Raw genomic sequence first — 72,089 nt, 5'->3', positions numbered from 1 at the left:
AAACAATGATCCAAAATTGACGACACAAAGCAGGTTAAATTCCAAAACAAACAAAAAAAAAACAATCCTGAGAAAAAACACACTGGAGGTATCATACATCCTGATTTCAAACTATATTTACAAAGCTATAGTAACCATAACAATATGGTGCTGGCATAAAAATAGACACATAGACCTATGAAGAGCCCAGAAGTAAACTCCCACATACATGGTCAAGTAATAGCCAAGAACATCCAATTTGGAAAGTATAGTCTCTTCAATAGTTAATACTGGGAAAACTGGATAACCATATGCAGAAAAATGAAACTGGACCTCTCTCTTATTCTGCTCACAAAAATTAACTCTAAATGGGTTAAAACTTAATGTAAGAGCTAAAACAATAAAACTCCTGGAATGAAATATAGGGGAAAATCTTGATATTGACAATGATTTTTTGCATGTGACCCCAAAAGTACAAGAAACAAAGGCAAAAATTAACAAGTGAGATTACATCAAACTAAATAGCTTCTGCACAGCAAAAGAAAACAATTAACAAAACTAAAAAGCAACCTTTGGAATGGAAGAAAATATTTGAAAAAATCTATCTGATAAGGGAGTAACAACCAAAATATATAGGGAATTCATATAACTTAGCAACAACAACAACAAAACCCTCCAAAATCTAATTAAAAATGGACAGAGAACCTGAATACACATTTTTTTAAAGAAGATGTACAACGATAGGAAAAGATGCTCAACATCACTAATCATCGGGGAAATGCAAATCAAAACTACAATGAGATATCATCTCACACCTGTTAGAATGGCCATGATCAAAAAGAAAAGAGATAACAAGTGTTGGCAAGGATGTAGAGAAAAGGGAACCCTCGTGCACTGTTGGTGGGAATTTAAATAGCTACTATGAAGAAAAAAAAAAGATGGAGTTTCTTAAAAAAAATTAAAAATAGAACTAACATATGATCTAGCAATCCCACTTCTGGGTATATGTCAAAAGGAAATAAAATCACTGTCTCAATGAAATACTTGTGTTTCCATGTTCATGGCAGCATTATTTACAGTAACCAAAATATAGAAACAACCGAAGTGTTCACTGAGGGATGAATGAATAAGGAAAATGTGATATATATATATATATTTTATATGTTATACATAGGGTGCATGTGTGTATGTGCATGTAATGTATATGCATGTGAATGTGTGGGTGTGCATATATACAAAATGTGCTATATATATATATATATATAGCACATTTTATATATATAGTAGACTATTCAATGAACTACTATTCAGCCATTAGCAGGAAGGAAATACTGCCGTTGTGATGTTTGTGACAATCTTGAATACATTATGTTAAAAAAGTCAGACAGAAAAAGACAAATACTACATAATACCACTTATATGTGGAATCTAAAATGAAAGTTGAACTAATAGAAATAGAGTAGAATGACAGTTGGCAGGGGCTGGTAGGAGGGGGAAATGTAAAGATGTCAGTCAAAGGTTACAAACTTCCCATTATGAAATCAACACATTCTGAGGATCTAACGTACAGTATGGTGATTATAGTTAACAATACTATGTTACTATATGTTTGAAAGTTTGAAACTGTGGGTCATAAATGTTTTCACCACAAACACCCACAAAGGTAATTGTGTGTGGTGATGGAGGCGTTAACTAATTCTATTGTGTGAATCATTTCACAATATATACACATATGAAATCATCATATTGTATACTCTGAACTTACACAATGTTATATGTCAAGTATATCTCAATAGAGCTGAGTGGGGGAAATGTTTATACTTTTCTTTCAAATTTCCTCCATTGAATATATACATTTCTTTTAAATAAACCACATTCTAGGCATAATTATAACAGTTTAAACTTGTTATCTAATTCTCATTTACCAAGGAAAAAGAAAAATGAGATTTAATTTTCAAGGAAATATTGTATTAAATGAAAATAAATCCTCAGGCACCATATGTTGTCATTTATCTCTATCATTGTGAAAAGTTATATTTTTCAACCCCTTATCAAAAATTATGAAAAAATTAAAAATTACAAAGAAAATAAATTGCAGAAGAAATGGAAAGTTGCAGTATTTTCCTGTGACTAAAAAAAAAAAAATCCCATTTTTGTTGCATTTTCTTCTGTTTTTCTAAGAAATTGAGTTAAATTAATTAGGAAAAATATCTAATTAAATACTCATCTTCTTTCATAAACATTACTTGAGAGAGTTATTTTCCCAGCAGCAAGAACATGACAACATTAATACAATTTAATAGTTGATGATTGAGATCTCCACTTTCATTCTAATGGTATAAATCTTTGCTTTAAATTTAATTTGTATCAATTTTTCCAGTTTTAATTGTTGTAAGGCTGTTTGTGCTCTTGAATTCCCTTTCTCTAAATTTGCTTTTTTAAATTTCATTATGTTATGTTAATCACCATACATCATTAGTTTTTGATGTAGTGTTCTATGAGTCATTGTTGGCGTATAACACCCAGTGCTCCACGCAGAGCGTGCCCTCTTTAATACCCATCACCAGGCTAACCCATCCCCCCCCGCCCTCCCCTCTAGAACCCTCAGTTGGCTTTTCAGAGTCCATAGACTCCCATGGTTAGTCTCCCCCTCCGATTTCCCCTCCCTTCATTCTTCCCCTCCTGCTATCTTCTTCTTCTTCTTTTTTTTTTTTTAACATATAATGTATTATTTGTTTCAGAGGTACAGGTCTGTGATTCATCAGTCTTGCACAATTCACAGCGCTCACCATAGCACATACCCTCCCCAATGTCTATCACCCAGCCACCCCATCCCTCCCACCCTCACCACTCTAGCAACCCTCAGTTTGTTTCCTGAGATTAAGAATTCTTCAAAGTAGCCAATATCATAAACACAATGAATTTATGAAATCATTGAACATAGCAAAAATGAACATAAAATACCAAAACGGTTTGCCAAAAAGATTTTGTTAAGTTTAGAAACAATATTATCATGCTGTGGATAAAATATTTCTTTGGAATAACTATGCTATTATTATAATGTCTTTGCTTTGTAATATTTTGCTTGTATATCTAGGTATTAAATAGTCCACCAATGCCTGTGTTGTGTGAATATGTAAAAGCAGCATGAGCACCTCCAAAAAATATATGGTTATATCTTTATGCTTAGTGACTTTCTATCTTGAAATCATTTTGTTCATAGGTTGACATTTTAACTTGGAGAAGATTCTTTCCAGTACTCTCGAGTTGCTCAGTACAAATTAATCAACTGTGATTACCTAAATGGTAATGACAGTCTAGCAGACATCCTGCTTTGTGGCTGCAAGAGAAATCTGTAATTAATGAGGACAAACTTTTAACAATCATTACAAAGACTAGCAGTATATGCTGAAGTGCAGACAGAGAGAGACAAATTTTCGATTTCTCTCTGCCTCAATCCTGACACTCGGATTCTCCACCCTGATCTCAGTACTTCTCTCCCTTGACGCTCCCAATCAAGCTTTTTGTCCAACAACTTTTTATAATTTTCTAAAAGTCTATTTAAGCTCTCTATTATTTGTATTGACAAACAGATTTCTTCTAGACCTGATTTGTGTCCCTATTAATCCCCATTTGTCTTCATTTGCAATGGACAGAGACATTTTGAGTCTAAATAAGTAAACTACTGAGAGATGTTTGCTTGGATATATGATATTTGCAATATATTTGCTTGTGAATTTATAGAGAACAACAGTTTGATTTAAAAATAAGGGTAAGGATAATGTATCCAATTTAAAGATGATATTGATAAATCAACTTTATTTAACATGTGTTATTTTGCTTGTAACTATAAGTGATTCAAAATATAACACTCAATCCTTCCTTGAAGTGCTCACTTTCTAGAGAGAAAGACAACGCATGTCTTTACAGAGGCAACAAATAGAATGTTACTGGTTTGTATATATAAGTATCAAATTAGCATGTGACTTTAAGTGTTACAGAGTTCTAAATAAGGAAGAAGCTACTATACCTTTTTTTCCTTGTAAGTCATTATTTTTTTAAGATTATTTATTTATTTATTTATTTGAGAGAGAGAGCAGAGCGAGCGAGAGAGAACAAGAGTGGGGAGGAGCAGAGGGAAAGAGAGGAACAGACTCCCCGCTGAGTAGGGAGCCCGATGCCACACCAGAACCCCCGGATCATGACCCGAGCTGAAGGCAGATGCTTAACCTACTGAGCCACCCAGATGCCCCTCTTTTAATTCATTATTAAATTAAGTCATACTTTTGGATTATCAAAACCATTTACAGAGGAATCGAAAGCAATTCCAAATTTTATGCTTTTAAAATTGGTTTTGTATTTTATTTTTTTTACATCATCTTTAAAAACCCTGTTAAATCGTGTGTAAAATTTCTAGAAATTTAAGTAATGATTAACCAAAACAGAGCTTTTAAAACAAGAATAAAAAGAGACAACATCAGAATTGTGATTTCTAATAGCTCTTCCACTCTTAAGTTGGTGCTTGCAAAAATGCTTCCAGGGACTATTATTAGTGTCAATAATCTTAAAGATTTATTTATTTATTTGGTGGGGTGGGGCAGAGGGAGAAAGAGTCTTAAGCAGATTCAGGGCTGAGTGCAGAGCTGGACACCGGGACTCAATCTCACGACCCTGAGATCACAACCCAAGAGTGGGATGGTTAACCAACTGCTCCACCCAGGCGCCCCAATCTTATTTAAATAATATTGGGAATAATAAGAAATAAATTTATTGTCTTTTTTTCCATATTAAAATAACTTTATACTAATGTAGTGATTTATAGCACAAGACTGCTGAGTTCAAAACTAAGCTTTACTATGTACTGCCTGTGTGACTTTGGGTGAATCACCTAAACTCTCTGTATCACGGTTTTCTCATCTTCATTTTTAAATTTTTTTTAAGATTTATTTATTTATTTTAGAGAGAGAGAGAACAGTGAGGGGGTGCAGAGGGAGAGGGAGAGAGAATCTCAGGCAGACTCCAAGCTCAGCGTGGATCCTGTCGCAGGGCTCGATCTCATGACCCTGAGATCAGGGCCCTGAGATCCTGACCTGAGCCAAAACCAGGAGTCTGATACTTAACCCACTGTTTTACCCAGGTGCCCCACAGTTTACTCATCTTTAAATGGGGTTAATAATAATGATGGTCTCATAGGGTTCTTGTGATGTGTAGTGAGTTAATATATGGAAAGGGCTTAGAAGATTGTGTGGCTGATCATGAATGTTCTGGTAGTTATAATAGTTGCAGTAATAATAATATAACTTTCATAATCTGTGACACTGACAAACACTTGAGAGTGTTTATTTTGGTTTGGGTTTTAAAAGTTAAACTGACTGATTTTTCTATTAATATTGTTGAAACTTTTCTAGTGTTACATACAAAGCGAATAATATGGAAAATATATTTATTTAGCAAAATGCCATATTAATTCACATATTTATTTGGTATTCACTTTTCTCACTAGAAATTATATCATGAAGTTATTTCAATTTCAATGAAGTATGTAGTGAGCATACTATATTCGGTATTAATTCCTAGTATTGGTCATTTTAAGGTGTTTCCAATTTTACAATATTATGAATAGTGTTTCAATAAACAACCACTTATATTTTGACATGCGTAAACATTCCCTATTATTTCCTTTTAAAAACTCATAGAGAATTGCTAGAGCACTATTTTATATTCATATAATTTGTCAAATCGTCTTCCAGAGACCGTATATCATCTTTTGTTTCTTTCTTTCCTCCCTTCTCCTCCTTCTTCTTCTCTGTCAATTTCTCTTTCTTTCTCTTTATCTCTCAAGAAAATGAGAGACTGAAAGTCACTGTATAAAAATTGAATGTTTGCCAGATTCTTACTAATTGGAATATACTTAATCTAACTAGAATTCAGCATTGCTCTTATGGTCAGTTTTTCTAGAGAGTAACATGTATCTGGAAACTACAATCGTTACAAACTAAAATAGATTGGGCAGCTATTTTAAGATGAATTGTCTGGGAAGTGAAAGTACTAGAATAGAAATGATTGAATTATTTGGGGTAAAGGAAAAAATGTTCCTCACAAGAATCTTCCAGAAGCAATGAAAAGTAAACCGAGAACTCTTCCATACTAAAGAGGTGCCAAAAAAAAAAAAAAAATTTTTTTTCCTCTGGGCAACATATCACACATAGTAGATTGTGACACAAAAATCAATAAGAGAAAAATGACTATAAATTCCTTATGAGATTTGGAATACTATGTCAAAATTTATATATAATCACACACAAATTAAAGAATCACCAGCTCCCCCTACATCCTTCAAAATTATGATTCAACTTGCATTATAGTTCAGATGCTTAAAATATTTTAAAATGACACAGTTTACCTTTAATATGTATAAGAAAAGTATAATTTTTGACAAAATGAACAGTGATGAGGTCATATATCAAACTGAATATAATGGATAGCCCATTTTATGAACAGTGGAGTACTCAAATGTATAGAAAGTGATTCTCCAATTGACCATTTGAGTTGATAAAATGACACTAGCATATATAACTTTCCAGGAATTAAGTAGAAAGTGAAGTGAAGTATTGTCTATAAAACCACGCAGATCGTGACAGGCAGTGTAACAATTTAAGAATTGAGATCTTTTCTGTTAAAATACACTGGAGAACTTGAAGGGGGAAAATTCAAGAGGTAATATCCATAACTCTAATGTGTCCATTGTCTTCACCTGGAAATTGAACACAATGCCTAAAATGACATATGATCACAATTTCAATTTTATTTATTTTGAGTAACATATAGGTTTAACATTAGATATCTTAAGTATACTATGGTTTCCAGAATATAACAAAAGTGATAAAAGTCTAGTGAGTAAAAAATTAGAGATGAAAAGGTAATGATTAAATAGGGGAACTTGCCAGGATCATAAGTATAAGTGAGAAAGCATATAGCAATAAGATCTATCAATAAATTTCTCCCCCCCCAGGAAAACAAAGCTTTAATTACTGACTGGGAGAGAGTATCTTCATTTATATTCATTTCCAACATCACAATGTTTTGGGACAATGTTTTTGCAAGGAATTTGCAGCTTCGTTATATCTGAACTAGAGAGTAATAGTGTGTATGTGTGTGTGTGTGTGTGTGTGTGTGTGTATTTTAATCTAAATTCCTCCAGGAAAAGAGTGCTACTAAGTCTGAAGAGAAAGTTCTGTCAAGGAGAGAAAAATTGTTAACAAAAAGTAGGACAAAGGAGAAAAAAAGAAAGCCATATGTAAATATTTCAAAGAGCTTTATTAGGAAATATAAAGAACCTCAGAGGTGTAAGAATTAGGGAATAATTTTCAAAGTCCCATTAAAGACATAAGAACATGAACTTACTACATTAAGAGTCAGCTTAATCTTTTAATGAAACTAATATATAATAGTGCTAACTGAAGGCAGGCCATAGGGACTGAAAGAAATTATATGGTCTATAGTAAATAATGAATTAGATACATTTGATTTTTTTAAAAGCCCTGAGATTATTATAGATTATATGAAACATAGCTAGTTATATCAAATTGACAGAAGAATCAATTCATGTAAAAATACCTCAATGAGTTTAGCTTTCAGTGTTACATAATTTTTTACTTGAAAAATTCTACATTAGAATTTTGGGGAGGCTTTGAATTAAATAACCATTGGCAATTGAGGTTTTTTTTTTCTAAGATGTTCTAAAATACTCTGGGGGGAAAATAACATAAAATATATATGGGTGTGAGATAAATATTTTGTAGTAGTTACCAATCTAAGAAGCATCACCTCATGTTAGCAAAGTTTTCACTTTAAAGCCCACAAATACGGGGGCACCTGGGTGGCTCAGTAGCTTGAGCATCTGACCCTTGATTTTGGCTCAGATCATGATCTCAGGGTTGTGAGACTGAGCCCCACATGGGAATCCGTGTTGGGCATGGAGACTGCTTAAGATTCTGTCTCTGCCTCTGCCCTCCCCCCTACCTCTCTAAAAAAATTAAAAATTAAAAAAAATTTTAAAACCCCACAAATATAGAATCTGGATAATGAGCCTAAATATCTGGTGGCTGCATTGAGGAGCCTCTCATTGGCCCAATAAAGGAAAATGAAAATACCATAGGGTACAGATGAAACGAGTTTGCTTCTGTAATGTTGGAGCATTCCCAACATGTAGTAAACACATAAGAAGTGTTTGTTTTTATAATTAATATGTTGTTATTATAATACTGATATTTTAGAAAAAATTTGTTTATAGCATGGATTCCCTGAGTTGTCTATAGTGTTCTCTAACTTAATAATTCTGGTAGTTTGGTGAGTGAATCAAATTCAACTGATCTCTTTACTACAAGCTTCCTTAGAATATACACAATGTTTATTTCAATCCAGGTGTATGCTATTTATTTTTACATCTGAAAATCTGTTGATATATAACACAACCTACACTCCACATTGTACAGTTAGAGTGTATTCTTAACTATCGAAGGGCTGGTTATTAATCTCTGTAATGTTTGTCAAAATATTAGAAACAAATGTTTAGCTAAGGACTCTGTATTCCTTAATATTGCAAAGGTAAAGAATTTAAGTTATAACCCTGATGTGATCACTTTAATTCTCAACCATTGTAAACTAGTGGCTATATATGCTTTGTTTTTTTTTAACTTAAAATGAAATGATTTATAATAGCTCTTTCAGTTTGTGGAAACTCAGTTTACTTAAAGCCTAAACCAAACTTGAATTAAATAGCAATTCATTTTCAAGAATAATGAGAGTTTTCCAAGGAATAAACAAGCTATGGGGAAGAAAAATTCTTTAAATAAACCAGTGGATGGGGCGCCTGGGTGGCTCAGATGGTTAAGCATCTGCCTTCGGCTCAGGTCATGATCCCAGGGTCCTTGGATCGAGTCCCGCATCGGGGTCCCTGCTCCTTGGGAACCTGCTTCTCTCTCTGCTTCTCTCTCTCTCTCTCCCTCTGTCTCCCATGAATAAATAAATAAAATCTTTAAAAAAAGAAAACAAAAAAACCAGTGGTTGATCTAGATCTAGTTCCTGTCCTCAAGCAAGTGCATGGTAAGAGATTCTGGGTAGATATCTCATTATTACGGTTCACATTAGAGTAAGTCACTGAGAAGGGTGTATTTGGGCCATCAAAAATTATGTGATCGATTCAGGAATCTACTTTAATTTTCTGACTTGATTTCTTTGTCTATAAGCCCTTTAATTAGAACAGATTTTTAAAATCAATTTCCATAGAGTATTAAGGAAACCATTGTCTCATTATAAAACATTAATTACTTCTATAAAAATATACTGTATCACATAATGTGAATATTGAATTGAATGTGCATATAACAGGGGTATACACAGTTCATTTGTTGTATCTTTAGTTTTTAGCCAGCCTATTATCTTTATAATACAATATCATGCGAAAAACACTTGGGCATCTTTCAAAGCAAGGAATAAGCAAATTAATTGATATTTTGAAAAAGATAAATTCACACTCTGGCTCATTCTCATCAATACCTGTCTGCAATTGAAAATTATTTTAAAAAACAGTATACTATGTTGTTGTCTGAATCAATAATTCAGCATTCCACTGAGTTGCTGCTTAATCTTTCTTTGTAAATTGCCAAAATTGAATTAGGAAAACACAAATGATTTTGCTTTGTGTTGTGCTTGCCAATGTTTGTGATAGTGCAGATATTAAATAGAACATGGGGAAGCTCTTACAATACTTGCTCTGTTTTTCATTTTCTAATCATTTCTTGTGATTCTATTTTGAGTAGTCTTGCAAACACATGTGAGTCCATAATATCAAGGCTTGTAAGAAGAAATAAAGTGACTGTATTACACTATATAAGGAAAATTTGTATTCTTTTCATTCTTCATGAAGAACATCTAGTGCCCGGAACATGATAGGTATTAAGTTGTGTGATGAGTTTAGAATTAAAAGAATGAATCAAAGAAATAGAGGAATTTTCCTATTTATTTGAACCAACTAATGCTACATCCTTATTCACTTACATTTCTGATTATATCCAGTTTATGTGTACATCTTTAATATATGCTAAACACCACGGGTCCTTTTTAAAACATTAAGTGGTCAGCACGTAGGTTGTGCTGGGCTTAAAAACTATGAGATCCCTTAAAAATGAAATCACATTGTATCCTGATTTTCCCCACCAGGAATAGGGTCACATCACACAACTATACATCAAGCCACGATACTGTGCCACCAATCAACCCCACTTATTTTTTGAAAAGACATTCGATGTCTTCACAAAAACTGAAGGCTTTCAAAGGCAATGGAAAATACAGACTTTTAACATTTTGTTTTGTTTTGTTTTAAGGAACAGAAGTGTGAGAAGACTGTTATATTTTTTTTCTTTTGATCAATCTTTTGGATTAGCAGATAAGGTAATTACATTTCTTCAAGCACCTCTGTATTTTCATCTTATAGCTACTTTCTGAGGTTAAAAAATATCAACTTCAGTATATTTTTCATGGCTCAAGGAGTATTTTACGTTCCTTAACTAGACACTGTAGATCCCATGAGGTGCCGTTACAAGTAATGGCTCAATCATGCATTATAGACTTTCAGCTTATTGGCCTTATTCAACACTGGTCCGAGGAAATATCAACTCTGGTTTGATACACTTGTGTTGGCCTTTTCCATGTCTGAGAATTGCTCTCAGTCTGATAGATTCATGGCCATGGACCAGAGTGGGAAATTGCACACTGCCAAACGGTCTTGCTATTTCTCCTCTGACAGCCACCCCAAATTTTCACTTTAAAAACTTCACTAACTTTTCTCCAACCTCACAGCACATTTTCATTTGACAGATGGCTCTGCCACTCAGATCACAAAAAAAGAAGAAAAGTATGCAAATGCCATGGGTTAATATTTAGTCTCCACTGAGATATCGGATGGGTTTACATGGTGGCCATTAAACACTATGCGGCCAGAGGAATTCTAAGGCTAAGTTTGGACGTGAGGGCACAGGGAAGTGCTGTCCTCTGAACCCATAGCTTTTGCATCCAATCCATCTGTGTTCTCCAGGCTGACGTGACAACTGAGATGTGTAGTTGTGAGGTGTACATTTTCTCCTAATGGCACTTAATCCTTGACTTCCATCACATCTGCCACTTACTTCATTTATGGTTGGACCTTGCCTGAAAGGAGAGGGGGATGTACCAAAGTTACCAAAATAATAATTACCAAATAGTTGTCAAATTCCTTTAAAAATGCTGCAAAGGCCAAAAGCTAAGGGTTTCTGGTTAAATAAGAATACACATTTCAAACAGCAAAATCTTAAATTCTCTTGATGATCTTCACATACATATATTATTACATGGAATGGAATAAATCAACCCTAGAAATGGACCACAGCACAGAGGTGCTTCCTTTGTTGTTGTTGTTGTTGTTCATTTGTTTTTACTTTTTCTGTATTGCTTTCTTGTTCATAGTTGGAAATAGGAAACGTTTTACATGTGAGACTGCTTTTTAGTAGCCTGACAGGCTCTTGATAAGGCATTAGGTGGCCATTGTGTGGCCAAGTCTTAGAGAACTCTCTTATGATTGAGTGTATATGAGAATGGGGCAAAAAATCCTAAAGATTTCAAGTTGAAAAAAATATATAAAGAGTGTAAAGAAAGTTTTTTAAAACAGACTCTGGTGGACCTGAAAAATCTGGGTCTGTTCTCTACCTTTGCACATCTCTCAGAAAACAGATAATTCATCAAGAATTGTTTATTTTTAATTTAAAAAGAACAAAAGCAAGGCCATTTTAATTCCCCCTTTTAAGGGCTCATTAGTGTCTTACTTGGAAAACCCATTCCACATCATGTCAAATAAAAAGGAGCCTCATCCCTCATTTGCTTTTAGTGCCAGTATCATTTTCTTTCAAGTACCAAACAATGGTATTGGATTTTGAAACGTTCTTGCTCCCTAGGGAAGCATGGTGAGCGTGCTTAAGGGGTGAAATGGCTGGGATCACACCATGGAGTCCTCAGCAGAGTGGGGACCTTGTGGGGAGGTGTTCTTTAATCATCTTAGAGATTCTGTTTGAGGTCCAAAATGGCATTTGAATATCTAAGTGGAGCAAGCGATTGTGAAGTTCTGGGCATGAGAAAAGTCTTTAGAACAACTACTGTTTCTACATCAGTGTATCACTGGCCGTAATAAGGACAGGGTTCCAAATGCAGCATATGACGTAGACCTGTGCTTTCAATGTCAGGAAATCAGAAGTTTGTGTGTGAGCACTGATGGTTGTATATTTTTATCTTGAGTCTATCCATAATGCACCTGACACACGTTCTCCCATAACATTTTATCTATTTTCATGTTATGTGATTTTAGGTCTGTGTCTTTCCCACTTTAGAATTTGCACTTTTGAAATAACATCTGGTTGTAAGTATTATGGCATATGTGAATTTATCCATACCAACTCTAAAATTAGATTTAAAATATTTACACATTGACTCTATTTTATGATTTGTTGGTAATTTTATATAACACCAATACATATAAATACCAATAAACTGCTAAGGATATTTTGCCTCTATCTATCTACCCATTTCGCTATTATTTCCACAAACTGGGTTTATTAGATGGTAATAATATAACACAAAGTTTCAAGTATTCATTTCAATACATATGCATAATAATAGAGTTAATTCTTCTATTGAAAGTTTCAATGATCACTTCTTCAACTACTACTATTTCTTGCTTTTTGTGATTCTATACTCTCTTAGTTCTCATTGTTTCTTTTTTTCTTACCATTCTTTTCTATTCCAATTTTCTCTTCCTGACCCAAAATATATTATAGAAAAAGTTTAGTTCTGAACCCAGGTCCTACTCTTTGTTCCCTGTAATTCAAAAATCTCATTCACTCTGATGGCTTTGTCTTACTGCTTCAGATTTGTATGTCTACATCTGGCCTCTCTCCTGAGTTCCGTTAGCTCAGCCTGCATGTGGGATGTCTTCATTTGGATGCCCTTCTGTCAATTTGAATCTACCTTTGTCCCCAGAGCTGCTATTCCTCTGGACTTTTCAATTTTCAGTTTTGAAGTGATTATTTTCCCATCTCTCCAGTTTTAGTTTTTGTGGCCATTCTTGACTCCTTCCACTTATTTTTACTTTCACATTTCTGCTTACGGAGTCCTTTCATCCTCTCTGAAGCTAGTCCAATGTAGGGCGCTCATCACCTTGTACCTGCATCTTCCATTATCCTTCTAAAGGCTCCTTGCCCTTCTTTAGCCTTGCAAAGAAACTTCACGAAACATATTATTGGCAGATGCTTTTGTGCATTTAGATTTCTAAGCCCCGGCTACCAAAGCCTTCAGGATGGTTTAGTCAATGCCTGATATCTTCTGTGCTTGGTGTCAGTTGAGAACTTATATTCTTAGACCTCTGCCAATTTTCCAGTTCCTCAGGAATCTTGGGACTCCTTCGTTCATCTGAAATTGATAACAATCCTCTGTAAGAGGTTAACTAAGCGCCCATTTTTACATTTTTTTCTTTCTGTGTGGTCATGTGAAATTTCAAAATTTGCCAGTCTTTAAGCAAATATATATATATACATATATATGTATATATAGCAATATTTATTGCATTTTGGCATGTCATTAGACGTGCCAACATTTTATTATGATTTTCCTGACACCTAACACGTGTTTCCACAAGAAACTTTCCTCATACTTTCTCCTTCAAACTAGCAATTTAACCCTGATCTGTGCTCTCTGAAGGGATCAGTGCGATAGATGTATTCTTTGCAATTCATGATTAAGCTATTTTCTTCTTTAAACAAATATTCATGCATAGTACAATGATATGCATGGAGAATAAAAAAATTACTAAACATAGATCCGGTCCTTTTTCTATGTTCTTCAAACTCTCTTTGCTTGGCATTGTATATTTTTATCCTACCATAAGACCTTTCTTATTCTCTTCACAATAAAATTTCTTTCATTCCACCTATTCCTTAACTCATGAAAGTCTGAAATTGATCCCTTCCAGTTTACTGAATTTATTTACTCATATATCAGCAACCTTTAAATCTGATGTCATGTTCTAACATTAATGTTGATTAATATTCATGCTCAAATTATTTTCACGTATATTATTTTATCATTTTCCTCTGAATATAATACTGAATATAAATGATAAAATACATATGGAGAAAGTAAATAATTAGGTTTTTCTTTTCTTGGTGTTCTTAACATTTTTATCCTTGTTTTTCTATGTGTGTATATTTGTGTATGTATGTAATCTACTAATTGCTATGAAAATTTGACTCTTACAATGATGATTATTTTCCAGCAGCTTGAAAAAATAAGCTTTATTCCTTTTACTCAGAAAAAAAAGCACAATAACTACAAAAAGATTTTCATTCTCAAGACAGGCTGTTTTTTTGTTGTTTTTTTCTCTGTGATTCGGAAAATGTTTAATCTCAGCATCTTGAACATGAGATATGTGAATTCAATTTACTCATATTGTTTTTAAAGGATACATTTAAAATTCATGCTGAGCTAAGAGATAAAATTAAATATACTGTGGATTAGCTAACAATAATAACCGTAGTTAAAGACACAACGTGTGACTTTCTGTCCAATTGAAATTAAACAACTCAAAACTCACTTCATAATTAAATGCTGATTCTGCATTGTTAAAGAAAGATCCTAATTTGGTGAGAGCTTGATATCACAAATATTTGAAAACTCTAAAAGCAGTTTATAAGATCTGTGACAAATTTATAAAAAATATTTTTTTGAAAACTTCAATGGACATAAACACATTTCTTTTGTGATAATCTCTGTCACTTTGGACTGACTGACTTAAAAACAACAGAAATTTATTTCTCACAGATATGGAAAATAGAAGTCCAAGATTGGAACTGCCAGCTTGATTGCATGCGCATGAGGGCTGTCTTCTGCATTTTAGACAGCCGACTTCTCATTGTATCCTCACCTAGCAGAGAGCAGAGAGGGGAAGCAAGCTCTTTCATGACTAATAAAGGCACTAAAATTGCATTCATGAGGGCTCCATCTTCATGACTTTACCTAATCCTAATTCCTACCACTATCACATCGGGGAATAAGGTTTCAACATTTGAGTTTGGGGAGTACACAAACATCTAGTCTAAAACAGTTACTAAGGAGATAGTCTTCCTACTTTGTTTAGCTGATGTTTAGGGATGAAAAAAGTTTAGTAAACATTGGCTGTAATTGTTAAATGGACAAAATGTGTGTATTTTTTCTGCCCACTCTACTTGGGAAATGCCCTTCAATCCCCTACATATACCCTGTGTTTTAGCTCCTTCTTGTTTTTAGAAATTAATAAAGTTAGTGGTCTATTTCAGTAATTGAGAATCAAAACATTCATTGTTTAGTTGAGCCATATTTGGGTAATGTTCAAGCTTTGAGAGAAATTTAAAAAGTAACAAAACCATTCAAGTAATTATAAAGCTATTGAATAGAATGGCAGGCATGTGATTGATGACTTTACCTGGAGCCTGGAACCACACACATATTTTCTCAGGTGATAGCTACAAACCACTACCTATTTGGGTGGTAGTTTTTCCTTGGCATATTTTGTCATAAGTATGAATACAACTATATCTTGTCAGTCATTTGAGTCAGGAATTGTGCATTCCTTTTCATTTGGGTATCTTTCAAAACACTCTACTCACTGAATTTTATTTATACTCTAAATGGGAAAATAAAATTGATACTGTCTGTATAGAGAGACATTATAGATACCCGTTGCTGAAGTTGATGTACAAAATGGACATTGACATTCCCAGTCTCCTTTCTACCTCTGGGTGGTCGCTTAATGCAGTTCTAGACAATAAGACATACGAGAAGTCTGGTCAGCTCCTTTTCTATTTTCCATTTGTTTCTGATCTTGTTTGTTCTTGTGAGTTCCTGTGTGTATGTGGAGTGGTACCCTTACATACAACAAGCAATTCTCAGACACCAACTGGCTGTCCAAGAATTCAACTCAATTCTGGCATTATCAGATGTCACAGGGAGAGGACTCAGTCCTACAAGACTGCCCACCATACCTCTACCCCTCAGATGCCAGTTGCTAGTCTAGATTGTTACCTGTTTCTGACCACTTGGCTATATAAATCAAAGATTCCTAAGACCCTGTCCTTAGGTTTGATCAATTTGTTAGAGGGGCTCACAGAATTCCGAGAAATATTTTGCTTACTAGATCACTTTTTTTTTATATAAAAGGATATTACTCAGGAACAGCCAGAAGGAAGAGATGCATGGAGCAAGGTATGGGGAAAGGGCTTGGTGATTTCATGTTCTCTCTGAGTGTACCACTCTCGGGGAATTTCTACGTGTGTTCACCAAAATGGAAGTTCTCTGAACCCCAACATTTTGGGTTTTTATGGAGGCTTCATTACATAGGCATAATTAATTAAATCATTGGCCATTGGCAACTGATTCAACCTCCAGTTTCTCACCTCTCCCAGGATGTCAAGTGTCTGACTGAAACTTCTAACCCTCTAATCACATGGTTATGGTTGGGTCACCTGACATCCAGGCCCCATCCTTAGACAGAGTCCAAAAGTTACCTCATTAACATAACAAAAGACAGTTTTATTGCTCTCATCACTTAGGAAATTCCAAGGGTTTTAGGAGCTCTGTGCCAGAAAGGGGAGGAATACCAATCTTACTATAAATACCAATATCACACATGTGGACTCGTTTAAAGCTGTTGGTTCTGTCTTTTAACAAGTATGAGGGAAAGACCAATTAATAGCTCTACATGGAACATTGTTAAACTGGTGAGCCAACAGCTTCTACTACCTATCTTTATATATTTACATAAGATAAGTTATCACTTATTCAAGTTGCTATTAATTGCTTTGTAAAAATATTTGCAGCAATAAACATTCATAGCAGATACTGAGGTGTACTGCTGTATAAAATTTTGTTTTCCATCAAAAATAAGGTATGGGTTCAATTAAAAATATTATAAGGGATAATATAGAAATAACAGATGTTAATTTTATTTCTAAAAGAGTCACATATTTTATGACGTGTATTCCTTATAAATAAAACATAAAGTTAATTCTACATATTTTTATGTATCAGTAAAATTAACTGTAAAGTAAGATGATATTAGCAGTGGTGAGCTTGGAGTTACTATTTTTGTTTAACATTTGGATTTTTTTCCTTTTCTTTTTTAAAGATTTTAGTTCTTTATTTGGAAAGAGGGAGACAGCATGAAGGGAGTGTTGCAGAGGGAGAGGAAGAAACAGATGCCCCACTGAGCAGGGAGCCTGACATGACATGGGGCTCTGCTGGATCCCAGGACCCTGAGATCATGACCTGAGCCTGAGGCAGACACTTAACTGACTGAGCCACACAGGAGCCTCTGGATTTTTTTCCTTTAAAAACTCAGAAAATAAGAATTCAACCTTTGTGTATATTCTCACTCAAAGTATCATATAAGTGGGACCCAATTCTGGTAAACTATCTCTAAGTAAGATAGTGACACATAGCTAGCTACTTCATAGTCTAAACTTCATACAAAGTTATAGTCACTGTAGAGAATTTAGGCACATATTAGATAAAGGCTTCACCTCTCATTTGCTGTAATTGGTTTTATTTGATATCATGACAGCAAAGAGAAATCATTCATGATTGACAGAAATTGGGAAATACAGCATTTACTTGCAACATCAGAAAGAAGGAATATAATAGATGTGGCATAGGAGAAATTGAAAGAGAGGAAAGTTCTCTGTGATTTTATCTACAAGATACAAAAAATAATAAAACATGCTGAACTCCAATAAATAACAATAATGTAGTATAGCAATATAAAGAAAATGTCAATATAAACTTCTGGTGAAAAAAGTTGTAAGACTTGGAAGTTTTTTTTCAAATCATTGAAAAAATTTCTAGCTAGAGATTTCTTTGTTGCCAGTAAATGAATAAAGATATATTTATAGTTTATGAATACATCTTCACATGAATCAAGTTTAACAAAAGAAAATGGGTACATATACACACATCAAGAAAATATTTATTAGGACTTAAGTGAATATATAGGCTAACTAATTTCACTGTTAAACACTAATTTAGAAAATACACAAAGTATGTGAATAATTTAGAAATTATGGAAAATCTGTGAATGTTATTGGTATTGTGTGATTTTAATGAAGAGCTATGGAATGTCTGCTTCTCTCTCCCAAATACATTTTAAAGGCTTGATAAAACAGAAAAAAATAATTTGAAGGCATTGGAAAGCAAAGATCAATAAATGTCAAAATTTCAGAAAGAAGAAAAGCAAACAGTGGTTGTACCTACATCAACCTGATGTTTTTCCCCTTGAGGCATTTGCCAATTCATTGTTGGCAATTGTATGGGTCTGAGGAAACAAAGGTTAAGAGTTTGAAGCTGCCAAGTAGCTGGGAAGGGCTGAGACATCTAGGGAAAGAATCTCAGCAATGTTGCCCACTACATTTTGGGATGATTTATTGGCAATTTATGGAAGATCTGTGCATATAATATGAAAATGTTCCTGTCAAGTTCCCTCTACTCCCCAGCCTTTTAAAAGGATACTTACAGGGGCTCACGGGTGGCTCAGTTGGTTAAGCATCTGCCTTCGACTCGGGTCATGATCCTGGGGTCCTGGGATGGAGCCCCGCATCGGGCTCCCTGCTCCGCGGGGAGTCTGCTTCTCTACCTGCTTCTCCCACTGCTTGTGCTCTCTCTCTCTCTCTGTCAAATAAATTAAAAAAAAAATCTTAAAAATAAATTAAAAAAAATAAAAAATAAAAGGATCCTTACGTTGCAACATCTATGCCTTCCAGATGTAAAAGTGCTACTGACATATGATAGAGTTATAAAATCACAGGTCTTATAAATGCCCTTAACAACAAAACAGCATGGAAAAGAAATGTTTCTGAGGATAAGTTTTGGAAATGGAACTGTAGGACCACCTCTAGAAGTGAACCGGAAGCTACACATCCAATATGTCCATTGGTTGAAGAGATGGAGAGAAAGCATGAGGAGAAAGAGAAGATGCTAGGCCAGACAGGTAATATTTAGAAGATATTTCATATTACAGCCATTGTTTTGTGTGTATATCTTCTTTCATGCTTCTGTGTATATTGACAATGTTGTGTCAAAAATGCCTCAAATATTTTAAAGTAGCAGTAATAAAATGACCTCTTTATAAATCTTTCTTTTTATAGTTTAGTTTATTAGGAAGGATTGCTTTCAGGGAGTACTTTTGTTAATCCTCCTCTTGGAGCTGGACTCATTTCTGTACTGAGTCATCGGGATGGTGAAGGAGGAAAAGGAGAAGTATAACGCAAGGTTTCCTATGTGCATCTTAAAAATAAAGTCCTTATATTTATTATGGACAAAGTTCATTCTTCATTTTGCAACATCTAAGTTTTCTAAATATCTTTAGTTAACAGTGCGTGATAAATGTAGAGCTAGTAAATAAACCAACTTGTAAATATCTTTTTTTGTTATAAGTAATAGACAAAAGCTATCTTGGACATGGCATTTTTTTAAAGATTTTATTTATTTATTTGTCAGAGAGAGAGAGAGAACAAGCAGGGGGGATTGGGAGAGGGAGAGGGAGAAGTAGGCTCCCCGCTGAGCAAGGAACCCAATGTGGGGCTCAATCCCAGGACCCTGGGATCATGACCTGAGCCAAAGGCAGACACTTAACCGACTGAGCCACCCGGGCATCCCTGGACATGGCATTTTTCAACTACTTCTGAGTAATATATATCAAGACTTGTTCATTGGGTGGGGAAGTGGGACAGAAAGAAGTGCAAGAAGTGCATGCAGGTGTGTTCATACTTATTTTTTTATTTTAATCATCATTGTATGTGGCTTTACTATATGAATACATTGTTCAATAATTCAATTAAAACATATTTTTGCTAATATTTTCATTATATATATTTGATGGTGAATTCTCTTGGAAGCATTATGCTTATTGTATTCTAGTTCTTTATGTGTCATTTTAAACTGAGCATTATTATATACAGCATTTTATTATAACTCTACCAATATTTTTGTCCAGAGACCTGTTGCCATTTTATGTATTTTTTCCCATGGGAGGCAGAATTACAATTTTTCCTGATTGTATTGATGAAATATAATCTTAGTTATCAAAATACTCATGACTTTCAGAGTTTAAATAAGTAAATATTTTTATGTGTGGAAAAGGAATGATATACTGTACCATTTCAACCACATAAAAATGAATGCTCAGTTATGTGTCAATACACAGAAGGACTTAGCCAAATACTGCAACACTCAAACTATAAACTGCTTATGATAACAGATTTTTTCTTATTTTTCCCTGAAATGCACATATTTTTTTTAAAGATTTTTATTTATTTATTCATGAGAGACAGAGGGAGAGAGAGAGAGAGAGAAGCAGAGGGAGAAGCAGGCTCCCAAGGGGCAGGGAGCCCGATGCGGGACTCGATCCCAGGACCCTGGGATCAGGACCTGAGCCGAAGGCAGACGCTTAACCATCTGAGCCACCCAGGCACCCTGAAATGCACATATTAACTTTTAAAAAAAATTTAAAGATTTTATTCATTTATTTGACAGACAGAGAGAGAGAGATAGAGAAAGAGCACAGGCAGGGGGAGCAGCAGAAGGAGAGGGAGAAGCAGGCTCCCTGCTGAGCAGGAACCCGAAGTGGGGCCTGATCCCAGCACTCTGGGATCGTGACCTGAGCTGCAGGCAGATACTCAACTGACTGAGCCACCCAGATTCCCTGTCACATATTAACTTTTTAAAGTTTGAAATAATGTTATAAAAAAATTAAAAGTTTACCAAGATTCTTTAACATTCCTTAATTTATATGCACCCAATAATGTAACCTTGAAATATACAAAGAAATCTGAAAAATAAAAGGAGAAATAGACAAATACCTAAATGTTACTGGAAAGTTCAGGACACCTTTCTGAGCAAATGAGAGACAGTAGACAAAAATAGCCAATAGCAATTGAATCGGTAGGCTGTGTAAAGCTCATCCTTACCAATGTGGGTGGACATCATTCAATCTGTTGAGGGCCCAAATAGAACAAAACGACAGAGAAAGGGCAAATTTTCTCTCTCTACTTGAGCTGAGACATCCACCTTCTGCCCTCAAACATTAGCACTCCTGGTTCTTGGGTCTTCTGGTTTGGACTGGAACTATACCTTTATCTTTCCTGGTTCTTCAACTGCAGGCAGTCAATTGTGAGACTTCTCAGCCTCCATAATCACACGAGCCAATCCCTGATAATAAATCTCTCTTATATCGGTTTTTCTGGAGAACCCTAATATACAGCCCATTATCAGATGCATTTTGCTTTCACATTCAACTACACTCTCCCCATTCATAAAAGTTATTATTATTTGGCTTGCATCTATTTCCTCTATGTCTTCCTTCTTTTTTTTTTTTTTTTGGTTTTACTTATTTATTTGACAGAGAGAGAGACAGCAAGGGCAGGAACACAAGCAGGGAGAGTGGGAGAGGGAGAAGCAGGCTTCCTGCTGAGCAGGGAGCCCGATGTGGGGCCCTATCCCAGGACCCTGGGATCATGACCCGAGCCGAAGTCAGACGCCCAACGACTGGGCCACCCAGGTGCCCCTCTATGTCTTATTTCTTAATTTGTTCAGAGTATAGCTATGGTCACACTGAGCCATAACATAGGAAGTAGAATTTGCAGACTACATGACCATATAGAGAATCTTTTCACAGGGCCAGCATGTATATGTCTTGGTCTTTGATGTGTAGTCAAGGGTTTAGACTTTGGTGGTTTGTAAAGAATTATGCTAAGTCAGGTAGGTCCTTACCTTGGTGAAGTTGCCCTTGAGGTTTTTTTGTTTTGTTTTGTTTTTTAAGTTGCCCTGTTACTATTCAAGCCTTATAAAAGTTCTTCAGCCTTATAAGGGTACACAATATTTAGACTTTGGCCAGAGGACAGAGCTTGTGGCAGTTTGATCATTACAAGAGGCTTTCCATAAAGGCAGTGCTACTGGCCTTAATCATCAGGACTAGTATGCATCCATATAATCCCTTCCCTTATATCTGGAACACGGGCCCCCTACACTCATAGGTAATAGAGGAAAGAAATGAGAGAGCAGATAACTAGACATCAGAGAAGTCAAGGTAATACAAAAATAATGGGTTTGGGGTTGAAGGTCAAGAAGGAGAGAATGATGCATCTACTTGAATGATGTGTATCATACTGTTTTGATTACTGCAGCTTTGTAGTATGGCTTGAAATCTGGATTTGTGATACTTCCAGCTCTGATCTTCCTCAGGACTCCTTTGGATATTTGGAGTCTTCTGTGGTTCCACATAAATTTTAGTATTCTTTGTTCTAGTCTTGTGAAAAATGCTATTGGTATTTTGATAGGCATTGCATTGACTTTGCGGATTACCTTGGGTAGTATGGACATTTTGACAATATTAATTCTTCCAATCCATGAGCCTGGAATATCTCTCCACTTGTTCATATCATCTTCAATTTCTTTCATCAGTATTTTATAGTTTTCAGAGTGCAAGGTCTTTCACTTCTTTGGTTAAGTTTACTCCTACGTAGTGTATCCTTTTTGGTGCAATTATAAATGGTGTTTTTTTTTTTTCTAATTTAATTTCTCTTTCTGTGATTTCATTGTTAGTATACAGATATGCTACCAATTTCTGGGTATTTTATATCATTCTACTTTACTGAATTTATTACTTCTAGTTTGTTTTTTTTTTTTTTTTGGTGGAATCTTCAGGATTTTCTATGTATAGTTTCATGCTATCTGTGAATAGTGACAATTTAACTTCTCTACCAGTATGAATGGCTCTTCTTTCTTTTTCTTGTCTGCAACATGGGTGAAGGGTAGAGGGAGAAATAGGCCTCCAGTTATGGAATGAATAAGTCATGGGAATAAAAAGCAGAGCATAAGGAATAGTCACTGATACTGTAACAACTATGTAATGGGACAGATGGTGGCTATACTGGTGAACATAGCAAAATGTATAAATTTTTCAAATCACAAAGTTGTAAACCTGAAACTAATGTATGAAACATTGTGTGTCAACTATACCCACAGGAAAAAATTGAAAAAAGAAGACTATGAATAGAAAGAGAAGCAGAAAAATAAAGGATGAAAAAAGAAGACTATGAATAGAAAGAGAAGCAGAAAAATAAAGGATGAAAAAAGAAGACTATGAATAGAAAGAGAAGCAGAAAAATAAAGGATGAAAAAAAAAATACCTGATAGTAAATATCTTATGAATATCAGCTCATATCCTTGATCTCAGGCTGCCATGCTAACCTTCAAATGGCTTCAGAGGAAAACGTGAACCAAATAATTTCTTTGCAAATGTAGCAGTATGAAATAGGGACATAAGCAGAATTATGACACATTTACCTGTTCAGTAACCATGGGGTTTATATTTTTCAAATGTGCTTTTCTTGGAAACAAGCTGGAATCAAGGTTCTATATTGCTTGTGATGTAGACTTTTCATCTTCTGCAAACCTATCATGATCATTATGAAAATAGATTTTTGCTGTAATATACTGTGCCATTCTTAACATGTTACTCTTGATGATTCCCTTTTCAATCCTTTTTTCCTCCCCTCAATAATAGTTGGACTTAAAATTAGAAATAGTGAGAAAGCAGTAACTTCTGCAAAATACTATTTTACTTTTGTAGTAATGAATGTGAGTTAGTTTGACCCGATGGGGAAACTTTGAGGCAGGTGTAGTCTGAAGTTAAATATCTTACCAATGTTTTAAATTCGAACTTTTATTTTATTCCTTGGGTGTTTGTGGAAATAAGAAACTGAATATTTGGATGGTAACTTTGAAACCTTAAATTATATTTTTAAATATATAATTCAATCAGAATCTTGAGTATCATTTTTCTACCCTTTAATTTTTTTTAAATTATTTATTTATTTGAGAGAGAGAGAATGAGAGACAGAGAGCATGAGAAGGAGGAGGGTCAGAGGGAGAAGCAGACTCCCTGCTGAGCAAGGATCCCGATGCGGGATTCAGTCCCAGGACTGTAGGATCATGACCTGAGCCAAAGGCAGTCACTTAACCAACTGAGCCACCCAGGCACCCTCTTTCTACCCTTTATAAGGATTACTGTTTGATTGAATTTGCACTAAGTATTGAAGTATACATTGTGACGAAATTAAACCAATAGACACAAAAAAGTGCAGGTGGAGGTTTTTCAATTTGACTTTGATTTCATGATTATCTCCTTGTATTTTATGACAATGCACTGTAAGTTTTCCAGTGGAGAACTGATATGAAAGATCAAATTGGAAATTGGGCTGATGGTATTGCTTCTGTGAGAGTGAAATATATATTACAGTCCTTGCATTCACAACCCATCCTAGGAAAATGTTTGAGAAGAGTATTTTAGGGGGAAAAGAAGCACCAAGTACCATCTTTATCAGAAGCCTGAGAACCTCTAATATGAGATTAAATCACAGCACTGAGAAGCCTTGAACAAATCAATGAAGCTTATCAAATATATGTATGTGACGGCTACTTGTAATTGTTTTGATAAGAGCACATGTCTTAAATCTCTGAGGTGATCACACTGATGATAATGACAATTACTATATAACATTTAATATGTTCCAGACACTGTTATAATCAGTTAACAGATTTAATCTTTAAAAATCTCCATCTTTTAGACAAAAAGAATGAGATGCAGAGAAGCTCAGAAATTTGTCCAGAGTTACATGCCTAGGGCATTTTGTGTCCGGTTTTGAGTCCAGCTACTATTGGTCCAACTTCCCATTTACCTCTCATGTTCTGATAAATGAGGGTCCATAGTAAGAGTGGACTGTAACTTTTTTCTACGTAAAATTTATCTGTTTTAGTTCAGTGGGTTACTCATATTTTTTTCATAGTTTTAACTTTTTCTGGTCCACATATTTTAAGCCATTTATTGAGAAATCATGAGCCAATATATTTTTTTTTAAAGATTTTATTTATTTATTTGAGAGAGAGAGAATGAGAGATAGAGAGCACGAGAGGGAAGAGGGTCAGAGGGAGAAGCAGACTCCCTGCCGATCCCGGGACTCCAGGACCATGACCTGAGCTGAAGGCAGTCGCTTAACCAACTGAGCCACCCAGGCGCCCCATGAGCCAATATATTTAACAGTAAATCTGTGACTATGTGAATATTTCACCATGAAATTATGCAAGGAAAAACTTAATGGAATTTAGTAGATATCACATGTGGGTTTAACAGAAACTCAGAAAAGTGTAGAGGAAATTTGGATATATGGTAACTATTTACAATAAACCCCACATATTATACTGTGACATTGGCAGAGAATTGAAACCATTAAGTTTGCTCCACACAGAAGGTACCGAAGGATAGTAGATACCACCATTAAGGAAGAGTTGAAGCATAAATAAAAATTGATATTAAAGATCAGCCTTTACATGTATTATAAATTCTTCAGGAATATCAAAATCTGATCTTCACAAATTGAGCAAAACTTGTAGCACCAAACAAATACCAAATGTCTTCTTTCAAAAAGTATAATTTGGGCTGTATGTTCTGCTCTGCTCACTAAGATATGTATCACATGAGTTACATTATCTGGGCCAAGTAGATCTCTCAGGTTCTAGCTGTTTGAATCAGTCACCACTGGGTTTGGAGCAAGTTAAATATTTTTCTGGAATGTGAATCTCTTCCACCTGGTCTTTTTTCAACTGTTTATGATTAATAAGGTTCAGGAGCCAATGATCATGGCCTGAATATGACAGTGGGTGTAACATAAACAGGTCTAGATAGGAGGCTATGACCCAAATAACATCAACATGCTGACATTGCATGCTAGTTTATTGCTAAAAAAATTCTTTTTCTGACACATCCAGGATATTACAAGGTATCACCTGTACTATACAGATGTCCTCCAGGTGCACTGAGAAAAAATTGTGTGACTATATACAGGAGATTTTTTTACTTCTTGTTAACCGTCTAGGAATTTTGTGAAAATTTTAAGAGCAGCAATATGGTAAATGGAGTGATTTAATTTTTAGTTAAAATAATAATGGTAGCATATTTTAAAAAACAGAAAAGGGCAGAGAATAAAATTTTAAAAAACACCTCTATGACCACAGACTAAATATTACATGTTTGTGTTTGAATGAGTGTTTTTAATGAAAAGTGTATATATTAAATGGAGCATTATTTTCTTCCATTTTCTCTTTCCCTCCAAAGAGGTAATCATAACCTATAAATGTATACATATCCTCATATATGTATGTTTGTTCTATAATTTTCTTTTGCTCCATTACAAGTGACACTGAGCATCTTTTCTTATATTTACTGCAAATTTAGGTTTCCTTGTCTTTGAATTAACCATCCATTTCTCTTTTATTTTGTTGCCTAAATTTTCTTATGGGCTCAGAGTGTTTTTTCTATAACCTGGATACCAATCTTGGTCATTAACTGCTTGCAAATATAGTTTCCCTAACTTATTTTTTAACCTTGTACAATATTGTTTTGTAACACACAGTTTTAGAAAGCACGTTTTATTCAAATCTGTTGTGATTTTCCATTTTTGTGGTTTGAGTTGTTTTTAACTTGTGTTATTATTCGACTGCAACACAATAACTAGATTATTCATCCTAAAAATTATGTTCTTTGTGTTTAGGTCTTTCTTTCCACCTGAAATACATTTTTGTGAATGATGTGTACGGAAATATAACTATAACTCTTATAACTATATGACCACACACACACACACACACACATACACACACACACTTTTCCTCAATGGAGAGAACTTGTTCTAGAACCACACGTTGACTAGCCCATTTCTTCTCTACTGATTTTCAGTGCCATTGCTGTTGCAAAGAAATATTCTTACAATCATATGTCGATACTATAGACTGCTAGTTAATTCCAATTTTCATCATAAGATACAATTTTATATGTGAATCCCAAAGAATATATTTTCAAATAGATACAACAAAGGATCAGTTATCAAAGCACATGAAGAGTCCCTTCTAACTGCAACCGATTTTAAGATATTGAAATTATATTAACATGAAACTGACAATGAGTGAATATTTGGAAAACTGTTCTCACTCACTAATCGGAGAATTGCAGATGTATCCAAACAAAGTACCATTTGTGTGGACGAATTAGGAAAACTCATGCATGTGCATGATGTGTATGGACTAGAGTGCCACTTTGTATAGCCATGTTGAAGAGAAATGGAGTGTTTGTAGTAAAATAGAAATCTGCATGATTTATATCCTTGCACTTCCACTTCTTGATAAGTACCAAAGAGAAAGATGTGCACATAAACACAAGTGGCTTGCACAAGGATGAATGCCCAACACTGTTTCCCTAATGGAAAAATGAAAACCCCTTAATTGTTCATCTATACCATAAAATAGTTTGCAAGAATGTTATATAGAGCGGCTTCCTTGCTGTTTTTCTGCTGTTTTGCAGAAAACTCCCAGCCTTGTTTCCTACTTCTACCTCCCTCCACCGGTGCCCACTACTTCATTACCTGCTCCTCTTTCTGGGAAATGATCTCAAAGGCCATCACTCCACATTTATCAGAGATGACTTTCCTTCCTTCCTTCATCTTCTGTGCTTCCCCTTCTTAACAACACCTGCGTCAGTGAGGCTGGCTGCATTCCCACGTGCGGTATACAGAAAACATTTCTCAGACTCTGCTTTGAAAATATGAATCTCTACAAGAGAGAGCCAAGGTGTGTATTTTATCAGAGATCCAATGCATGTCCTCCTGTTTTGCCAGAGAATTGTTTACTGACATCTTTATTTTTCGGGCATGTGAGTCTGAAAATACATTAATGTCTTATTTGCCCTTTACCAGTTTTTTGTCTTTATATACAGTTAGTAACAGGGGAATATGTTCCAAATGTACATCTCCAAATTCAGCTTGATTTATCCGTTCATTTTGCAAGGAAATATTTGAAAGTGGTATCATTGAGGTGTCACCTATAGATAACAATCCTCCATGGTTTTTCCTGGCCAGAGACAGTCTCTCTCCTCAATATGCCTTTATGTATTCTGTTTAGGAATATTCTTGTGTTTCTACTTTTCTAGCATCATCATCATCCCATGAGATATTTTCTTCACTGTGAGTGTGGGGAGGGATGGCACAGAAGGCAAAACACAGTGAAGGATTTTGCCCATATTCTGGTATTCCCATCCCTTCCCAGTTAAATGATGTGACTGTCCTTTCTGGCTGTCTCTGTGGTTGGGTTAGGGTGTGTATTCAGTTCTGCCTGATGAGCTGAGTGAAAGTGAAATGTGTCACTTCTGGGCTGGTGTATTTTGTGCTGATGCAAGACCTTCTAGAGGTCTCTTTACCTCTTCCCCATTTTATAATGTTCCAGATCATTGTCCAGTCCATCAACTGGGGTCTTAGAGTGAGGTCAACAACAACATGGGGGACAAACCCTCAAACTTTCTTTGAAGGATATGGTATCAATGAGAAATATCCTTTAGTTGTTTCAAGGTATTTTATTGTTGGTTTAGCGTATTACTGTAATATAACCTAGCCTATATATTCTGACTGACACACAATGACTATGCTTTGAGTTCACTATCTCTTGCTTTTAAGTTATAATATACCTCAAAAAAGTCACCCTCCCCTTAGATGTCTTATGAGAAACAAGACCCCAAATTTCTAGATGTTGAGGTAATTTGTGATCAGGTTTTCTCTGATATTCTTTTGAGTCTTGGACTTTAAATTCATATCACTTTGGGACACAATGGGGTCCAAATGACCTACTAAGTCCTCTCTGCAACTGAAACAAGTGAAAAAAAATGACAATCCTGTTACTCCAAGTACCAGGCCAGCCTTGGAAATAAATACAGGGAAGGGAATAGGCAGAAGGGGCATCTTAGTGTAGCTTTCTATCTGCCAAGTATCCATCTTTAAGTCACACATTGTTCCTTGTTTTCAATCTTCAAACCTATCTGCTTGAAACATTTTTATCAATTATATTAAATTACAATTAGCATTCACTCACAACCTCTATAAATGATAGTTATGAATAGGAGAGCATTAATTCTTCAAAGAACTAAGGATAAAAGATCCATAGGAAATGCCCATAATTAAGAAAAACTATCATCAGTACAGTACATTTAGAAGACCAAGCTGTTATGTTTCTAAATTTTAAAAATTTGTAATATAAAAATTATAGATTCATTAAATTTCTCCTTTTCTCTGCATGTGTGCGTGCGTGCGTGCGTGCGTGTGTGTGTGTGTGTGTGTGTGTATCTCCCTTTCCCCCTCTCCTTCTTCGTGCCCTTCTCCCTCTCCTTTTTCTCTCTCTGGCCAGTGCATTAATTGCCTTGTTAGATCCTCAGATTAGATGCATTGATCCATTGCTATCTAACCAGACCCCGAGGCAACACAACCAAATCATTTTCACCACTTTTATGAACAAAACCAGTTTTGGACCATTGGTTAGTTGAAACAATGATCTTACTCTTGATACAGATCTATGATGTAGCAACATGAGAATACTTAGAGAGGGGATAAAAAATTGTGTTTACAGAGATGCCTGGAATTCCATGATTTACGTTTCATTTTTCATCAACCATTAATATTTTAATTGAAATAATTAGTTCTTGTTCATATTTTTAGTAGCTATAGGGAGTGAGTTATAGGCAACAATAAAGAAAATCAGGTTATTGAATTTAAAAAAAGAAGTAAAGACTTCATATCCATAGCATAGGTTTTTAACTTGAATGACACAAGCCTGAATTCTATTTGTTTCGAATATTGGTAAAAATAATCAAATCATATGGAGTCACTAAATATCTCCTACAGCTCTAAGACAGCTTCCTATTCCTGCTTTAAGATGAAGAATCAATTTTATTTTTAAGGTTAGTTCCAATAGGTTTGCAGTATATGTTGAAATAATGGAAGCGATTTTACATATTCATATTAAATCACTTGAGGCCAAGGGTTGTAAATTCATTTATTGCCAATCCATAATGGCAATAATTACATTTTGGGAACAAACGTTTTCTAAGAATGTTTCCAAAATTATATGATTTTTCTTTTATTTTTTCAAGATTTTATTTATTCAACAGAGAGAGTGAGAGAGTACAAGCAGGGGGAGCAGTAGAGGGAGAGGGAGAAGCAGGCTCCCTGCTCAGCAGGGAGCCTGACGTGGGGCTGGATCCCAAGACCCTGAGATCATGACCTGAGCTGAAGATAGACGCTTAACCATCTGAGTCACACAGGCACCCCCCAAAATTATATGATTTTTCTATAACGAACATGAAAATACCTTTAATAGGTCATGTAATAGAAAGAATTTCATCCAAATATAAAAGTCTTAGTTTTTATTAATTTTCTATACTGATTCTTTATGAAAATAAACAAATATACTTAATGTATAGGTTGGGATTTTAAATAGTGAGGTTTTTTTTTTAACATAGGAAATGATCTGATTGGTTTATTTAAACGCAAAGATAGTAATTTCTTTGGAAATAGAACAAAATACTTTAATGGTAACCTGGAGTGAATCCTTTCTGGAGTGATTCCCCTTGATATGTCGTAATCACAGTTTGCTATTTCTGTTAACCTTCTCGACAGGTTATCTCAGGAGTTCAATAGAAATAAAATATCTTTTCTTAGGCAGTTCTTTTTGAGTTAGGAGATGCAATGGTCCCCAAAGTTCTTAAGCAAAGCAAATATCTATGATTGAGCAAAAACTATTTTTAAAGCCCTTAAGGCAAAACCAGTACGTGTTCACAGTGCAAACATGGAGACCTGTCAGAGAGTGTTTAATGAACGGCTAAGTAGACTGTGCATCTTGGTCAGAAGGCATGCATTCTTTTCTTTTAAGATTATGATAGCTTGTGCTATGGCTTTGTTTTGTTTTCAGAGATCCTTAGCATAAAAAATAGTGTTTGATGATTTTTCTGCAGTCAGTGTATTATAAAACATATGGACTCCAACAGGAAAAACTAGGGATACCAGAGCCTGAAAAATTTACGTTATGTCTAAAAACACACTTTATATCTGGAAGTGGGATAGAAAAGCGTTGTCCAGATGATGAAAATTTGTGGATAAAAGGATTCATGCTTTTAAGGATTAAACACCTTCTAGACTTAATAACAGAAACTTTAATTTTCCAAAAGTTAATTCTGTTTTTTTTTTTTTTGCACACCATGAGTGATGCCTGAGGACCTTGACAGGGTGGTGAGGTGTGGGGTTTCCCAGGAAGGCAAACAGGACACAGTTGGAGCCCACAGGCTGTGCTATATGGCTTTGGGCACATATGGGGAATAAGTGTAGGTCCTGATGGCAGGGAGAGGGTAAGGGTGCGCTGGGATGTGATGAACATCAGGGACATCTCAGATAATGTGGACTTGGGCTTCGGGCACTGCTGGCCTGACCACTCTTCTGAGAGGAAACCCCTTCCCTCGGGATCTGGAGAGTTCTATGAGCCGGCAGGGAAATCCTGGTAGGAGATATAACCGGATTCCCCAGGTGAAGGAGGCCCCTTGTCCTAGATTCTTCTGTAAGGAAGTCTTCAACACATCATGTGATTATAACGTAATAAACATAGACCTTTCAGCACAGGGAGCAAGTGTAACTAGGTTCTGTGAAGTAAGCGTAAGTCACTATGCTGTGCAACAAATCTATGGAACTTATTTATCTTGCTCCTGAAACTTCCTACCCATTGAACAACCCCCTATTTTCCCTTCTCCCCAGTGCTTAGCAACCACCATTCTACTCTCTGTTTCTATGAGCTTAACTATTTTGAGTATCTACATAGAATCATGAAGTTCTTATCTTTCTGTGACTGGGTTGTTTCACTTAGCATAGTGTCATGAAGATTCCTCTATGCTACAACATATACAAGATTTCTTTCTTTCTTAAGCTTGAATAATATTCCGTTATATGTAGATACAATATTTTTAAAATCCATTCATCCATTGATGAGTATTTAGGTTGTTTCCATATGGTAGCTACTTGAATAATGCTACAATGAACATGGGAGTGTACATATCTCTTTGAGATCATAATTTTAATTATTTTGAATATATATCCAAAAGTGAGACTGCTGGATCAGATTATAGTTGTATTTTCAATTTTTTGAGGAACCTTTAAATAGTTTTCTGTAGTGGCTGCACCATTTCGCATTCCCACCAAGAGAATTGTTTTCTACATCTTCACAACACTTATCTTTTCCTGGGGTGGAACTAGGACTCAAATAGGACAGCAATGGGGTAAAGGAGCACTTCTACCACTAATTAGAATCACACAACTTGCACCTTCACCCGAGTGGATTCTGACAGCACTTTGATAATGGATGATGTTGTGCTTTTGCTTCTATGCTCAGGTCTTCTGTGTTATCACTGTGGCGTGGACTTCTGACAAAGCCTATACAGCAGCTATCCGTATGAGATCAATAGAGTTAATGCCCTAACGGGTGAACTCTTAGACAATAAGGAGAAAGAGCTGATCGCTAAATACTTCTCCAATTCTATCTCCCAGTGCTGGGTCTAGCCAGTAGTCACCCAGAGCAGTGGTCAATTTCATAATGCTTCCTTTATGGTACCCATGTCCTTCCTTGCATCTCTCCTCTATCGCTTACCCTGCTTCTGAGATCACATTCCAAAAAAAGGGGGGGACTTCTAAAGAAGCCTTTACTCAGTACTGCTTTCTTTCATCCTAGACTGAAAAGTTAAATGATTTATTTTTTTTCCAGGATAAAAAGATCATTTATCTAGATTACTTCTACATACAAACAAGGGAAATCAGTATTTCTAGGGAAATTGCGTCCAGACCAAAGGGTATTGCATTATATAATAAATCCTTATAAATGCATGCCATCTTTGGTTAGTTACAAAATAAATAATCAATTACAATCACATTATTTTTTTTAAACTTTTAGTTTGGGCAGTGCTTTCAATCTAATCCTCCTTATTACTTTATGACTTTAAACTACTCCTACATGGGTATAAAACTTCCTTACATAATGTATCTAAGCACTTTATTTTGCGCATGCTTTGGACTTGATTTCATATATTCTGGCATCAAATTTCTCTTTTTTCTTACAATACTGAGTCCCATCCAAACTCCACTTGGGTTTATCTTTATCAATAACACTAACATTGTCATTTTTCCTTATTAGTTGTATTGATTTTGTTTGACTGAAATTTAGTCATACCGCCTGCTTAAAAACAAACACAAAACAAAGAAGAAAAAGACCAACTTTACCAATGAGGGTTTATATCCAGTTAAAATTCAATGATAGGCGTCTCCTTTATATTGATACATGTTCAATGAACCCACTTGTATCTTGTTTAGATAGCCAGAATCCTCTTCTAAAGCTACTTATTGCTTTCATGTTATTTCTGTATTTTCCCATCATCTCTGCTTACTGTCGGCCCTGGATTCAGTTTATTGTTAAAAATTTTCTAGATGACTAAGAACTTTAGATAGATTTGAAATTGCTTCACACTTTTCATGCAGTTGACTACTACCCTATGATTTCCATGTTCGGCTGACACAAGATCTTTCTTGCTGTTAGTCTATTTTTCCCCCATAGCCATATACCAAGCTTTGCATAGATCATCTGTTTAAGTCCATCAAAGAGAATGTAAAATGTGGCAACTCAGTAACTTTTCCAGCTTTCATAAAGTGGCATCATCCATCACACGTAATAGCATCCTTTCAGGCACTCAAACACAACATGTTTAAACAATAAACACACGAATCAAAACAGGAAATGACTTAAAATCACTCTATTAAGAGCACACAGTTAAATGTTTGACACTATTACATAGTTATAACCTTTTAGTGAAATAAGTAATCAGAAATAACAAATTAAATTTAGTTTTCACGCTTCCACTCAGTCTTAGATTTTTGAAATATTCTACTAGACTTTGGTCATATATTTTGTCTAAAAAAATGCTGAGGATGGCACAGACCCAGGCTTCAAAAACTATCTTCAGCTACCCACAGTCCTTCTACGATATTTTTAAAGCACTCTCATGTTTACTTTCCAGATGACTTTATTTGGAATTTTTTATGCCCTTAATATGGTTACAGGATTAAGAACCTGAATCACTCACAGGAACTAGAAAGTCACATATCTAATTAGTCTGCAAACAAAAGTCTCAATTCCAAAAAAAAAAAAAGATAGTCGAGAAAATCAAACAGAAAATTAGTGCATGTTTCAAATATATCAAAAGTAAATTAAGAGATGTCTTTACCTGAAACAATAAGAAAACATAACACCAAATGGGTAGAAGTTTTTAAAAAGTAGATAGATAGAAAAAGACAAAAATAAATCATGTAAATGAAAACACATTTATTACAATTAAAATATGAATAGAAATAAATTCTGATCTGGAAAAACATAAAAGAATGTTAAAATTGTTCTGAGAATTCTCAAAGAACATGGCTCAGATATCAGAAAATTTGAAATATGTAAAAATATTAAGGCGAATGGAAGACACATTTAACAGCTTGAGGAAACATCTAATAGGATTCCTAGAAGGAGACACAAGGGAAAATAGTGAAGCAGCAAAATTTGAAGGATAATTACAGATAATTATTCAGGTGTACAGAAAAATCCTGAATCCTAAAAAAAATTGAGATCTGAATATAAAGAAAATCTTTAAAAAATCCATTATCTAGATGCAGAAGTAACACTACAGGACATTAAGAATAAAGATATTTGTTAAAGATACCAAAGAAAAATACCAGATTGTCAAAACAAAAAGAACAACAATTAGACTGAAGGTAGAATGAATGTCAGGGTTATCTTCAAAGTGCTGAGGGGAAACTGCCATACTACATTTTCCTGCTCAGCTAAGCAACCATTTAAAGATTTTATTTATTTATTTGAGAGAGAGAGAGCACGAGAGAGAGGGTGAGAGGGAGAGGGAGAAGCAGACTCCCCACTGAGCAGGAAGCCTGAAGTGGGACTCAATCCCAGGACTCAGATCATGACCTGAGCCAGAAGCAGATGCTTAACCGACTGAGCCACCCAGGTGTCCCAGCAATCATTTAATAATGACAGGTAAACACAGATGTATTTCAGTACAAGAAAAACTAAGAGTAAAAAATCTTATCATCCTTATTAAAATGTTATCCATAGCTTTATTTAATCAAAAATCACCTACACACACGCACACACAGAAAGCCTGCATAAAAAAATTACGGTCTAAAGAGTGAATATGTTTGTGTATACACATGCATTTAAGTGGGCTAATTGTACATATTTATTTGAAAGTGATACATGAATTTTGTGTTTGGTTTCTGAAGATGAAATTTATTTCTAGGGTGCCTCGGTGGCTCAGATGGTTAAGTGTCTGCCTTCGGCTCAGGTCATGATCCCAGGGTCCTGGGATCGAGTCCCGCATCAGGCTCCCTGGTCCTTGGGAGCCTGCTTCTCACTCTTCTTCTCTCTCTCTCTCTCTGTCTCATGAATAAATAAATAAAATCTTTAAAAAAAAAGAAATTTATTTCTAGCTGACAATAAAATGTATAACCATGGATACTGATAGGTTTCTAAATTCATTTTATTGTTTTAAATGGTTACAAAGTTTTAAACCTTTACAATAAATATATAAAATAACATAAAATCATGACCTTAAAACCAATAAAATGATATTTAAAAACTACATCATAATATTTATCAAGACTAAATTAGCAAATAAAAATAATTAAATTCAGCATTCATGAATAACAACAAAAAATGCTTTTCCAGAAAGCTAAGAAGAGAGCCGAACCTGTGTGAACTGGTAAAATATATTTATCAAACTTATAATCACCTTTTCCCCATGGAGAAATTTCCCAATAAGGCCAGGAGTAAAACAAGTATGCTTCTGTAATTATTTCAGTTCACACAAAACATGTGGATTAATTTTAGTGCCATAACCTAGAGAAATAAAATAAAATCATAGGTATTGGAGAAAAGTAGTATCATCATTTTCATTCAGAGATAATAAGATTATATACTGAAAAAAAAAACAGAGACTATATAGATCAACTAGCAATGTATACTAAGTATGGTTATTGCATTCCAGATCAATATATAAAACACCTATAATTCTTAAATACAGATGTGAAATATGACTGAGTATAAAATCTACTCATAATACCAGAAAATATAAAAGGGATACATGAATCCATGTAAATAGATGTGTAGTGTTTACTTAAGTAAAAAGAAAACATTTTAAAATACATAGAATTCTTGAATAAATGTAGATATATACAATATTCATGTATAGGGCCATAAAGTATAAGAAGGATATCAATTTTAATCTGTAATGTTTTGCTATACCAGCAGAATTTCACACAAAACCTGACATGCTGTTCCTAAAATTCACGTAGAAAAGTAAAGAGTATGTCAGTACAACTTTAAGGAAAATATTTTGTGAGATATGTGTTATAAAGAGGTATCAAAATTAAATATAATGTTATATTAATAGAGGGATATAGTACTAGGGAAAGTAGAGAAAAATAGTCCAGAAAACGGAGATCAGAGAAACCGACCTTAAAGAGACTTATATAGAAACATGATATATTATTGCAATGATATCAGGAGATAGGATGTGTAGACGGACTTCCATATACATGTTGTGGGACAACTGCTTATCATATGGAGGGAAAGGTCATAAAACACCCACCTTATCCTATACCCTAAATATAAAGTTTAAATTTTCAATTATATTTTAATTAAAAAAAATTAGTTTATTCAAATCAGAGTCCATTCAAGAAAACAAAATCCATGCCTGGTAATTGGTGGGATTTAATATAGCAACTGGTTACAAAATTGATAGAAAAATTAAAAGGGCCTTCAGGGGAGAATGAGACAACCCAGAGATTAGTAACAGCAAACCAGGATTGGAAGAGAGAACTGAGGAGTTGGTGATCCCAGGTGTGAGGATGTGGAGCTACAGTGGGGCTACCAAGTGGAAACTGATGTGGGAAACATGGGTAAAAGAAAAAATTAAATTTCCTTACCACTCACAGCCCTTTGACAAGTCCTTGAAACAGGCAGAGTGACCTTCCTCTGGGAGCCTAGCAGCCTCCATGTTTTGACACTTCGCTAAACGCAAAAGGCAATCTTAGCCCAACCCCCCAGGATCCTGCGAGTCTACTTTAAAACATAAAGAAATTCCTTTGGAATCTTCCTTTATCTTTATCCCCCCAAGATATATGTTCGCAGTCATCCCCCCAAGCATAAGGCCCACTGATATACATCTGAAAGGTCTCACGACTTAGTTTTTACTAAACAGTAAGAAATCACCTTTCCCAACAATAGCTAGCTCCCTCAGGGTCCTGGAAACTTTGCTTCCAAAATTCCCAAGGCTTGTGCTGTCTCAACTCCCCTCCCAACTTGAGTGTATGTAATCAGTCATTCCTCACAACCCCATTGCATCTCTTTCTGCCCACGGGTCCTATCCCCAGGGTTTAATAAAACTACTTTTTTGCACCCAAGACATCTGAAGAATTATTTCTTGACAGTTTGCTCTGAACCCTGACATTTCCACATCAGGAACTAAGACCAAGGAGGGAACCGCCACCTGAAGGAATTGGGCAAGCACTACTGGTGAGGAGGTCACCACCCATCCAGACTTCTTTATGAAGAAATCAGGCTGGACAGAAGCCAGAAAATTTGTGGACTGGGGGAGTATCAACCATCTGCAAAATGAAACAAAACAGGAAAAATGTGGTAAGATGACACGAAAACAAAACATCAGAATATATTTATTATAAGTAAAAAGTGATAAACGTGTAAAAAAGAAAGGCTAAGTAAAATACTTTACAATTGATTGCATTTGTACTGTGGAAGTTTTTATTGAAGTTCAACATTTATAAGGTAAAAATATTCTTAAATACATGACACACACCAAGATATACATCCTTTCTAGCACTGTTAAAAATTCAACTGAGTACATTTATTAACTCAGTAAAATTATACTTTATATTTATTTTACTTCATTTAATAAATAAAAATAATATAAATGCAATGTAGTTCATTTTAAGCAAATGTTTTTGCTGAAATAGGGGGAATTAATTGGGGAATTAATCTCAGAAAAATACCTCATTTGCTGAAAGGGAACAATGGAACAAATGCAGTTTAAAATGCACAAATATAAGGAACTTTGGCAAAAAGAAGAGTACACACCTGTGACTGTGGAGTTGTGTGAAGCTTTCATTTCCCGAAGTAAAATTCTAAAGCACTTGGCTTTCGTTCAGGCACAATCCAAACAGCCAAACAAGCCAAATTTCATATAAATAACATTTAGTTCTCCAGAGCTTCACGTCAGGCAATCCACAACTTTTTGGATTTTCTAGTTAGGTAAAGTTTGTAGTAAAAGTTTTAAAAATGTTTTTTATATATTTTCCTGCAAATTTTGAAAGATATTACATTCAAATCTGAAAACTATGACTCTTCATATTGACCATTGATTTTCAAAACTATGTATGTTCACCTATAAACATTACAAAGATACTAAAATATTTCCTCTCCCCCAGTGTTTTTGTGAAATTCAAGTAGGAAGTGTTCTACTACCCAAGGCAATCTATACATCCAGTGCAATCCCTATCAAATCACGCCAGCATTTTTTACAGAGCTAGAACAAACAGTTCTAAAATTTGTATGGAACCAGAAAAGACCCCAAGTAGCCAAAGGAATGTTGAAAAAGAAAACCAAAGCCAGAGGCATCACAATTCTGGACTTCAAGCTCTATTACAAAGCTGTAATCAGCAAGACAGTATGGTACTGGCACAAAAACAGACACATAGATCAGTGGAACAGAATAGAGAGCCCAGAAATGGACCCTCACTATATGGTCAACTCATCTTCAACAAAGCAGGAAAGAATACCCAGTGGAAAAAAAGCAGTATCCTCAACAAATGGTGTTGGGAAAATTGGACAGCCACATGTTGAAGAATGATGCTTTCTTCTATTAAAGCAGACTCATGTAATCGGGAGTTGAAAGTATGACACTTAATATGACATACAGTTAATACATATGGTTATTTAACTTAATATTTTACAGTGGGTGTGTGGTACAATTTATAGCATCAAACTAGCAATCTCTCTTACTGGTGGCACATAGTTCTAGCTGATGATGTCTGACTGTCAAGTAACTCTATACCCCACCTACTTCCTGTCCTACCTAACTAGCTTCATTATAGATATTTACTTTTATTTAAGAAATTTTAAATTTTCTTTTTTTTTAAGATTTTATTTATTAATTTGACAGAGAGAGACACAGCGAGAGAGGGAACACAAGCAGGGGGAGTGGGAGAGGGAGGAGCAGGGAGCCGGATGCGGGGCTCGATCCCAGGACCCTGGGATCATGACCTGAGCTGAAAGCAGTCGCTTAACGACTGAGCCACCCAGGCGCCCAGGAATTTTAAATTTTCTGAAAAGAGCTGAAGAAAGGACAAAAGGAGAATGAAAAGAAAGGATCCTTTTGTATTTGGGGCATATTTTGAAATGTTTTAGTGGAAGTAAGAGGGAAGTATGAAATATATTTATTACTATGTCTTAGGAGTTGATCCTTTTGGTCATTTTGAAATATTTGTCTTTATGCTAATGTCTCTTATCTCTGAATATTTTGACTGATTTTAAAGTACCCCTAATGCTTTCGTATGCTTAATTTTTATCCATTATTTTATTTTTAACAAACTGCATCTTTATTTATTTATTTATTTATTTTAAGGATTTTGGTTATTTCTTTTGAGAGAGAGAGAGCAAGAGCAAGGGGGAGGAGCCGAGGGAGAAGGAGAAGCAGACTCCCCACTGAGCAGGGAACCCTACGCCCTGGCTCGATCCCAGGACACTGGGATGATGACCTGAGCGGAAGGCAGATGCTTAACCAGCTGAGCCACCCAGGTGCCCTGCATCTTTATTTTTAAAATGCATCTCCTGTAGATAGATTATAGTTGGTCTTGTTCTATTTAAATCTAGTGATAGTCTCTGACTCATAATTGGTATGTTTATATTTAATTGAGTTACTGTTATTTTGGGACTTAATACCCAATTTTGCTATTTTTCTCCCCTTCTAATTTATTTTTTACTATTTTTTGCAAGTGTCTTGCCTTCTTTTGGGATGATTAATATTTTTAGTATTCCATTAAATTTTCTTTACTAGCTTTTAGCTAAACCTCCTGGTTTGTTTGCTTGTGTATTTATTTATATTTTAGTGATTGCTCTGGGAATATAAAAAAATCACCTTGAACTTATCATTGTCCACTTAGAGCTAATGTATAAATAGCACTTTATGCAATATGTAAAACTCTTGTAGTCACATGGTTTCATCTGCCAGGACTCCATCATTTGTGATAGTATTTTCTTATAATGCTACATCTAGGTGTGATTTAATACCCAGAGTAAAATGTTGTTATTTTTATACATTATGTTGTCTCATAAGTAAATTTACAAATGAATTAAAACAATATTCTGGGACTCCACTGCTGGCAAAGATGAAGTAACAAGGACCAGAATTCCCTTTCCAAATGAAATAACAAACAAATGCAAAAACCTGGACAAAATAAATGTGAACAGTTTTCTATGTCCTCAAGAATGGCAGGCAATGAAGGGCAGTGACCCCTGAGAAATGCGGAACAGATGATGTAATCTGAAAGTGCCTCAGTGTACTGCCTTGAGAGTTTCCAAACTGCAGCATTGGAGGGATAACCTAGATGGAGCCCTGCAGACTCCTGAGTGAGGAGCTGGAGCTGAGAGTCCAGGAAAATCAAGGCAGCTAGATATAGGACAGAGTACTGGAAAACCTTCCAGATATGTAGAGTCTCCTCCTCTATGGGTATTAGATTACTGATTGATACATTCATGTAAGGAAAGTACCTGAAAGAATTGAAGGGAACAGCATCCTCCAGGAATACACAGTGTCTAGAGTATTTCTTGTTACCATCCAGACTTGAAAATGTGTTTAATAGCCGACCATTTGGTAGAATATTTAGAAGGTCTTGACCTTGGTAGTGAATTAAGCCCTAAACCAAACACTGTTCGAGTATCACCCAACAGATTTTAAAAGCAATGTGAAAAGTGATCATATCACTTAAATTAATCCCAGGGAAAAGCTAAATAATATATATACACACATATATATGTGTGTTGTGTGTATATATATTCTGTATAGAGAAATCTACTCAGCACTCTACAAAATGAAATTAATAATATGTGACAAGGCATGCAAAGAAAAATATGACCCATGATGATGGAAAAAAAAAAATCTGTTGAAACAGTCCCCAAAATAACACAGATGTTAGAATCAGGAAACAAGGAAAACAAAAAGTTATTATAACTGCATTCCATATGCTCAAATGTTAAATATAGATATGTTCATTATATACAAACCAGAGTCAAACTTCTAGAAACTAAAATCACAATGTTGGAGCTGATAAATGAACTGGATGGGACTAATGGAAGATTTAACATTGTGGAAGAAAAGATTCGTGAATGCGAAGACCCAGCAAGAACCCATAAAACAAGGAATAAAAGAAACAAGCAGAGAATCAATGAGTGTGGGAAAACTTCATTAAATGTAAGGAAGAGAAATTGGCATACCCATGGTGAAGGGGAAGAAGGATATTTGGAGAAATAACAGCTGAAAATTTACCAAATTTGATGAAAATTATAAACCCTTAGATGCAAGCAGTTCAATGAAATTTGAGCACAAGAAGAAGGAGGAGAAAGAAAGTTACACCAAGTGGCATAACAATAAGATTCTTCAAAACTAGTGCTAAAAACAAAACCTTAAAAGAAGTCAATTATAAAAGGCACATAATATACTGAGAAACAAAACTAAAGAGGTCAGCAGATTATTCATCAAAAAAATGATGCAAGTGAAAAAGAAAATCTAACAATATCTTTAACCCACTGAAACAAAAAAAAAATCTTTCATGCTAGATTTATATAACTACCAAAAAAAAAAAAAACCAAAAAACTTTTCAAATGAGGACAAATAAAAGACTTTTTCAGATTTACCAAACCTGAAGATTTCCACATCAGTGGACCTGCAGTACAGAGAAGCTTGTCCTTGTTGAAGGAGGCTCTGCCGCTAGAAGGAAAATGACACCAGATGAATATGGATTTTCACAAAGAATCAAGAGTGCAAGAAAGGGAATGACATGGTTAAATATATACTTATACATTTTAATATTTAATATTTTAAATATTTCCAATTATTTAATATCTTTAAAAGTCAACTTACTTCTTTAAACAAAAATAATAGCTTATGTTACTTATTTTCTAATCATATGCATTACAGCCTTAGGGAAGCAGGACTCACAAATTTAAAGTTATAGAAATATAACTCAGGGGGGCGCCTGGGTGGCTCAGTCATTGAGCGTCTGCCTTCAGCTCAGGTCATGATCCCAGGGCCCTGGGATCGAGCCCCGCATCGGGCTCTCTGCTCGGCAGGAAGCCTGCTTCTCCCTCTCCCACTCCCCCTGCTTGTGTTCCCTCTCTCGCTGTGTCTCTCTCTGTCAAATAAATAAATAAAATCTTAAAAAAAAAGAAATATAACTCAACACAGTTGTTATTCACATGCAAATATCATTAAGTAAATATTACGCTTTGCAAGTAAATGCAAAAAATCCCTTTAAATAGAAATTTTTGTGTTTAGCTATCTTTAAGTGTTTCCTTACAAATAAAGATGCTTCAAGATTGGAATGTCAAAATACAAATCTCTGTTGCCATCAGTAATAAGCGATATATACGCTCTGAAATGATTCTGAAAGTTAAAATTTTAAATATGATTTTCATAAATATTTGATAAATGCGTTACTGCTCAGAAATGTAACTCAATTACCAAGAAAATACATCTGTAGTTAGGTTTAACTTTTTAATTTCTATTGACTTCTTTCTTTATCTCTACCATATTAAGAGGCATTCTTTCCTTTACTGACTGTGCTGTAAATTTCATAATTAAACTATATGGACAGTGATTTGTAATTTTTTTTTTCCGTTGAGACATCCCACATTCCCCACATCCCACACCCTTAGTCTTTCCTTACTATTGTCTGCAGCACTTTTCTACTAAAACAAATTTTATCAGGTCACTTCTTTCCTCAAAAGTTTTGTCGTTTCCCATATCCTAAGAAAGTACTACAATCTCGGTCCAGTTCAATGAGTTGTCATCTGCAAAGCACATTGGGCAGCATCTGCATAGGGGTAGGCATTCCGCACACGTTAGTCCCTTGAGTAACTGCATCCCCTGACATTTCACCTTCTGTGTCCTGGATTCCAGCCACAGAGAGCCTCTCACAATGATCTAAATAGAATTCCAGGCATCCCGTTTGACCACTCCATGCTTTTCCCTCTGCTTCAAATGCTTTTGTTCCCCCTTGACCCTTTTTTTTCCCCCAGTGTATTTATTTATTTAGTTCGTTCAGTTAGCCACCATATAGTACATCATTAGTTTTTGATATCGTGTTCAATGATTCATTAGTTGTATAGAACACCCAGCGCTCATCACAACACTTGCTAATACCCATCACCCTGTTAGCCCCTCCCCTCACCCTCCTCTCTGAAACGCTCAGTTTGTTTCCCCGGGGTCCCTAGTCTCTCATGGTTTGTCTCCTCCCTGATTTCTCCCTCTTCAGATTTCCCCTTGACCCCTTCCTGTGGACGCCCTAGCTCCACAGGAAATATCCACTGCCTTCCTGATTTGGAGTAGCCCGCCAGCACCTCTGGACTCCTAAAGTCCTTTACTTGAACAATGCTAACACAGTAGTTTTAGGGACCTTATTATTTGCATATCTTCAACACCCAGAAAAGATTGCATGTGTTAGGGACTGTGAGTAATTTCTGAAATCATGGCATGGCATTAACACAGAAATTTATTTATGGGCCTGAGTAAATCCTGGCCAGCCTTTAGAAATGGTTTCAGTGGGCTCATTTATAAAACATATCTTTACCCTTTAAATACTGACAGTCCTACCACTAGCACTGTAAACAATTCAACAAAGAGAAACATGGTGTTGGAGGAGGAAAATAAATTACTTTAAGATATAATTTTCATTGTCTATGGTAGACCATGGTGACACATGGTGGGCATTTAAAAAGTCTTTGCGTGGGGCGCCTGGGTGGCGACTAAAGCAGTCGTTAAGCAACTGCTTTCAGCTCAGGTCATGATCCCAGGGTCCTGGGATCGAGCCCCTTATCGGGCTCCCTGCTTCTCCCTCTCCCATTCCCCTTGCTTGTGTTCCTGCTCTTGCTATCTCTCTGTCAAATAAATAAACAAAATCTGTAAAAAAAATAAAAATAAAAAGTCTTTGCCCTGACATTTTACTAAATATCTGAATATCTTATAAATGACTTTAGACAGTGTCGTTCCAAAGACATTTCCCACACTGTGCATCAGAAATTGTGAGTGGATAATCCTCAAACCGGGTGACACACAAGGACTTGGGGGTTCTCGAGAGCGACGGGAGAGTAGATTTATGAAGAGGTGCCTCAGGTGTTTGAACTGTAAACACTTCATTAGTCTCTAGGAGCACTGTAATCCATCCTGCTCAGAGAATGGCTAGTAAACTTCAGGCGAATCCCGTGTCCTATTTTTAGCTTATTGAGAAATGTAACTTCCGGATGTGTTTGGGGTTATGCCAAAGTTTTGCAGGGAACAGATCTACAAGCCGTACAAAGTGCAGAAACGTGACAAATAATTTAAATGTCAAACTTGGAATTCTATCATAATTTGTACATTGTATTTTTAAAAAAATCACAGAGTACTAAAAGTATGACATCAAAGACAACAGTCTGTTTTTTGTAACCCACATTTCCAGGGCCCATATTGTCCTGCAGAATGAATCCTTTTCACTTCTTTATTTCGATCCCTATGTTTTAAGGACTATGCTTATGATTTTTTTCTTACACTCTGGTTTCTCTTCAGATCGCATAAATCTTTCACCTTTTACATTATCAATTTTAGACAGTATGTATCTATTGGCCTTTGATGTATTGGTTAAAAGATTTCTCTTGTCTACACAACAATTTTCACCTCTATTTTTCTCATCCACCTAAAATTCCTCTCTTGTCTATCATGATATTTGATTTTACATTAGTATCACTTTACTTTATTATCATTTTGAATATCATGTTCTGTGCTGGGCCAAGTGGTCTCTTATGATTGTTTCATTTATTGTGCGATGTGTGTTTTCCCTTTAATTAACAATGACTGCTTGGATTCTTTTTCTTACTTTATTTTTTTTTTAAAGATTTTATTTATTTATTTGAGAGAGAGAGAATGAGAGACAGAGAGCACGAGAGGAAGGAGGGTCAGAGGGAGAAGCAGACTCCCTGCTGAGCAGAGAGCCCGATGTGGGACTCGATCCCGGGACTCCAGGATCATGACCTGAGCCGAAGGCAGTCGCTTAACCAACTGAGCCACCCAGGCGCCCTCTTTTTCTTACTTTAACATAGAGCTTCTAAAATACTCTGAGAGAACTGTCAGTCACCTAGAAATTTCTGTCCAAATATTTAAACATCTTATATCATCTCTCAGTGTTGTTTTGTTTTGTTTGTCATTTGCAACAACTCCCTCATCACGGGTGTCACCTTTTTAATGTGACATTCTCTCTGGACCGGGCGTTCACCACCGCGCTCTTCAGCTGAATCTTCTGCTTGGTGGGTCACAAGTCTTCCTTGTGTTTGATTTGCTCCCTCTTTGTAGTGGTGCGCACTCTCCAAGAGCTTCCTGTTGGCTGTGGTTCTGTGTAAGACGAAGAATCTTGCGGCAGTTGTGATGGGCTGCATCACGCAGCTGGAGGATCCGACTTTCCAAATTTCAGGGTTTGAAATTTTTTAACTTTTTAACTTAGGCTGCCTTTCAAACATGGGACAGGAGGGGGCGCTGCTCACCGTAGTCAACGGGGGACCCAGGCTGCTGCAGGCTTTTTGTCAAACTTCCATTTACCCATAGCCAAACCCACGTTGCCTTTAATGCCAGGTATGTCTCCATATCTCCCAGTTCTTGGGATCACTTGCTCCGCTGCCATGTCTCACCTGGGATCAGAGTTGGAATGTGGGCGGGCTGCCGCTCTTCCTGTGCAAAGCTCCGCTACCTCTTACGGGCCTAATTTTCTAACTTGGTCACAATTATTGGGGCTACTGAGCATGCCTCCAATAATTTTCCCAGAAACCTGCAATGTTATGGAACCCTCCAAAGCTAGTGATAGCCATTTCCTTATTGAATAAAAATTCAATCTCATTATCAAGCTATTGATAAAAATGCCAAAAGGGTATTAAATGTGTTGTTTCTACCTTAGATTGACATTGTGCTGTTAAATCCTCTTTAGCATAATCCTTCTATCATTTGGAAATCCACAAAGCTGCATCAGAGCCTAACTGATTTTTAACTTGACTGATGAGTATAGATCATTTTAGACAGAATCAACAGCCTTTTTTACAGTTAATTTCACTGCCATCTATTGATTCTTCTCAATAGCATGGACCTGGAGGAAAGACGTTCACAATTTAATGCATACTGTTTGCAATGAATAACGCAAATGCACCCAGTGATTGATGATCTATTTATCCAAAGTTAGACATTTTGAAACATGCCCTTAATAGTATGGTCTGGAAAAATCTACTCATATATGTAAGAAAATGAGCATATAGTTTTATTTAATGTTTAGTAAGTTTAAAATATGTTCAAAATGTGGACCAATATTTCACCTCAGTAAGCCAGATTTAAACTATCACTTGTGGATTTTTTTTTCACTTGTGGATTTTTAATAATGCAATTATAATTTAATCTTAAAACATCTAGCAACATGATACTTGCAAACCTACATGAGCTTCAAAAGCATAGGGTTAAGGGTTCGGTTGCTGTTTAAAGGCTGCACTGCATGAGAGCTCTTCCAAGTGTGTAGCATTGATGATAGCTGAAACTTACAGCCTACTCTATTTTAATACATGCCTCTTTAGCTAAAGCTAATATTTCCTTTTCTTTCGGTTACAGATGATTGAGACCTAGACTTATTTAAAAAAATAATTGGTTTATTTAATGAGGTCGCAGTCCCTAATAACTGATCATGAAGAGAAGACCCTGAGAGTCCAAAAGACAACATTTTGTCATTAATTTACATTAACTTATTTCCAAGAACATATCACATTTTGAGCAGTGAGGAATAGGAGCGGATTTTTTTTTTTAATTGTGTCTTCATTTTGAGCAGGAATCATTTGTCTTTTGCCTCCTGATCTGTGTAAGTCCCTCCAAGAGTTTTCAAGATCCATTTATTTGTGTATTTACCTCTCATTTTACCAAACTTAACTCCAATATTACCTTTCTCCATGTCAAAATACTTTAACTTTTATCTGCTTTGTCATAGGAAAAGACTAACGTAGCAGCAAGTTTATTTGCCTATGTAAAGATTGTCTATATTGCTCCATCAAGGAGATTAAAAAAAATCCAGAACTTATTTCATAGAGGTAAATATACAAAAGAATTATACAGAGGGCTTTCTTTAAGTTTCAATACAACAGACAAAGAAATATTGGCCCGCAGTGGAAGCGTTATCAATAGTGGCTTCTGAATCTCAGAAGGAAAATAAAATAAGTTGAAAGACTTAGTAATGCTTAGGAACAGTTAGCTGAAGTGGAAAATGTCGATCTGCTCAGAGCTGTATATTAAAAATAATAGTGGGCGCCCGGGTGGCTCAGTCATTAAGCGTCTGCCTTCGGCTCAGGTCACGATCCCAGGGTCCTGGGATCGAGCCCCACATCGGGCTCCCTGCTCCGCGGGAAGCCTGCTTCTCCCTCTCCCACTCCCCCTGCTTGTGTTCCTGCTCTCGCTGTGTCTCTCTCTGATACATTTATATATGTTCAATTACTGTAACACCTCATCGGGCAGGTATAGACACTTTTTTTTTTTTTCAAAATCAGGTTGGCTGTTGTTGATATTTTTATTCCCAAATTCCATAAAAACCCACCTAACAGTTTCATTATTAATGTGTTGTATTACAAAATTTATTTGGCTTTCCATTTTGTTTGGGGGGAATAATCATTTTCATGTAAAGAACTTGAAAATTTTTTGTTTGACCTGTAAAAGAGAATGAGCACTTATTTAGAAAATCCTCTTTGATTTGAGATAGAATATCAGATTGGTTTAGAATCTGGACTGGAAGAGAAAATTAAGAGCTACATTCGGGTCTTAATAATCCCTTAACTGGCTGTTTTTAATATCTCTAGTCCTCAGTAGCTGCATTGTGAAATGAGCACAAATATGGCATCCAAATCAGTCACCTCTTGAACATAATAGCTCACAATGCAGTTGGAATAATAAGGGCTTGTAGATGTCAATATTTTTTATCACTCTTTCTGAGAAGAGTTAGTTTAGGTGACCTTTTACATTAGATTATCACTTAAACTTTAAAGTCAAAATAGAGAACATTCCATTTTACTTTCTATTGTACTTTCAAAATATTCCAGGATGGTGACACAAAATAAAATACTTAACATCTCAGATCAAAAGGACATTAAAATTATCCAAACTCTTTATTTCACTTACTCATAAAGATAATCCAGAAATGGAGGGGTGGAACTTGCCACTGCTGAAAGGATATTTTATAAATAGACAAAGATACATTAAAGAAACAAAATCAAATTTTGAAGGCAACGTGTACGTTCAAGTTGTTAAATAATGTAAACTGAAAAAACACATGAACTGTATTTGTAAAAATAATTTTAAAACCACAGATTCAGGATTCACAAGACATTTAGAATAATTATACCATTATAGGATTAGGCAGATCTGTAGGGAATGTTTAAAAAATTCAACAGCGACAACAAAAGCAATCCAAGAACTTATAATAAAGTTCTCTGTCATTTGTACTGGGTGTTGAAAAAGTATTATTATATGTGATGTATGACATCATTGTGATTCCAGAGAAGAGACGCTGTGCTAAACTGGAGATGAAAATTTCACTTTGATAAGAAAAATATATTATACAATAATGAAAGCAATGACTTTTATCTGAGATACATAGTTCTTCTGCATAAGAATGAGGTAGTGTCCGTGAATTTCCTGTATTTGGAAAGGGTGGTAAAGTGCAACAAGGTTGGGATTGTTCCATATCCTTCAGATACATAGTAACTGGTTAAAAAATAGGCTTCTCCGACACTGCAAGATATACTTTATAAACTAGCAAACTCATAATCCCTGTAAGTACTCAGGCAAAGCTTAAATTCCTATTTTTTTATTTTTTATTTTTTTAGAATTTTTTTTTTTTTATTTGACAGAGAGAGAGAGACAGCGAGAGAGGGAACACAAGCAGGGGGAGTGGGAGAGAAGCAGGCTTCCCGCTGAGCAGGGAGCCCGATGCGGGGCTCGATCCCAGGACCCTGAGATCACCACCCGAGCCGAAGGCAGTCGCCCAACCAACTGAGCCACCCAGGCGCCCCAAATTCCTATTTATTTTTGATGTTGTGGAAATAAGTCTTGAAAATTCCTAACCTCTCATTTAATAATTCAGTTTTGTGATTTTATGCCTGGACCAATGACTTTAGTAAAGATTATATGTTTAATTTGGATTCAACAAATAATCATGCTTTTAAAAAGTATGATTTTACAAACAGCTAAGCAAGTAATATAAGCAGATTAGTTAATGTGATTTTAGAATTAAGCAATTAGAAAAACCCATCTCATATTCCTATGAAAAGCTAGGGGGGCGCCTGGGTGGCTCAGTTGGTTAAGCGACTGCCTTCGACTCAGGTCATGATCCTGGAGTGCCAGGATCGAGTCCCGCATCGGGCTCCCTGCTCAGCAGGGAGTCTGCTTCTCCCCCTGACCCTCCCCTGTCTCATGCTCTCTCTCTCCATCTCATTCTCTCTCTCAAATAAATAAATAAAATCTTAAAAACAAAAAGAAAAGCTAGGGTAATTCTTGGCTCATGAATTTAATTTTTATATGAAGTAGGTGTGGGAAAGGTTGCAGAGTGATCCAAGGGCCTTTCTTGCTCTGCTTTTCCACGCACGCTATTGTTTTCTTACCATGGTTGGTGTCCTTGTGGTAGTGGATTGTTGCAAAGATATGTAGCACATCATGTTCCCTCCTTAAAGACCTGACACATTGTAATGATATTTCTTGAAGTTCTCCCAGAAAAAAAATAAGGAAACGTTTTTCCCAGAAGATGCAAATGTGCTTCTCTGCACATATTATTGGCCCAGGTGGAGCACATGTCTTTTTGAGTAAATATTGAAACAAGGGTTAAGAAACTGTCCTGGTGCAATTTATCACACTTTAGTCCTAGAAATGGACCTGGAGCCATGTTATCTCAAAACCCATGTGATACATGGAAAAAGAGTGGATATCTGGAGAAACCAAGGTTCTGTTTGGAGGGAAGAACGGGGAAGGGAAAGAGTTGATTTGGGGGAAGCAAAAAACAATTTATACAATTATACACCAAATAAGTTGTTTGTTAAAATAATGCATTTGATGTAAACAAAGCATTTACTCCACTAATGAGATACTATCATTATAAGAAATTTTAATATAAAATATTATAATGGAGAAAGACAAATGATATATGACCTCACTTAAATGTGGAACTGAAAAAAAACCCAACTCATAGGTACAGAGAACAGATTGGTGGTTGCCAGAAGTCGGGGGTGGAAGGTAGGGAAAATGCGTGAATGTGGTAAAAAAGATACAAACTTCGGGTTACGAGATAAATAAGCTCTGGAAATGTAATGTATAGCATGGTCACTGTAGTTCACAACGCTGCATATTTGAAAGTTGTTAAAAAAAGTAGATCTTAAAAATTTTCATCACAAGAAATGAAGTTGTAACTATATGAGGTGATAGATGTTAACTAAACTTATTGTGGTGATCATTTTGCAATATATACATATATCAAATCAGTATGTTGTATACCTTAAACTAATACATAGTTATATGCCAATTATATTTCAATAAAACTCGGAAAATTTTAAAATAAACTCAATTCATTTAAATTATAATAATAGAGTGTTATTCATAGCCGTCAGTACCAAACACTTCAAAAATTTAGAAAATGGCTATTTTTGTATAGCTAAATTAGCGGTGGCCATTATGATCTTCTAATTATGAAGATCTCCATAAATCTCTACTAAGTCTTCTAATTTATTGTATACACCAATCCCATTAAATTACACAAAAAGCCATGCCTTCAGCAAAACTGGGAGGGATGGAATCTTATGAACTTTGATGGATGGTAAGTTGAAAAATAAAATTTATTTCTAGCAGAAAAAAAAAAAAACCCTTGTGGTCATGCTGCAAGTCTTTATGGAGAACAAGAAAATCAAAACAAAACCAAAAACAACAAAATCAACAGACAAAAGCAGTAAGCAAACAAACAAAAGCTGCTTGGAAGAGAGAAAGCACCAGGGAGTAAATGGGTGGGCAGACACCAATGGGGCAGTCTTGGGAGGCGATGCTTCTGACCGAGAAGAACAGGCATAGAGGAAGCTGCAGGTGAATTTGGGGTAAGATAAAAGTAAAGGAAACAAGACAGAGAAGTTCACGATCTTGAAGGACAAGAAGTGGGCAGAGGCTGTAGGATAACCATGAAGTGTACTTAACTGCAGATCTAAGACCCAAATAAAGCAGGGATAAAGGTGAGAAAATCACATCTAAATGTTTTACATACTTTTTTTTACAAACTTTTACAATAAATAATGCCACTGAAACGATCATAGGGGACCAACGTGGAAGGCAGGAAAGAAGAATAAACGTATTCATTGCATAGGCTGTGGGTAGGAGTCGAAGAAACCTTCACCATGGGCACAGTGGTAATAAAAGATTAAATAAGGAAACAGGGTGGTAAGGGCACCCAACAGGTATAAGGGCAAAGGTCACTACTAGAAAAAATACTATGAACATTTTAAGATTCTAAAATACTTTATAAAGAACAAAGACAACACATGACATAAAGAAACACAGCAAACATGATATCCATAGAATAATAAGATAGCAGACATCAAACTATCTTATCAATAAATGCAAATGATATTAACTCACTTGTTCAAAAACCATTTTCAGTTTTACTTACAAAGAAAGACCTAGCTGTATGTTGCATGGGAGGCACACATGTTTAGCACAACATAATTCAAATGGCTAAAAATAAAGTGCAGTCAAAGTCATGCCAGATAAATCAAAAGAAAAGAAAAGCAGGTCTTTTGATATTAATACCAAGCAAGTGAAATGCAGGGCCAAAATCACTGAAGGAGCCAAGGAAAGATATGTTTTAATGTTAAAGCCACAATTTACAATAAAGTTATAAACAGGAATATACGACCACCAGATAACACAACTTCTTTAAAAATCAGAAGTGGCAGTAGATTCAAGGAGCTGTAAAATGAAATATACTAATAAAAATACTTTAAAAATACAAGATACTAAGCCACCAGTGTCAGCATAAAGTATATATAATTCACAGAATTTTTAAAAAGATAGAAGACTTAATCATGTGTTGGTAAGACAGATTAAAGTTATAGATGTGAAACTACACACCCCAGTAATACAGAATCTATAGAATACATGTGCACTTGGAACAATCACAAAAAGTGATTATATATAAGAATATAAAAAGACCGTCAGTAAATTCCATAGAGTAGAAATATTTTTAAATGTCACTCATAACTGTATTAAAAATTAGACATCTAATGAAATTACAAAGCAAAAAAAAAACATTTTAACTAGAAATGAAACGGATAATCCTTTATTAAACATCTCATGCTCGAAATGGGATATACAAGCTAAAATGACAGGAGTGTTATAAATAATAACGGTAAAAACAAAACATCACTGTTTATAGGATATATTTAGAGCAGCGAAAACATATTTTAAGTTTAAAGCGCAAATAAACAAAAATAAGGAATGATTAAAAAATGAATTCAAATCCAGTCTCAAGAACTACGAAGCAAGTGAAAGTACAAGGATGGAAATCATAAATATAACGCCAGAAAGTAATGAAACCAGAGACAGGAAAACATGATCTAATTAATAAATCTGTCTTCTTTTTGATAAAAATAATAAAATAACCAGTCCACTGGCTAAAGTGATTAATAGAGAAGAAACGTTAATTATTGAAATAAAATATACTAAAAATAAGAGAACATGTGAAAATTTTAAATAAATTTAAAAACAAAAGCCAAATAGTACAATATAATTTATTAAATTTGACCCAGTAAAGAAGAAAAGCTCAAAGAGATCAATGTCTGCAGATGAAAAAGAAATAGTTATTTAAAAATCTACACGTTAGGGCATCTGGGTGGCTCAGTCATTAAGCGTCTGCCTTTGGCTCAGGTCACGATCCCGGGCTCCCAGGATCGAGCCCCGCATCGGGCTCCCTGCTCGGCGGGAAGCCTGCTTGTCCCTCTGCCACTCCCCCTGCTTGCGTTGCCTCTCATGCTATGTCTCTCTCTGTCAAATAAATAAAAAAAAATTTTTTTTAAATAAATAAAAAACTACACTTCATAAAAGCACCAATCCCAGAAAGTTTTGTGTTCAAAGACCGCATGGGCTCATTGTTCAATAAATTGTTCTAGAGCATATAAAATGGAGAAAAAGGTTCAAATTCTTTTCACAACACAAGGAAAACATTAATACCCAAATCTACTAAAGAGAACGCAAGGAAAGAAAGCCACAGAGCGATTTCATTTTTACTGTTAGGAAACCCCGTCCATATAAGTGGTATCCTACTCATCTGATGCACATTCTCTTCTGTATGCTCGCTCTGTGAATGCTTTGTGTATAGAATAATTTCTATATGCTTCATAGTTTTTAACACTACTGGAACTTTTTTACGTTGTCTTTTCTAGTTGGTTTTATGAGGGTCCAAGAGCAGTGAGATTTTCTTTTTAAATTACTCTTGAATCTGGAAAACCTGAAACTGTTCAGATATCGCGGGTAGACTGCTTTTTTGTTTTTGTGGTTTTCCTGTGTAGATATTCATATAATCAGAGTTCAAGGCAACATCAGGATGAAACATTAAACAAAATAAATATTTACTTCACAGCTGACCAGTTTCTCAACTGGGGACTACTTTCTGTTCCCCACTCCCCCCCAACAGACATTTAGCAATATCTGGAAATATTTTGTGATCACATTTCTTTTGGGGGGTGCTACTGTGACCTAGTGGGTAGAGTCTAGAGATGCTACTAAACACAGAACAGATCTCCCAAACAAAGAATTATCCAGGCCCAAAGAAGACTGAGAAACTATCACATTGTCCATATTTGTACAGAATACATTGCATATTCTGCATGGTAAAGCTCCCCCTCAGTTTCTGTATTACAAGGGAATTGCCAATTTATATCAGAAAACTCACTTGATTCAATTCTACTTTCTTTAATAAACTATATTTTAGAGGATTGGCTTCAAGAAATTGAGTTATCAATCCTTCTATTAGCTTGATAAATTCTTTTTTTTTTTAAGATTTTATTTATTTATTCGACAGAGAGGGAGACATCGAGAGAGGGAACACAAGCAGGGGGAGCGGGAGAGGGAGAAGCAGGCTTCCCGCGGAGCAGGGAGCCCGATGTGGGGCTCAATCCTAGGATCCCGGGATCATGACCCGAGCCAAAGGCAGAGACTTAACAACTGAACCACCCAGGCGCCCCAGCTTGATAAATTCTATAGTAATTCAATTCCACCAGGTGTTGCTAAGATAGAGCCCCATAAAATAGTGAATTCTATAAGCAGAAGATAGGGTTGACAAGTTAAATAAGCAAAATACTTATTTAACAATGTTTTCTTACCTGGCATATTATCATAAATGTATAATGCAAACAACACAATATAAGCATTTGCAATTTCATTTAGAGTACCCAATGATTATACGTGGTCCTCAATTTCATACAAATATAATTCCAAACACACCTCGCTTTTGAGTACTTTAAATAGAAAATACAAGATAGTAATGAATGAAGCTTTGTTTTTTAATTTAATAAATCATAATGTCTTATTAACTGTTATTTTTCTTCCCTTTTTATACATATATTATTTTAGTTTTCTATAAAAGAATACATACTAAAATATCAAGTGAATATTAGGATTTTAAATTTGAAAATACATGTTTTTTTCCTTCTAAGACTAATAACCTGGTCTGGTTTGGTTTTAATATAAGGATTCCTCACTAAACCTATTAATTATAGCATGTCAAGTCAATTTCTACACTCTTTAGAACTTTTCAGTTGTGTTAGATGAATGTATATACCATTATTGACCACTCTTTTAATCTAGAAAATTAAAGAAAATCTGCTGGCAGCCAACATGAATAATTTTGAGAAGCACAAAGCTATTCAATTCACTCTCCATTTCATGGGCTGGAAATCATTTCTTACTTATTAACCTGCATCTGTGAGAAGAAAATGTTTCTATTCTCCACACACACACACAGATCAATTGTTCCTTGGTCATCATTCTGATCCCTGAACAAGTAGTTACAAAACTAGTATTGAATTTGTCCTAGTCAATTAGTGTTGAGGTTTCATCTCAGTGTCTCTGCCTCTGCGTCAGCCACTTAGGGAGGGCCTAGCCTACCATGGCAGCTTCGGACTGGTGACTACAGTGAGATTCACACCCCAGTCACATGCTCCCACAGCTAAAAGGCAGCCAGTTTATAAACCCTCCAACTTCGTGAAGTCCACCGATTCTTGAGTTCAGTGTTCCACCAGATCCCATAAGCACAGCTCATGCTTTTTTCCCAAGAGTCTGTATTTCACAAGCTCTGCTCTTCCTTACTTAGGAAGCCATAAATTCAGCTTTGTGTTTGTTTGCTCCAAGTAAGTGATGCGTCCTTCTTTTGGCATTCAAGGTATAACTTTATCAAATAAAAGCCACAACTTGAAATATATTTGTTTTACAACAAGGCAATGTTCCTATTTTAGTAACTGAAGAGAGCTATAAATATTAATGAAAAAGCTATAAGTGAAAAGAAATACAATATGAAATTATTTCAGGTGAATATAAAATGGAGAATAAAATAAATCAAATACAGAATTTTCCTTAAATGACCATTACACTGTGTCGCAAGTGAAAGCATCTGGTCATTCTGTCACCGTTCCCAGCTCTTTGATAATGTCTCTTTTCGTTGCACTAATTTTATCTCATAAAAGTTTTATCTTGAGTTGTTCACATTTTTATCACTCACATGCCTTGAACATAATATCTCAATAGATATTTGTTGGATAACTTCTAATATATCAGTCTTCTCTCTCCAAGGCTTTACATGAATTCTTGACTAAGCGAAAACTGGATTGGCCTAATTCTGGTTTCCAAACAGCCTAAATTCCCTGGGAATGTCCTGCACTCTGCACAGATGGCCCCATGTGGACATCAGGAGCTATTGACTTTGCCTTTTATTCTCAAAGCCCAGACTGGCTTAACAACTTTGTTTTTACAAAAAGAATGAAATCTATCATTAAATATATTGCAAAGCAGTGGACAAAAAAAGATAAACTACTACCATCAGATGTGATTGTGTTTGGTGACAGTTTTGACCTGCCTTTGGTTGGTATGTCTCTCCTATTGAATCTTCTCTCTCTGCCCACATGTGTGACAGAAGAATCTGACAGTCTCCTGCCAAACTGCCAGAGGACATCCATGCGAGACTATTTTTGACAGATAGGCAAGCCCCTCAAACACTGACTAGCATTGTTCTAAGGTACACTTTTAACTGTCTATGTTCAACATGTATTCATAAGCTGAAAGTGAAGGGATAGACAAAGATATTCCAGGCAAATGGTAACGAAAAGAGACTTGGGTGCCTGTACTGGTATCAGACAAACTAGATTTTAAGTAAAAAAACGATCACAAGAGACAAAGAAGGTCATTATGTAATTATAAAAGGATCAGGAAGATACAGCTATGGCTTCCGAAGGTAGAAATAGGAATACAGTACTAGTGGGGAACTTCAGCACCCCACTTTCAATAACAGAACATCCAGATAGCGAATCAGTAAGGGAACAGCAGACTTGAAGATACCATGGACCAAATAGACCTAACACAAAACCAATCCTAACACATTTAAGGAGATGGAAATCATACCAAGTACCTTTTCTGATAACAGTGGTATGAAACTAGAAATCAAGCAGAGGGAAAATTGGAAAACTCACGAAAGATGTGGAAATTAAACAACACACTTAGAACAACCAGTGGATCAAAGAAGAAATCAAAAAGGGAATTAGAAACAATGATATATTTATTTTCCAAGCCCTTTTTTATTTTCCTAATTTCCCTTTATCCAAAAGAGGACTACCAGATACAATAAAATTATTTTCTAATACAAAGGTTATACATGAGCCATAGATAATCTTGATTTATTAAACGTAAGTTAACGGCTGACTATTTATGAGAGCATCTACCTACTAAAGACTTTCAGTGGAAAGTACGGTTTTGCATTGTTATTTTAATCCGTAGGCATGCTATAACACATGCATTGCTATTTTACCATTTTACTGCTAAGTCAAGTCACAGAGGTTAAGTGGTTTGTTCAGACAACTATAGCTCACAGGGGACAAAGTTCTCATTCATGCCGCAGTATCCCAGCTCATCAGCTGGCAAGCTTGGTATATATGGAGGGGAACCTGTTGGCTCCCCACAACATCACTTACCAGCCTGTAAAATGGTAACGATTAAACAATAACCACTGATTTGGATCATGTTGCTAAATATACTCTTTTTTTGCTACAGAAATAAAACAAGCTTTTGAAATGAAAAATAATAATTTGGTTGCCTGTTAAAACGTAGAACACTTTCAAAAAAAGACTCCAGTTTTGTTTATGGTAACTGCTGAATACTCAAGTGTTCTTAAGGCTTTGAAAGAGTCTGCAAGTATCATTTATGTAAGAATATTGTTTAAAATATAATAATATTCAAATGTAATCATGTAAAAACTGTGTCATCTTATCACTTCTATTAGAGATCAAATTAACTTTCTAGATAAGCAATTTTTATAAAGCAGCTTCACATAATGAAAAAGAGAAATTGTTGCAGATTCAAAACCGTGATTAAAAAGAGAATGGTCTTCAGTACTTACTCAAGGGAAGAACGAGGCAGGTGGATAGAAAGATAAATATTCTATGTTGATGAAGTGAAACATAGTGTAGCATAAAAAGTTATTTGTATCTGCTTTTAATAAATTTTTAATTCACTCATTTGTTCTTTTGTTAAATTTTATTTAGATTTGAATTAAAATGTTTATTAATTTTATTAACAATCTATTATATTAGGTAAGGCGATGCAACGAATGACTATGGTTCATGCTGTAAGAAATGATGTAGAACATGTTGGGGTTCAGAACTGGCGGCCAAGAAATAATTCTTGAGACATCCTCAGTGCAAAAAGGTGGTTTTATTAAAGCCCGGGGACAGGACCTGTGGGCAGAACGAGCTGCACTGGGGTTGTGATGGGTGACTGGATTATATACTTACAAGTTGGGAGGGAGTTAGGGACAGCCTAAGTCTCTAGGGAATTTTGGAAGCAAGGTTTCCAGGACCCTGAGGGAGTTAGCTATTGTTAGGAAAAGGTCATTTATTACTGTTTAGTAAAAACTCAGTCATGAGACCATTCAGATGTGTATCAGTGGGCCATATGCTTGCAGGATGATTGCTAGCATATATTTTGGGGGTAGAGATAAAGGAAGTTTCCAAAGGAATTTCTGTGTTTAAAGTAGACTCACAGGGTCCTGGGGGTCGGGCTAAGATTGCCTTTTGCCCTTAGCAAGGTGTCAACATCGAGGCAGCTGAACTCCCAGAGGAAGGTCACTCTGCCTGTTTCGAGGACTTGTCGGTGGGCTGTAGGCAGTAAGGAAATTTAATTTTTTCTTTTGCCTTCGTTTCCCACATTGATAAAGAAACGTATGCTAGGATTTTGTGATCTATTTTATAATCTATAAAAGCAAAAAACAACTGCCTGTATCTGAGTGATGCATAGAAGTAGAAGACAGTGATTGAACTGAAATGTTGGTGTAATAGTGACTAATAAAAACAATCACCGAAAAATGTCAGTGACTGTGGAGGGGAGCAATGGTCACTCTGAGACAGGGAAACAAAAGGGACCCCATGAGACTTTTTTTTTTCCTTTGCTTCTTTTCTGGCTTTCATTCCTGCTAGGACCTGTACTCCCAGCCTACTCTATACATGCCTTGTAATGCAAATATCGTTGTCCTCCTTGTGAGGGACAGGGAGTTATAATGATTCTCTAGAACAAATAACATCAAAGGAAGGACCAGGGGAGAGTGACCAGAGGAAGCTATCCTATGTGCTTTCCAGACCACTGGAGCTAGACTTCTCCATGCCAAGACTCCCTCGCTCCATTGAATAACACCTGGGCCCTCGTCTCTGATCTAACCTGTTCCTGGATGCCTGAGAGGACAGGTATACCAGACCACCTACCTCAGTAGAAACCCCCAGACCCGGAACAAAGGTGAGACTCATGTTCTTTTTCTTTCTGGGTCTCCCAGATGTTCCAGGACCATCTGTATCTGCTGTCTCTCTTTCCATCATCAATAAACTGCTTTCACCTCTTGCTGGCTCACCTTTGATTTCCATCGTGTGGGAAGAAGCCAGGGACCCTGTTGGCTGATCATGCAGGACCCTTCCGGGCCCTCAGACCTGGCCTGCCTATATTACCTCCATTTCAGAGTGTAGGTTACTTTGATAAACAAGATCTTTTCCAGGTTGCTAATTTTTTTCAAACAAATTATTAACACTTCACTTACAATTTCCAATTCTAACCTGTCACCAGGATTCATTCAAATATATTCTTACAGAACATGATTTGCCAAAGTGTATCCCAAGGAATCTTACTCTGCTGGGTAGTCTTTAAGACAAACAAAGCAAAACAAACAAACAAACAAAAAATCCCCCAAATGTCTGAGATTGTTGTATTTGGGAAATGAAAAATATGTTTTCTCTATTGTGGAAAATCATAAATTACTATAGTAGTAAAGTTATGCCAACTTTGTTAGAATGCCAACTTTGTTAGAAAGCCCATAAAAGCAGATCTTCCCTCACTGACAGGAGAGGAATATCCCCAGAATGGGGTCCTGTGATTAGTTACCCTCATTTCCAATTTATAGATCCTCCATCTTTAAGACCATGATTAAAATTTCTTTGGGCTTTTGTTTGTTTGTTTTGCTTTTCTCCTGAGAAGAAACACCTAATTCGTGTTTTTTAAAATGTGAAATTTTCTAACAAATAAATAGGTAAAAGGCTGTACATTTTATTCTATATCTTGGTTTGACCATCTGACAAAGTATTTTACATATCAAATTTTCAGGATCATTAATACAATTCCTACAGGGACTCTGGACACCTACTTCCCATTTCAGTAAAAAGTACTCATTCTTAGTATTTGATGAACATGTCCTTGCATATATTGTATACATGAACAATATAAAAACTTATGTATACCATTTAATCTGAAAAAGTATTGTTACACAAAGCTTTTCTATGTCACGTTCTTCACTGAATGGTACGTATTTAAAGTATGTTCAGGATTACATAGTTAGAGACTTTGACTTCTGTCTAGTGCATAGTATACCATAACGATGATCAATGCAGTTTTACTTATTTATTTCCCTAGTGTTGGTCACTGTGTTAAATCCAACTGACTGCTAGCACAATCACTAATGAGGTGATTAGCTTTGTACATGGGGCTGTGGCTCTGTGTGAGCATTTCCCTCAAAAGATGCAGATTTAGAAATGGAATGACTTTGTCGCAATATACAGATATTTAATTTTCATAAACATATTTACTTTCTGTTATTTATGCTTAACCTTAATAATTTCCCACCCTTACTGTATGCTTTATTTAGTCTGTGTCTCTGTGTCTCTTTTTCTTTCTGTTTGGTATTAACAAAAATTCATGTAACTTCATTTTTTTTTTTTAAAGAATGAGGTTTTAAAGGAACATGTGCAACAGTGAACCGAAATTTCTGTGCTTTCATGAGAAGGACTGAGTGTCTATCATGCTCCAGTCAGGAAATTGTGCTGAGTTACAACTTTACAGGTTGTAAAGTAATGTGTTTAACAGAATACAACCCGCTTCTATCCACCAGCCAATGGGACGCATGGACAACAAATTATTGGAATGTGGCTTGTGTGAGTAGCTGTATACTAAGGATTTGTTAATTTGTTTACGTACCACCGAACAGCCTTGCTGTTATCCTTATTTGACCCCGCTTTGAAATACATGTGATCTAGGACACCTGGGTGGCTCAGTCAGTTAAGCCTCTGCTTTCGGCTCAGGTCATGATCCTGGGGTCCTGGGATCAAGTCCCGTGCAGGCTCCTTGCTCAGCAGGGAGCTTGCTTCTCCCTCTGCCTGCCGCTCCCCCTGCTTGTGCTCTCTCTCCCTCTCTCTCTCACTAATAAATAAATAAATAATCTAAAAAAAATAGGATGCATGTGATCTGTATCTATATAGCACATCGTTTGCCATAGATGCATGGGGTGATAAAGACATGCTCCTACAGGAAAAATATGGGGCTTAATTTGTTATGTGTCAATCAAAATGTTGCTTTTCGGTTGATGCCATTCTTTAGAATTGAAAAATTATAGTGCTATAGTCAACATTGACCTTTAAATCAGTCTGAAGATGAATGTATGCAATAGTTCACCTGTTCATGGAAAATGTAAGCGTATATTTTTTACACACTCTTAAAAAAAATAATAGTCAACTCGCCCAGTGGTATTTGTTTATCTTCTCTAAGCACTTTTAACTTTGTCCATTTATTGGGTTTCATCCTTTTCTACTAAATGTGGTGAAGAACATTATTATTTTCTAATCTATAGATTTCCTGCTGTGGCGGGTTCATTCTGTTCTCTGAGGCAATTTTCTCCTATTCAAATTTAGTGTACTATACTTTTATGTTCTCTTTGTTTTAGCATTTGCTGCTCCTACTGCTTTTTGTGGCTCTTTATTTTTATGTGTACAGATTCACTACTCTATTTAGATTATTTTCCTTCCTGAGCGTATTTGTTATTTAAATACCCCTCTCCCCGCCCCCTCCCCCCCCCAGGGCTGCTTTCTCACAATCGTTTCTGAGAGCTGGGGCTGTGCCTTTAGGTTCTGTATATGCTCTGGACCTCAGTTAGGATTTCTCCAGAGCTACTCTGCCTCTTTGTGATTTCCCCTATGGGTTACATCCTGCCTGGCTGCCGTAGAGTTCTGCCTTCTGCTTGTTTGTTCTCAGGCTCATTGGGTTTTACTCCTAAACGTGGTTGGGTTTTCTTTTCTAAGGGAATTCGTTCGTTTCTTCCCCCTTTTGTATAGCTACTGTTTCTGTACCCGCAGACAATCATTTCATGAAAGAGGTTTTCAAATACTTTTTCACAGCTGAGTCTGAGCCTTCAGGTTTTTCAAATTTTGGCTTTATATTATTTTATATGATTAATGGATTTCATTATATAGACAATATGGAATTACACTAAAAGTCGCTATAGGAATCAAGAGCAAAAGCAAGTATGAGGCAATATTATCATTGTCTCAATGATAATTATGAAAAACATTGTTTCATATGAATGACTTTATCATTTTAATTATTCATGCAACTTTCTTTTAAAATAGAGCTTATATAATTTTTATTTAACATTATTCTTATTGCAATTATTTTGTACATAGTTAGAAAGCAAGTCATCCGGGACGCCTGAGTGGTTCAGTTGGTTAAGCGTCTGCCTTCGGCTCAGGTCATGATCCCAGGGTCCTGGGATGGAGCCCTGCATCGGGCTCCTTGATCAGTGGGGGACTTGTTTCTCCCTCTGCCTGCTGCGCCCCCTGCTTGTGCTCTCAATCTCTCTCTGACAAATAAATAAATAAAATCTTAAAAAAAAAAGCAAGTCATCCTATAAGCCTACCATTAAAAAGAATACTCCTTACCCCCCACCTCCCAAATTACCAGAGACTATGGTTTTATTTATGTACATATACATATAATACATATGTAAAATTATATAAATAGGATGCTTATAACAAGATTATATGTTAGCTTTCAAATTTACACAGTAGCTTGACTAAAGAACATTAGGATTTAGTTCTTATACACAAATCTCCATTACAGATGCTCCTTTTTCCTAAGCTAATTATATACTATATAATTATCTCTCTCTCTCTCTCTGTATAAATAGCTGGATGATATATATATATGATAGATATACAGTTATCTAAATTATTAAATGTTCATGTGATTATAATTATATAAACAGCATTTTCATGTAAACCACACATTGTAGAACCCTTTATATTTCTTTTACTGTAAAATTTTTGGTGTTTTTTTATTTCATCATTGTCTTATATTTATTTTGTTTATTTAACTTCATGTATGACTTTCACAACAACCAAACTCTACCTGAAGTCTAAAACTTAGCAACTTTCAAATATACCATATAGCATTGTCAACTATAGTCACCATGTTGTCCAACATATCCCCAGGGCTTATTTATCTTATACCTGGAATTTCTCCTTCACCTAATTCCCCCATCCTCCATCCCTGCCTTTGCCAGCCACAAATCTGATTTCTTTTTTCTATGAAACTGGTTTTTTTTTAAGATTCTACGTATAAGTGAGATCATATATGTCTTTCCCCATCTGACTTACTTTACTTAGCATAATGCCCTCAAGGTCCATCCATATTGTCGCAAATGGTAGGATTTCCTTCCTTTTTATGGTTAAATAGTATTTCATTATATATTAATGGTAGTGTTCCTAAACAGGCATGTTTATCTTATCAGCTTGTGGTTTTGGTTTGCACTTACCTAATCATTGATGATGTTGACTACTTTTTCATGTACCTGTTGACCATTTGAATATCTTCTTTGTAAATATGTCTATTCAGGCTCTTCATCTATTAGAATGGCTAAAATCCAAAACACTTACAACGCTAACCGCTGGTAAGGGTATGGAGCAATAGGAACAATTATATTCATTGCTGGTGAGTGTGCAAGATGGTACCCATGTTGCACTTTGCCACTTTGGATGACAGGCAGTTTCTTGTTAAGCTAAATAACCGGTTTCATACGGTCCTGCAACCATTTTCCTAGATACATACCCAAATGAGTTGAAAACATATCCACGCAAAAACCTGCACATGGAAGTTTATAGCAGCTTTACTCATAATAATCAAAACCTAGAAGCAACCAAGATTTTCTTTAGTAAGTGAATGATTAAAAAAATGAAATGAACCATCAAGTTATGCAAAGACATTACAGAAGAAGCTTACATGTATGTTGCTGTATTAATTTGTAGGGATGGCATAACAAAATACCACAGACTGGATGGTTTAAACCACAGACATTTATTTTTTCACAATACTGAGGGCTGGAAGTCCAATATCAGCAGGTTTGGTTTCTCCTGAGGTTGCTCTCCTTGGCTTGCCAGTGACTACTTTCTCTGACTCCTAACCTTTCCTCTCTGCTTGCACACCTCTGGTGCATTTCCACTTCTAAAAGGATGCCGGTCATGGGGCACCTGGATGGCTCAGTTGGATGAGCGTTCAACTCTTGATTTTTGGCTCAGGTTAGGATCTCATGGTCCTGAGATCAAGCCATGTCGGGCTCACGCTCAGCCGGAAGACTGTTTGAGATGCTCTCTCTCCCTCTCCCTCTGCCCCTCCCCCCTACTCACACATTCTCTCTCTCTTTCTAAATAAATAAATTCTTTATATGTATTGGGGGGGATACCCTTCAATCCATGTGATTGCCAAGAGAAAGAAGTCAGTCTAAAAATGCAACATAGAGTATGATTCCAACTATATGATATTTTGGAAAAGGCAAAACTATAGACATGGTAAAAAGATCAGTGGTTGTGGATCCAGGTGGATGGGGTGGGATGAAAACATGGGACACAATTTTTGAAGCTGTGCAGTGATTTCTTATGATGCTGCATTGTTTGGATACTTGGCATTACCGTTTCAAAACCTTTGTCGAAACCCACAGAACTGTACAACACAAAGTGTGAGATGTGAAGTATACCATGGACTTCAGTGAATAATGCATAAATATTGGTTCATCAGTTTTGATAAATTACCACATTAATACGAAGTGTTAATAATAGAGATACTCTGTGGAGGTAGAATTGTGTGTAGGAACTCTGTGTCCATTCTGAACAATATTTCTGTAACCCTAAACCTGCTCTCAAAAATTAAGTCTACTGGGGCACCTGGGTGGCTCAGTCGTTAAGCGTCTGCCTTCAGCTTAGGTCATGATCCCAGGGTCCTGGGATCCAGCCCCGCATCGGGCTCCCTGCTCCGAGGGAAGCCTGCTTCTCCCTCTCCCACTCCCCCTGCTTGCGTTCCCTCTCTTGCTGTCTCTCTGTCAAACAAATAAAATCTTTTTTTTAAAAAAAAAATTAAGTCTACTAATTAAAAGGAATTCACCACTGCAAACTAGATTTTTATGTGAGAAGTGCAAGAATGTTTACTAAAAATAGTTTAAATAAGAAAAAATACTGTCATTATTGTCTCACTTTACATATAAAGAAGCATAAAAAGTAAATATTAACTCATTTCCAAGTTTTAATTTGAAAACAGGAGAGATTCTTAATCCAATCCCCATTCTCTGTGTACAACCCTCAGCAAATGCCATCCATCTTGGTGAATATTTCATATCATTCCTCTTAAATCCATGAGCAAACATCATCTGCCCACACCAATTATCTATACCCACCATCCTATCGGCGGCAATAATCAGTACAATTAGAGATTTTAGAGTTTTCAAATAAAAATGGGATTTCATAAGAAAATTATGTTTGGAAAAAATGTTGTCCACATAGAAAACCCAAGCAAACACACAAGCTATAAGAAATAATAGAATTGACTACATGATCAACGTTAAAATTTAAAATTAAAGAAATCAAGTATTATTGGAGATCAAGAAGAAAAATATCACAGTAGACACTGGGAAAAGAAAGAGATAACTAATTTACCACAGAAAGGATCTTAAGTGTTCTCACCACAAAATTAATTAATTAATAAAAAGGTCACTATGTGAGGTGACAGATGCTTTAATTAACTTGACTGTAGTAAATATATCACAGTGTATACATATATCAGAACACCACACTGTATACTTTAAATATACACAACTTTTAGTCAATTATACAGCAATGAAGCTAAAACAAAAACAAAAAACCACAGAAACATGCATTTGAAAATACCTTAATGCTATCTGTTGTGTGGCATTTGGGAAGAGGCTGACTATCATCCCAAGGACAGAGCTCATTTGACTTGGGAAGGAAGAAGCAAGACTGGCTACCATTCTAGTAACTTAACGAGGTAGATTTGACGCCCCTGTGTGTGTGTTTGTGTGTGTGTGCGTGCCTGTATGTGGGAGTTCATGTGTGTACATATGCGGTTTTTTAAAAAAGAATGCATCAGTAGTATTAGGATGTAGGTTTAATACAATTTTAAAATAATTTGGATTATTTTCAGTTTAAATTTGATTTCTCTATATAGAGAATCGGTCTGATATGCTGTGCATAGTACAAGAATAAGAAACCAAAATTTAATCATATTAATCTGATAAATATTTGTGGATATTTATCAGAAGAGAGCAGCCTTATTATCTCCTTCTCAGTTTATTCTACACAGAATAAATTTTGCAATGCCTACAATTACTCCAACATCGTAGGCTTATGGGGATAAATGCAAACAAATCAAAGTTTAATTTTTCCTCCACCTTGAAATGTCCCTGGACTTATTTCATAACAACCCTCAAGAGAGTTTCAAGATTATGTCTCTCCATTTCATATTTTCTAGGGAAAATAAGAATGTATCTACTTTAGCCCACTGTTCATTAATTTCTCTACATCTATTTGCCAAAATCTTGCACAGAGTGAGTTGATGTATTTCTCTATCTTTTCTTTTCTTACTCCTTGCCTTCAAAAGAAACAGTAGTAACAAACACTTAATGTGCCTGGAGAATGTTATAATGTGTCAAATCATCAGCTTGCCATTGTCTTATTTTCACTAAGATGAAATCTAAACGGAAAGAAAGCACATTATGTTACCGTGCAATTTAACATGACAAAGTAAAACCATCAGAAACTGGTAACGGAAACATTGATTGATCTTTAAATATAGTTCTCAGGCTATGTTTCTATCCTTAAGACTCTTACTGACAGGATACATCCTGAAACACTCTAGCCACTTAAGATGCTGGAGTTAAGATATAATAAATATCATTTTAAGAAAGGGTAAATAATAACATTCAACTTGGTGAAAGATGCAATTCATGAGTTACAGTGCAATTATTTCCATCTTTACTGTTCAGCCAATATACACTTCACCTCTAGTCCCTGGAGGCAGAGCTCAAACCTTCATATCAAAATACTACCTGACATTAGAACATATTTATTAAGAGTTATTTCGATCAACTTTCATTAATTCATCTCTTTTCTATATTAATTAAAATGCTATCAGGTGACTGCACTTTTCATTGATTGAAACTTAAGAACTCCATGTTTCGGATGCACTATAGTATTCAGTTTTAGAGAGAACTATTTAGGTCAGACCATCAGGTACAAATGGTCTTTCTTTATTTACCTGGACAGCATTACATTCATTCAGAAGGCAATTCTCAGTTTTAAGGATGTGCCTCATAAAACTGTAAAAGGCTTAGTATGATGAAAGATTAGACTATCTTCTCATGAGAGTGTATCAAAATGTAGTTTCACACTGAATTTTAAGATAATTAAGTCTGGGTTTTATGTTACATCAATCAGTGAAACACTGCAGGATCTCAGGTGTATTTCATGAAGAACGTTGAACCCAACAAGCTACAAAGTACCGTAGTCAGTAATATTCCCTCTGAAGAATGCCGAGGAGTGTTACACCACAGGCGTGTAAGTGCATAAAGCAGGGCCTGTCATATATTTGACTAAAGAAGAAGTTCTAAGTCTTTCTGAATTTACTGCAACTCCTGTCACATGGCAGCATCTTTCACTTTTTGTGACTCTCTCACATCCCTGACTCCTCTCTTTGATATTATTTATTTTGATCCTGCCTTTTGTCTTCCGGTGTGCATCCCTATTCTTTGTCATGATGGCTTCCTTCTGTTATGATCTGTCAAGAGAGTGGGAAATGATATTTTAGAGTAATGCACTGAGGGAATGTATAATTCATTTGGAAAGTCTTCGTGTTGAAACAGTACTTTAAGAATCATATGAAATGATTTGGTTAAGAAAACAAAACTTGAGCCAATATCAAATGCCCTTTCAGATAAAGTAGATGACTGTGACTACCATCTGTGGGACAAATGAGGTACCTTTACATAATTCTAAAAAGTATAATTCGAGGTTAAAGTCACTAATTTTTAAATACTGTTTCTTACATTTCCATTTTGACAATAAAATACAGTACAAACAGCATAATATTTCTAGGAAGGTACACCCAATTTAAATAAAGAATAAAATCATTTTCTCCCGAATTCCCATCTTTCAGTTTCCTCCTTCTCTCCCTCCACCTTTTCTTCCTTTCCTTCTTTTTTTTTTCATCTAAACATTATCGAATGCTTACTTTATGCCAGATACTGTTCTAAATACACAAGAAGACAATAAAATAACCACAGTGACAACAACAACAATAACAGTAATAAAAGATCTCTGCCCTTGTGGAGCTTATCTTCTGGTGGATGTGGGGGAGAGGAAGAAAAATCTGTAATAAATATTTAAAGGACCTGGTATATGAGAAGATGGTATGAGTTAATGAAGAAAAGCAAAACAAAGCAAGTTCGGCATGACCATCAGTGTGGGTGCAGGCATGACTGTGTGTCGGGATAAGCTTCCTGAGAAAGTGAGATTTATGGAACTACACAAAGATCAGCAAGTCATCTGGGCAAGTACCTGGGGGAGATAGTATGTGTTAAGGATGCTCTACATGCTGGGAGTGTGTGAAAGAGAACCACAGTCTATCATTTTGCTCTAAATGTTTCTCCCCTCTCATGTTAATCATGGCATGAATCATGGGTGGCTGCATGATACAGTGGTGTATTATATGGATGGAGGTCTCCGTGATGTGTCCTGCATAACCGACCACCTGATCTGCACGTAGGCAGGCAGGCTAAAGCATGTTGTCTGTGAGACTCGTGCTGCATGAGTGACCTCGGGAGCCTGGTAAGTTAGCATTAGCTGGCCTCCAGGTCAGAAATGGCCCTTCCGGTCTGGACGCCAAGAGCTGTAAATCTACCCTTGCATCCCCTCCGGCTCCAGTCTGGGCTAGCCCCCCAAAATGGAATGTAGGAAGGCAAGCATACCTAGCCCTCCTTGAAGATGTCAAGACATGATAACACAGGAATGCCCCTCACTCCAAACTGCACGGAGACAAACAATTGTTTAACTTCAGACCCCGTCATTTGCCCTATAAATACAGCCTTTATAGAGATGGTCAGTTGGAAGTCTCACCTGAGGGGAGGATGTTTCACCCAGGTTCTCGATCGGGACTCCAGCCTGGCTGTCCCCACCGGGTGGGAGGGGGGTGCTTCCCCAGCTGATGATGTTGGGTGTTGTAAGCACCAGATCTGATGGACCTCTGTCTTACTCTCCTTTACTGCTTACTGTTGCCCTCATCTATGCTCAGATTTCCCTTTATTTCTTTCTGTTTCTGTTAGATTTTTATAATATCAATAAAGCGTTTTTTTCCCCCCTGAAACTGAGAGTACGACTTCCGTGAATCTTGTCTTCAGAACAAGTGACAAGAATGTGAACTTCTGATTCCGAGAGTCTTGTGTTCACATACGTTTTTTCCTACTTACCAGCTAGTAAATGTAGACAATTCAATCCATGCGAACCTCAGTGTCCTTATGTATGTCATCAGGACACCCAATTTCTTGGGCTTTTAGGACAACTAAATGATACAGTATACCTATTGAAAACACTTAGCATGCTGTGCTAGGGGCATTGCATTGCAGTGGCAATTTACATCATGCTAATTTTTTAAACTCTCTGATGCTAACCCTTGCTAGTGGCAATTGGAATGGATGGAGTTAAGTCTTTGCCATTTTTCTGCCCGATATTTACTATTCAAAAATTGATAAAGACTGTATTTTCCTCACACCACACGAATCTGTTCTTGGTGTTCCCAGGATGTTATGTGTGATCACTACTATGATAGAATCACTTAATTTATTGAATGCATCTTAAAAATGTATTCCCTAAATTAAGTTTCAAGGAATATTTTCTGGATCACCTATTTTCCTCCCCAAACCTCCAGAGAAACAGAGAATTGCAGGCTAAAAACAATTTACTTAGTTTCTCATCTCCCAAAGGACCAAGACCATAGAACCGCTTAGACTCCCGCAGCCTTTTCATATCCTGGGACGACAGATATACCCCGAGATGTGTAGGCTGCTGGTTCTTCTTTCTCTGAAGCAAAACTCGTCTGAGTGCACTGATCTTACTTTTATTGGTATACCTGTTGGTTGGACCCCACCCCCATTAAAAGAACATTATCTCCAATTTTTGTTTTATAAAGAGATGCACCAAATGCATCCAGTGGACACCAAATCAATGTCCAGCTGGCTATAAACATCAGTTAATTCTGGGATAGTGTTGACAAGGCTAATTAGTCAATTTTCAAGGAATCCTTTTCAAATTTATGGAGGAAAATAATTGAATCTGTCTCCTTAATGGTGATCTTTAAAAATTTTTTTCATTTTCTCATTTTAAATTTCGAACAAATATCTCACCTCTTCATTCCTGTCTCTGGAGCCTTTCTGACCACTCTGCTCTGTCAGTGGTTCTTCATTAATGCAGTTCTTGGCATCGTTATTCAATTTTGTCCTAATTATTTCTTTTTCTCATTCATTCTTTCCCACCAGTTCCTTTGCTAAAGGTGTTAAAGTAATTTAATGAGGAAATGATATTCATTTCAACAAGCTGCTTAGGAACTACTGAATATCAATATGGAAAAAAATGAACTTCAAAGGTCACTTCATGCATAGATGAAAATTAAGTTGAAATGGACCATGGACTTAAGCATCCAAACTAGAATGTAAAACTCTTAGAAGAAAATTCAGGAAAAAATCCTCATGACCTTTTGGCCAGCAAAATTTCTTTGATAGAAGATAGAGAACATGAGGTGATAAAATTGGATAAATAAATTAATATGATATCTTCTCTTTAAAGACACTTTTTGGAAAATAAAAATTAAAACTACACAAATTGGGATATAATTTTTAGATTATATAAATCTGATGAGGATTCGTACTTAGAATATATTAAGAACCTTTAAAGCCGTGAATAATAAAAACAAAAAAGCAAAAATGGACAAAATATTTGATTAGGCACTTTACTAAAGAACTTTTATGAATGGTCAATAAATGAAAGCATTCCACCTCATGAGTCATCAGAGAAATGCGAATTAAAACTACCATCGTGTACCAATACATACTACTATGTACATCATGGTCGCAGTTAAATACTGATAATATCTACTGTCGGCAGGCATGTGGAGCAAGTAGTTATATATGGCTAGTGGAAATGGGGAAAATTTCAACTTTGGAAAACCATTTGGTAATTTTTGTGAACTTAAACGTATATTTTCCACATTACTCTGCAATTTGTCCAAGAGAAAAGAAAATGTAATTCCATACAAATTCTTTTACATGAATGTTCATAGCAGCTCTATTTCCAAAGGCCAAAATTTGGAAACAGCTCACATGTCCATCAATGGATAAATGCATAAACAAATTCGGGTATATCTGTAAAATGGAATACTACCCATCCAGAGAAAGAAATGAACTACCGTTGCCCAAAATGGTACGGCTGATCTCAAAAATGTTGCTGAGCAAAAGAAGCCAACCAAAGCAGTATATGATTCCATTTGGTTTCTCCTTCCCCCCAAGAGCCGACCTATCCCAGGGAGCAAGTCCAACTTCGTGCTGGATGTCAGCATGAGAAGGCACATGGACAAGAGCCAAGCAAAACTAAGCAGACCCATGGCCATAGCAGCAAAATCACAGCTGCTGCTGTGAACTGTGAATAATAAATGTAGATCTTCCTCAATTTATGATGGGGTTACATCCAGATAAAGCCATTGTAAGTGAAAATATCATTAAGTTGAA

Source organism: Eumetopias jubatus, unplaced genomic scaffold (assembly GCF_037043125.1).
Source record: "Eumetopias jubatus isolate StellerSeaLion01/CBP00866 unplaced genomic scaffold, mEumJub1_p1.0 scaffold_5, whole genome shotgun sequence".
NCBI lineage: Eukaryota > Metazoa > Chordata > Mammalia > Carnivora > Otariidae > Eumetopias > Eumetopias jubatus.
This window is presented reverse-complemented; position numbering follows the sequence as displayed.